Source organism: Amphiura filiformis, chromosome 2 (assembly GCF_039555335.1).
Source record: "Amphiura filiformis chromosome 2, Afil_fr2py, whole genome shotgun sequence".
NCBI lineage: Eukaryota > Metazoa > Echinodermata > Ophiuroidea > Amphilepidida > Amphiuridae > Amphiura > Amphiura filiformis.
In genome coordinates, this window is record NC_092629.1 from 13,235,305 (window position 1) to 13,294,031 (window position 58,727).

Below are 58,727 nucleotides of genomic sequence, written 5' to 3' on the forward strand. Positions count from 1 at the left end.
CAAATCAAATCCCTTATCCACAAGCTTCAAACTACACAGTCACTGCCTACTTCCCAACTGATATTTATATAAATTACATTTCAACAGTAAATTTGGATAGTGTAATGGCATTTTCACAATAGAACTGAGGGTCTGGAGGAGGACAATGCAGATATTTTTTTACCTGTAAAGAATAATAATATAAATTATATTTCATTTCAATCGGTGGTTTAGAACAAAAGATATGCTTATTCAAACAAAGCTTAGGGGTCAAATAGTTTTGCTTTTTGTTTTTAATAATTCTTCATCCGAATGTTCAGATTTTTTGGGACACCCTGCACATTTTGTTCCGCAAATGAATGTTGATGAAATTAATGGGATGTTGTGGTTTAGTAAATTACTGCTTGCCTTTAAGCATGTTTGCCATTTTAAGGGTAGGTCGAAGCCACCACAAAATCGATTTTCATTATCTAAATCAATATAATTATTATTGAAAAATAACACATTGATGATTTTTTATTTATTTTTTTGACGTATAACAGTTCTCGAAGTAAACTTTATAAATCCAATTATAGGCCTCTGTACTTTAAGTGTATGTAGCTGGGAGGAAAAGCCGACGAAGTTGATATTGCTGACCTTCCATATACATTCCCCCCCCCCCCCAAGACCTAATTTGTTTGGTGTTTTGTTAAATATCAAAAATATATTTGTAATAATTTGTCATAAATGTGTATTATATTGTGAATTTCAAACAAATCAAAATTACTTGATATCAGAAGGACATTCTTCGCCGGGATTCTTCGTATTTAGAATGGAATTCGATATGTTTGATGTGCTCTCATGACCCACAAAAAATACTGTCCAAACGCTCGTACGTGATATACTGTATATCATATGACTATGAGGTAGCCGATACGTAAACCAAGTGTCGGTGACCTGCCAGTTTTTGTGGGCCAGTTAAACAAAATAAAAAGGTGTGATTCTGAGAATCATGCTATTTAGAAGCTTCTAAAATTAAAACAAACTCCACAAAGACCATTAAGATAATTGATTTCCAGCGTTAAAATGATTTTTATCAAAAATGACTATACTCTCTGAGGCATTATTCTCTAAACTATTCTCAAATGACTATTAAGGCCATAAAGGTAATTACACGAACTGTCTGTTGCCCACCAGCCAGTTCAGAACAACGTAGCCAGCCATGGAACCTCATTTTGGTAAGTGCGCGGAGACTTTTCAAACCCTAATTATTTTTGACCGAATTCGAAATTGTCATCCCGTATATGAAATTATAATTGAATTTCTTGCATGCAGTCAACAAAAAACAAGAAGCTCTCACTTTTCAAGATGTATGATAATATAGATAGGCCTATTATACTTGCAAGATTTTCATAAAGTTCTTGAAACCCGCTCGGCACTCGTTCTGTTTCTCTTGATACTTTGATATGCTGCTTCCATGCCTGCAAAGTTTCATAAAATATATGTTTTTTTGTTTTGTTTTGTTGGTTTCTTTTTTACGATTATTTGCTTATTTCCACGTTGTGATCAAAATGCCGCCAGTGTTCAGAGGTGATGCGTTGCACGAACTAGTTCTATCGTTTGAATTGACCGGGCTTTGTGATTTTTTTTTCACTTGAAATAATACTCTTCTTCTGTGTACATCACATATCAAAAAGCTGACGACAAATCTAAGATGTTGCAGGTGTTGCTAGACACGTGTCACATCTCTTCTACAGTATTATCTTCGAATACGGTACTAAGTTCGTAATTCCGAAACAACTACACTAGCAAAAGAATTAAGATACCAGGTATTTTCAACCCTGTACCCTAAACAAAGACATACCTTACCGTATGTCATATTAATTAGAACCAGCAGCCAATATGTGCATCTCTATAGCTCTTATAAAAAGACTTCAATCGCGGCCAAACTGGTCAAGAGTGGTCCAATATTCTAAGGAAGATTCAAAAGTTGCCGATTGCTCTGTTGTATGCTCTGGTATCCCAAAGCAAAGTTCTCGAACAAGAGATTACTGTCGCCGCGTGCTTGATTAGAACATTAAAGTGCAGGCAACTTTTGATTTTGTTCCTTCCTTGGGTTTTCGATCACCGATGATTCACCGTTTCTTTCCCGGGGTTTCTTTATTTCTCAACCGACTTCAATTTTAGAGCTAAAGAGTACACGTCTTGGCTGCTGGTTTTGATCTTTGATACACGGGTGAACACAACTGGTACCTTGAATTCTTTTGCTATCTGTATTCCGTAGAGTTGGCTCTCTATTCAGAGTCTCAAAAATTCGGTAATGACTAACTAAACAAAAGATCTCGATATCTTGTTAGAACCAAAATAGTTGAGAACAAACCCTCTTAGAATCATACATCTTTTCCCAATCAAATTCCTTCAGAGCATTCTTTCTTCATTTTTCGACCATTATGACCAGGGGTATTAAGTAGCAATGTCTTCAACAACAACATCCCCATCTGACCGTCCTTCACACAGGTTGACGAATGCCTCCTTAACCTTTAAAGAAATAAGAGCAAAAATATGAAGTCATCATCATCATCATCGTCGTCACTTACACCGCCATTGTCATCAAAGTCATCATCATCATCATCATCATCATCATCGTCATCGTCGTCGTCGTCGTCGTCGTCGTCGTCGTCATCATCATCATCATAATCATTCTCGTCATCATCGCCATCATCGTCATCATCATCGTCGCCATATCTCTCCTCCTCCCCCTCCTCTTTCTAACCCTTCTCTCCTGTCTCTCTCCCTCTCTCTCTCTCCTCTCTCCCCTCTCCCCCTCTCTCTCTCTCTCTCTCTCTATCCCTCTCTCTCTCCTCTCCTCTCTCTCTCTCTCGCTTTTCAATCTTAGTATAGTTATCGTTCTAATTTCAGAATACATTCATCCTTTCCCCGCCCTTTTTTACAGTAGGCCTATTCTACTTACTGTCGGGCCATTTTCCGGTGAACAACACCTATTCGCGTGTGACGACGTTTCACCCGATAACTCCTCCATAACTTTACTCAATCTCCCTGCAACGTCTTTGTCCCCAAGTTTGAAGATATTTGTGAACCCCATTTCTGACCTGACGGTGTCATTAAAAAGTAGTTTATCGGTTGATGGTGACACCGTTAGTCTACCGTCATTCGTTATCTCTACCTGTAAAAAAGATGAATGATATAAGTAGGCCTATAATTTATTTATTTCAACTTTCTTTCTAAGAAGGCCAATATACGACACATGTGTCCTTTTATGTCACCTGTAAGATTCTGTTAAGTCCGCTCTGACAAGTTCGACTATACTCAAATTTGATAAGTTGGGTCATTTCTGGCAAGAATCTGTTCATTCTTTAATAATTGACAAAAGATCGCCGTTTTAAATGACAAAGCAATCTTATCGAATTTTCTTGTCATTTTGATGAGAATTCCGAGTGATTTTGAAGAGAAATCTGTTATGTCCATATCTGAATAGTTTCCCTTGTCATATTTGACAAGTTTCTTTTTTTTTTAAATGAGGAGATCGTTTTCAGAGTGTAGGAAATCGGAAAGCAGAAACTGAAACGAAACTGAAACTATCGTCATATAATTCGTATAAAAATTTTAAAATTTAATACCCACCTTTGTATAGTCAAATCCAAATTGAACTCGTTGATGCGACACAGTACGTGTTTCCCTGTTTAGAACCAGTTCTAAATCCATACGTAGCACCCTACTTTCCTTGGTCACGATGTAAAAATATCCAGAGGTATGAGTCCGTAAAAATGAGTCGTCGTCGACGATTTGGTTCGACAACATTTCTTGCAGTTTATCGATGGCCAAGGTTCTTTGTTCGACTCCTGTCAAGGTGATATTAATGCTGTAATTTGTGCTCTGAAAATAAGGATTAATTAGTTAATGATCAATAATCCACCAGACGCGTTCTCCCGTACACATACCGTAGAAACCCGTCTATAAGGAATAGAAGCGACTGTGATGATAGCATATTTCACGCTAGCGCCCTCCACAATATTATATCATTATGGAATTTGAGCAAATCATTTACCGACACAAGCAGGTATACAATGTATTATTTTATCTTTATTTCGCATCTCACGAGCATAGCTCACTTGGCAAGGCATAAGACTTTGGTTCTTTAGATCGGAAGATGGTGAGTTCGAGCCTCATCACGGTCACACAAACTTTTATAAACAAAATATTGTTCAAACTTTTCATTTATATTTTCTTGCATTTTCTAAAGACTCCTTTCGTGATCATTTTTTTTCATATTTAGTTTAATTTATTCTATTGTTTTTCTTTTATTGTTTCTTTTCTTTGTCTTTTTTTTCTTGTTTAATTTTATTTTTCTTTATTTTTCTTTGATTCATATAATATTGGCAGGATAAGGAGAGGAGGGAACTAAAGACCCATTCAGTGATTTGCTCATCCGGACGATCGTAAAAATCATCAAAATTCACCTTTGTCATTGTCATAGATGTGGTAACATAGCCTGCTAGTGGTTCAGCAGAAAACCGTGTGACACATAATATACATTTGGCTACATTTTATTATACGATAAATACGAATTTATTAAACATGGTAACAAATATTCTCTAGCAGATCGGTTATACGATGGAACTGGTAGGCATAGGCCTATTATAAATTCGGGATATTAAATATCTTCCTGACGAGACAGATCTGCGCATGTGGTCAAAGACGATTCCTTACTAGCCACAGACCGTCCGCTGGAATTAGTTGAACATGAACCATTCGCTATGGCTGTTGGTCGGACCATCATCTCCACATCGATTGTGACCTATAATCCCCGACATTGCCCTTATGAACTCACATCCTCCTGTTTTATTCCAATACGCTGGCGAAGTTACGTAATAATCGGATTAACTACCATAGCAATAGGTGAAAACAATTTTTGAATATACCGCGTTATACACTGATACGTTCAGGCGGTACCTCTTCATTGAACCATATCATGCTGCACCTGTAAGATCTTTGAAAAGACCAGTATTGTATTCAATCTATGATTGCAGACATACACAGTACAGGTGATGAGTGTAACCTGCTTGTAGCGCAGCGCGATATGTTCAAAATTGTTTTCACCTATTGCTATGGTAATTAATCCGATTAATTACGCAACTTCACCAGCGTATAATGGCCGAATAAATTCTGATCATCACTTGGCTTGTTGGATTCGTCTATACTACAATTCACTGTCGAAGTGACGTAATAATCGCAATAACTACCATCAAGCAGATTGCACTAATCACCCGCGTATGTCACCAAACATAGATTGAATACCACTCTTTTCATAAATACTAATCTTACATGGCGAGTGATTAGCATTTCTTTGACAACTATGGTTTAATGCATAGGTGCCACGTGAACGATGAAGTGCAGGGCTATATATTCGAAATTGTATTCATCAATTGCTATGGTAGTTAATCCGATTAATTACGTCACATCGACAGCGAATAGCCTATAGTATGGGTTCAAGTGGAACAAAAAATAGTGTATGTCCATTGCTAGCTATGGTAATTAATCATGTTAGTGTTTACATCACTACTTCGGTGAAGACAAGAGAAGTGTGCCTTCTCTACCAACGCCTGTGATATAACAGGTGCAAGCGAAACAAAATTGAATGACCAGAATAGTTTCCTTTGTCAGATGAATTGATAGCTATTGATTGAAGTTTTTGAAGACACTCTATTCTTGATGGGACAATAGATTCAAATATGGAATAATTATTATTCCTCATCTATTTTTTTTATTGAAAAAACTGCAATTGTGGCAACAGAACAATATTTATTTTGATTTCATTTCAAGTAGAAACAAAATCGTGCTTAAGCCAAAAACGCACCCTACCTACCATTCCTCAAGAATTGGGATGGCACAAAGGTGCAACATAGGTTTTTATTGCAAAGACGAGGACAGACAAGTAGTTACAACACATCTGTCTAACCGTGGGTTTCGCTATTATTTAGAATAAATGCTTTTACTAGTTTCTATAAAACCACAAAATTACTAAAAAAACTATAAAAAAACTAAAAAAAAAAAAAAAAAAACACACCTAAAATTAAAAGTAGAAAGGTAGATTTGAAGAAAGATAAAACGAACATGTCAAAAAGTTAAAATTAAACGAGAATGAAAAACGGAACCGGTGCCCGGCCCATGCTCTCTTCAGCATGTCTTCAGTTCCAAAGTCTGACGCTCTATCAATTGAGCTATACGATCCTGATATACGAAACAGTCGTTATTATGTCAATACAATTGATTGGTGTTACAATATATATTTGCTCAAACTCCAAATACAACAAGCAACCAATTTTATTGAGGGCGTTTCTTAGGTATATCCTTGTAGACGGGGTTTTACGGTAGGCTACGACGCCCACACCCGACAACACACCCATAAGCTACCCACCCCTACCCGCACACAAAGAAAACACTGACGCAAAGACAACCCACATACTGCACCCACCTCTTACACACACACACACTAAAATAAAAACAGAAATACTCCACCCACACTTACCCAATACACACTGTAACACACATACCCCCCTATTCATTTAATTTATTGTTAGCATTTTTCGTGTTTCAAATCAGTACGTCCATCTTCTTTATGCCAGTGAGCGTACAATTTTGTCACTAATGTTGATTTTCCATTTCCCGGATCTCATTGCAAAAATATTTTCCGTCCATACAATTAGTTACATGCTACGCGTATTGGGATATTCCAGACAAAACATGCACCCCCCTATAGAGGGCAAAATTGTTTTTTTCTAAAATGTCTGGAATTCCAAAGCATACTTGAGGAAAAAACCTGGATTTCCGGCCCTGTTTAGTGCATGTAAAATCTGGAAATCCATGGAGGGTATAGAGGGTTTTTAAAAATTGTCAAAAAAAAGTTGGAATTTTCAATTGACTTACCAAAAAAAATCTGGAATTCCATCGCCCTCTATAGAGGATTTCTAAAAATACTCAAATAAAAAGTTGGAATTTTTCAATTGACTAGCAAAAAAGTCTGGAATTCCATGGAGGGGTATAGAGGGTTTTTAAAAATTATCCAAAAAAAAGTTGGTATTTTCAATTGACTTAACAAAAAAAATCTGGAATTCCATCGCCCTCTATAGAGGGTATCTAAAATTACACAAATAAGTTGGAATTTTTCAATTGACTACCAAAAACTCTGGAATTCCATGTTAGGGTTTTTAGAGTTGTGTTAGGCTTGTATAGGTGTTTATTGTTCTAAAGGTTTCATTATATTTGCTTTATCTGCATTTATTCCAAGTCATCTATGATGTTTTACATGTAATATAGGTGTTTGGCAGTAACATACGCAGGTTTTCAAAGTCTGGTTTAGGGGTCTCGATTCTCTGACTGTTTTAAAATTTAATAACTAATTCCCCAGTTTCCCCGATTGGGTGCATTATTTCCCCGAACTTTTTGACAAAAAGGGGGAAGGGCACATCCCCTGTCCCTTTGCGCATGTCACTGGTGTTGGTATCCTAGGTAACCACTAAAATTAAGCATCTCTTTTGTGAAGGGTTGCTGTTCTCCTTACGGGTTTTCAATAACAATATGTGGTATGTAGGCCTACTAGTTTCTATATTAGGCCTAAAAATGTTTGATTGGCGTAACATAATTTTAACATTCTTGTTAAATCGGGTCTTTAGGTCCATGAACTGAACCACACAAAGGGACGCATACTCTGTCGGCAGCACACATTTCTAACTATAAAAGGATTGTATTGTGAAACTCAGTTTCTTGCTTCAGCTCTTTCTAAAAATTCACTAGGGCAAAATTCTTTCTTTATGTCCTTAATTATTCTTTATTTATTCCTGTTCTTTCTTTCTTGAGGCCTAGATCTTTTTTCCCTACTTTACAACTCGAATATTGTTGTATTGTCAATGGATATACCGTAGAACGTGCGCCTATAAATGGCGCTATGGGCCCCTTTGATATAACTGGTATTTTAGACACAAACTTAAAGTGCCCTCCTACAAAAATCCCACCAGCAAATAAGGGCATGCGCATACCCTTAATTCTTGTTGTGATTTTAGAGGAGGTAGCTCTCTCTTTGTACATGAAATTTACCCCAAGGCAAAGGAGCCCATGTGCGCGAACGTTTACGGTACATAAGAATTCAAACTTTCTTACTTTGGTTTGAGCTGAGACTAAAATACCTAAAGCCTCAAATGTTGTTTTTATATTAAATACATACATGTATTTGAATGAAATATATATATATATTTATAAAAGGCTACATGATAAATACATGAAGCCACAGCAAGTAGAACGAGTGCGACCTTGTCGCGCCTATGGTGCCTAATTGCTGCAGTACCTTGTACTACCATGACTACGTAGGTGCTCCTTTGTTAAAAGGAATTCCCTGATTGGGGAGTGGACATTAAAGAGCTCATATCTAAATTCGTTGGGGACTGTTACTTTTTAAAGTTTCAACATCCGTATACATACGACATGTATGAATAAAATACGACATGAATAAAGTAATAATAAAGTGCACACACATCTTCCAAATCTAGGTATATCCTTTATTGTTACCAAAAATAAATACATGTTGCATGGATCGAATGGTGCAATTAATAATACCTTGTCTGTGTCATGTGCTCATTTCTTCGATAAAACAAAACAAATAACCACTCGTATCATACTGATGTCTGAGTGAGGGATTATTATTTGAAAGGAAAATAAGTTCACGACTGCACTTTCAGACCACAAATTGACCCCACTAAACCTAGTAAAAATCAAAATGCAAGTTTAAGAACTTGGAAGTTTTGGATTGGGAAACTTGCATGTTTTTACTGCACTTGACTCACAAATGCTAGTGTTTCGAACGCAATGCAACTTATTTTCTAAAATTGGCAAGTTTCTTGAGTTTTCTGGAGTTAAAACACGACCAAGCTGAGTTGTCCACACTTGCGTTTTACTTGACTTTGTTTATGTAAATATAGGTCTTTGGCAGTAACGTACGCAGGTTTTCAAAGTCTGGTTCAGGGTCTCGATTCTCTGACTGTTTTAAAATTTAATAACTAATTCCCCAGTTTCCCCGATTGGGTGCATTATTTCCCCGAACTTTTTGACAAAAGGGGGGGGGGGCACATCCCCCCGTCCCCTTTGCGCATGTCACTGGTGTTGGTATCCTAGGTAACCACTAAAATTAAGCATCTCTTTTGTGAAGGGTTGCTGTTCTCCTTACGGGTTTTCAATAACAATATGTGGTATGTAGGCCTACTAGTTTCTATATTAGGCCTAAAAATGTTTGATTGGCGTAACATAATTTTAACATTCTTGTTAAATCGGGTCTTTAGGTCCATGAACTGAACCACACAAAGGGACGCATACTCTGTCGGCAGCACACATTTCGAACTATAAAAGGATTGTATTGTGAAACTCAGTTTCTTGCTTCAGCTCTTTCTAAAAATTCATTAGGGCAAAATTCTTTCTTTATGTCCTTAATTATTCTTTATTTATTCCTGTTCTTTCTTTCTTGAGGCCTAGATCTTTTTTCCCTACTTTACAACTCGAATATTGTTGTATTGTCAATGGATATACCGTAGAAAGTTCGCCTAATGGCGCTATGGGCCCCTTTGATATAACTGGTATTTTAGACACAAACTTAAAGTGCCCTCCTACAAAATCCCACCAGCAAATAAGGGCATGCGCATACCCTTAATTCTTGTTGTGATTTTAGAGGAGGTAGCTCTCTCTTTGTACATGAAATTTACCCCAAGGCAAAGGAGCCCATGTGCGCGAACGTTGACGGTACATAAGAATTCAAACTTTCTTACTTTGGTTTGAGCTGAGACTAACACCTAAAGCCTCAAATGTTGTTTTTATATTAAATACATACCTATATTTGAATGAAATAGATATATTTATAATAGGCTACATGATGAATACATGAAGCCACAGCAAGTAGAACGAGTGCGACCTTGTCGCGCCTATGGTGCCTAATTGCTGCAGTACCTTGTACTACGTAGGTGCTCCTTTGTTAAAAGGAATTCCCTGATTGGGGAGTGGACATTAAAGAGCTCATATCTAAATTCGTTGGGGACTGTTACTTTTTAATGTTTCAACGTCCGTATACATACGACATGTATGAATAAAATACGACATGAATAAAGTAATAATAAAGTGCACACATCTTCCAAATCTAGGTATATCCTTTATTGTTACCAAAAATAAATACATGTTGCATGGATCGAATGGTGCAATTAATAATACCTTGTCTGTGTCATGTGCTCATTTCTTCGATAAAACAAAACAAATAACCACTCGTATCATACTGATGTCTGAGTGAGGGATTATTATTTGAAAGGAAAATAAGTTCACGACTGCACTTTCAGACCACAAATTGACCCCACTAAACCTAGTAAAAATCAAAATGCAAGTTTAAGAACTTGCAAGTTTTGGATTGGGAAACTTGCATGTTTTTACTGCACTTGACTCACAAATGCTAGTGTTTCGAACGCAATGCAACTTCTTTTCTAAAATTGGCAAGTTTCTTGAGTTTTCTGGAGTAAACACGACCAAGCTGAGTTCTCCACACTTGCGTTTTACTTGACTTTGTTTATGTAAATATATTCAAGGTTTTTATAATTGACACCTGTCTATTTCTTTCCTTGCCCTGTTACATGTATAGCTATTATTATAAGATGAGCTCAAAGTGTATATTTCTACATTTTGAGCTCAAAATATTTAATCAATGATAATAGGGATATCATATGTCTATACTATTGTGTGTGGGGTGTGGGCTGTGGGAGTGAGTGTGATGCTGTTTTAAACAAATAGGCATATAAAAACAAAATCTTCGCACAAGCTAGAATGAAGAGTGAAGACCCAAGTCGGGCTGGGGATCACCATTGCAGGGGATGAACCTATAGACCCACACCACTCTTCGTCATACATAAATTCTTCCAGGCGCATTAAAATTAAAAAAAAGGAAATTTAGTTCGGCAGAGGTGGGGCTCGAACCCACGCTGCACCGCTATCATGTATACAGTATCGTATCGGCATATTACCAGCGCCTTTACCATGTTTACCGCTCGGCCAACTGAACTGACTTGTTGCGTTGGAGCCATCTTGAAAATTTGAACATATAAATAATCACAACTTCAATTACTTCATTACTTCAACATACCACGTGACAAGCAAAGACAGAAAACGTACCATATTTTGGAATTTTATCTGCTTAAAAACATTAATGTGTAGAGCTACCATTATTAATATTGTTGAATTCTCAGGCGCATACAAACAATACGAGGGGCCTATGATACATACACAATTGATTTCGTGCATGCACATGCTCTGCAAGGTAGGGAGCCTAGTCAGCCTACCATTTTTCTTGTAAGACTGGATTCGTAGTCCACGTAGGTCCCCAAAGTTAAATTCCCATAAAGACGTAAATTTTACATAAAATTTCCGCCATCAATTCAGTGTTAATTTTTATTATTCAGAAAATATTTTGGCGTATATAAAATTGAAATAAAATTCTCTGCTTCCTAAACCACTGAAGCATGATTGGGTATCACGAATCGATATATATGATGTACAGATAATATTCAAATATTCTTTTACACATATGATGCTTCAGTTTTACACAAACAAGAATTTGCACTTATTCGACAATAAATAAGTGATATGAGGCTTAATAATGATACATGTGTCTTGACTCTGAAAAACAATATTTTTAAATTTTTAAGTTTTTTTTTTTTATAGTTTTTAAGCCACCTCGGAAGCCACCTACAGGATCTCATTTTGCATTTAGGGTTTTTATTGCGTTGCAAAGTTGCAAAACTTTCTTTATATATGGCCAATTCGTGCCTGGAAAAGGCTATCCTCTTACAACCTATCAACAGGTCTCATTTCTATAATGAGGTGTCACCGGGTTTCATGAGATAATAATACCAAATTTAAACACCATGAAATTCAATACATCACGACCAAGCTCACATTGGGCGCCCCATTCCTTTTTAAAGGAATTTTATTAAGCCACCTACAGGAAACAAATTTGGCTATAAACTACGAAGAGTCTAATAAATAAATAAAATAAATAAAATAAAATGAAAATTGTACATATGTATGCAAGATGCCTTATCACTGAAGTAAACAATTTACCCAGCCATTTGCTCTTGCTATAGCTTTTGTCAGGGTCAGGATATTTGTCTCATAGTCCTGCTTTTATGAACACCAATATTATACAGGTTTATAGGCCTACACATGGGTTATTACAAGAGTCAATAAACATTTGACCAATTAACTATAGATAATGGACTTAGTTTTATGCAATGTAGTTATATTGAACTTTTCTGAAGTCGCCTGCTGCATAGTTTTCTATACAGATGATATGTTTACTTTGTGATTAGGCCTGACCATGACCTGCTAGTTTGATTAACCAATCAGTTATGTGTATTATCAGCATGTGATGGCTATAAGCCAATTGCAAACATATTTATAAAAAAAAAGGATAAAAATTCCTACACTGAGCAGACTCTTTGCTGGGTTTAAGGGCTAAATAGTAAGTTGTCATGTTGGGCAAGATTAGATAAAGGCATACAAACTAGGGTATGATATATTAGGAATTATTTCCTAGCCTCTTAACCACAGGGTTGGGCTATATAGCTATTCAAGACACAGGATATGTAAGAGATAAACTGTGCATATGAGATGTGGGGGCAATGGCATCATTTCACTGACGTGAAAAAATATTTCATTGAAAACCCTCCCACTCAGCTATTTTAAATAGGTAATCAGGCTTCCTCAGCATATCACATGTGTTATGGTATTATTTTGTGAATTGCCCCGTGGTACTTTATGGAGGGGAGACTTTTATTTAAATATAAAGGACGAGTGGCCAGTATTCGGTAGGGTCTATTTACAAATTCAGAGTCTTGCAATTATGATTTTAGAGCCAAAGGGTAACTATATATTATAAAATTATAAAAGGTTAGAAAGTCAGTATTAAAAGCAAGTCAGTAAGATACACCTCTTCACTACAGGCTGCACTCCATAGTAGGCCCACAGCTAAAAACTACACTGACAGAAAAAAAAACTTAAAAAAGAGAACTTTTTTATTTTTATTTTTTTCTACAATGCAAAATTGATCATTAAGAGGAGGAAGCAAATTATATTGCCAATATGTTAACTTTAATTTTCCACTTTTATGCAAGAAATAAAAGAAGAAGATAAAAAATCCCTTTAAAAGGGGAAGCCAGCTTCAATGCAGAAGAGGTCTTGTAATTAGTTTGGGTGGAAGGCATTTTTAGGATCACTCTTTTTATGATCCATCATGTTCCATGACAGCCCACCAATAATGGGATTATTTTGAAAATTTAAAACGCTTGAAATTTCACAAACAAATAGGCCTATATGTTGATAAATAATATAAATACAAGCTAAAACCATGGGGGTTCGATAATGACCGAGTATTTGGAAAATGCCATACGGCCGGGCGGTTTCACAAGCTGCCGGCTCTATCATGCCATTCGCCGCCTGCACCAAACCATAAATGTCCGGCATCAATGATAAGAACATGCACACAGAAAAACCAAACATTAACTCCGATAACTTCCTGTCAACTCTTTAATTAATTACTCCAAATTGTTCTGTCTTTTTGTCTTTTCTGCCTTAGACTACCCTTAGCTCATTATTAATATAAAGAAATACACTGCAGTTTTTAGTTAATTGGCTAAAACTGCCATCTTACTTGCCTTATACATGCACATTAGTTTTATATCAATTTATATATTAATTCGCAATTTATACATAGCACATTATAAAATGTACAAAGACTGATATTGTTCAATAGGCCTACATGTATATGAATTGTACCCATATCAAAAATAGGCCCTGAAATTACATCGAATTTTTCCTGTTGAAAAGACAAAACTGATGTTTAAGATATCAATTATTTCAAAATGACATTTTAAGTCATTTTCGCCAGCCCATAGGGCTGGTATCTAATTCTGAGATGAGATTTGTGTACACTAAAGATTAGCTAAGATTATAGCCTTCTTCTATTGGTATGAATTATTTTTTTAAATTCTTGTGGTGGAAATGTTTTTGATGTCTGCTAATTCGATTTGCAAGGAAAAGAAAGTATGTTTTGCAGTTTCAACGAACGAAAACGATTGAGTATTGCCAAAGTTATGTTTGAATTAATTATGACTTAAAAAGTTATCATAGGTTAGGCCTACACATATAAACATAAACTTGTTCAGCAATCAGCATATCAAAAAAATGACATGGTCAACAATTAGTAATTAGTGGGGAATGATCACTGGAACGAGGTCATATCAGTGGACTACTGAGCATAGCATGATGTTTGGTTGCCTGTGAGTGCATAATTGATATGTTGATAACAGATCTAATAATGTTGTAGAATCAAAATCTTCATTATATGGACCACATTGAAGTCAAAGTAATTATCTATCCTATCCTGTATCATCGTTTTATGGATAAAATTGACTCAAAATGTTATTGCTATCTTTAACATCAGTTTTGTCTTTTCAACGGGAAAAATCCGATGGAAAATAAAGTTTTTAGGGGCTAGCTATAATATTGAACAATATATCCCATATTTTGACATGCACTTATAGAAAATAAATAAATTATTGTCTTACTTTATTATAAATACTGTAAAAAATACTGTAAAATGACACATACTAAAGTGAAGCCACTTTCTATCTTTTTTATTTGATTCATAAAATTACATTCAAAAGTTTAAAAGTGAAGATTGTAGTGAATGATCAGTCCTTTATCATGTGCTTGCCACTATCTACTTTATAGTAAACTATACATTGCGAAATAATATAAAATCATTTTAAAATAAAATGTGCATGTAAGTTGAGTTTACATAGCGAGTTAACTAACAACTGCAGTGTATTTCTTGATTTTAATAATAAGCATGGGTAGAGCAGTAAAGACAAAAATGCAGAACAATTTGGAGTAATGAATTAAAGAGATGACAGGAGTTAGGAGTTAATGTTTTTTGCTGTTTCAGTGTGCATGTTATCACCATGGTGAACTGTCATGTAACATGGATGTAAGCGTGATCCTAAAAAATGCCTTTCACGGTGACCCAAACTATTTACAAGACCTCTTCTGCATTGAGGCTGGCCTTCCCTTTTAAAGGGAATTTTATTATCCATAAAACGATACAGGATATAGGATAGTTTTACTTTGACTTTTACGTCCATAAAGGTTTTAATCATGTTATCAATACACTCACATCTCATGCTGTGCTGATCTCCAAGAGGTCTGCAAATGTAAATCTAAGAACGCATGATAACAAGGATACTATCATTTTCTTTCGTTGATATGCTGTGGAAACTATTATAGGCCTGGCATATAACTATTATTTCCTTCAAACCATAACTTTTGAAATTCTCACTCGTTTTCATTCATTGAAACGGCAAAACATACTTTCTTTTTCTTACAAATCGAATAACAGGTCTTACATTATATTTTCACCATAAAAAGTTCCGCTAAGTAATTCAAACCAATGCTAGTACCCCGTAATCTCTTTAGCAAACAAAGACGATCTCTGAATTAGATAGCCAGCTCTTAGCTGGCGAAAATCAGAATCCCTCAAAGGGGCAGGGAAAATCAATTGTTTGTTTGTTGTTGTTGTTTTGGCCAAATAATTATTTTATTGTTTTGATTACGTTCGATAAATTTGGTTTTACGATAGACCACTTATCTTTCCTATTTTGGAGATTGATGATAAAAGACATAATGTATGATTTTGGTAAAATTTTAATTTTGTTCTTCTTTTTTGTCAAAAATTACTATGAATACATAATATTACTACTACTAGTAACACTTAATCTGTCAAGGGGGTCTTCTGATCATTTTAACCTGAGACTAGTAAACCAATAGTCTCAGTTTTAACTGAGCGAAAATAATGTGGTAAAAAGTAAAAAACCGACTTAGCCGCTTAACTGTGGAGCTTTGGGGATCCCAGTTTTATTATAAAACTCTAAATTTTACTTTGGAGGCTTAGTCCTTTACATGGTATTTCAGATAGCATTGGGCAATTACAATCCCTGGGTAACAATCATGTAAGAAGTGCAAATTTGAGCAAAATATGCAGCAAATGATAGCTTTACTGTAATACCAGAAGATGGGAGAAATATCTCTTCTGCTGATCAAGCAGACCCCCCCATGATCCAAAACAGCCTGGAGTGACTGTGAAGACTGCATGTATTATAAACTCAAGTGTGTATAACTTTGTTTGCCAAGTCATGGAACCTTTAATGTGTTTGAAGAGCATAATTATCTTTATCCATGGTTTAACAAACAACCATGAACAAGATCTTGTTCTGTTACACGTTGTACTGCTCTGTGGTTAAAGTTGTGCAAATTACCAGTTTAGTTTGATTTTGTTTAATTACGTTTTTTTAATCTCCATGTGTTATTCAACCTTTTTATGTTCACTCAGCATGCAGGAGAATTTTAGATGTGCTATAAAGAACATTGTAGGCTTTACAAAAGCAAAACTTTAATGATAATTTTAATGAGTTAAATTAAATAAAGCCTAGTAGAAATGAGATGCAAGGTATCTTAATATTTTAATGACATTATCAATCAAAGCTTGTTTCCTCCATCCCCTACACAAAACCCAATGGCATATAAATATTTAAATTCCTCATCAAATTTATAATATGCTAATTAATCAGGGTCGGTACAATTTGTGACCCTACTTCTCATACCCGATTTTTCATACCCCACCTGAACCGACTTATTTTTTAAGTTTTGTGAAATATTCGCAACGAATTCAGTAGGTAATTTTAATTAAAAAATATTAAATTGTAGCAACCCCTACGCCACTGCTAGTACATGTTTTGAAATATCTGAAATAGAAGATGTGAGTGACTTGTAGCATAGGCCTACATTACTACAATGCAACCCACAGGTATTACTATAGGACGACCATCAAAATTTCATATTGTTTTCTGGATATAATTCATCAACAGAAGTATGAAAATCGGACAAAAACTTTTCGAATTATGAATTTTCAAAGTGTCCCATTCTGACGGTCATTGGAACTGAATAAAATAACAAAGTCCAAAATTACCAATTTAGGAGCAAAATTAACACAAGCACATAGTTACCTTTTTATAGAGGCACTGAAATTATGCTTTTAGAATTTGGCAAAAATCATGGCCGACATGGCACAAGATCAACAGTCCAGGTGATTTTTTTTCACACCCAAGAGTTTAAATGTTATTGGGTTTAAGCTGGTTTAATATGTGTCAAATAGTAAAATGAACAAAAAAGTTTTGAGGAATTTTTATTTCTGCAGTCATGGGTCAGAATTCTGAAATTTTAAGGACAAAATCACCAAAATCCATACAAGCTGAAACTTGATCAATAATTTATATTTAGTTCTATAAATATTATTTTGTGTATATATGTTCCAGTCTCCATAATATTTTCACAAGTACCAGCATATAAAATATCCCATAATTTATCATAATTCAAATACCAAGGGTGTAGAATTAAGCAACCTTGTCAGCAAAAATAACCAATTTCTCAAACCAGCAAATTATTGTGACTAAATTCAGTGAATTGATTATGTGCATTGTGCATAGTAAGCCTGTGTACATATGCAATCTTAGTGTTAATTAACTAAAATAATTTGGGACCTATATCAATTATCATTTATAGTGACATGACAAATATATAGAACGAAAAAAACGATTAAAATAAATTAACACAATTGTACACTCTTAAAAATCTCTTTTGGATGGTAAAAAGCTAGGGCACAACCCTTCTAGCATGATCAATTTTACTCAATTTGATTGAGTAACACGTTTACTCCGGTATTGTGCAAAATTTTACAAAATCATTTCCCCTTTTGCTGTGATTTTTGGTTTACATTGTGCTATTTTGGCTTAAAATGTGATTTTTGATTTTCAAAAAACGTGATTTGGGTCAAAAACTTAGTTTTTGGTCTAAAATGTGATTTTTGGTCAATTATTTGATTTTGGTCAAGAATGTGATGTTTGGCCATGGAAAGGGTTTTGGTCAAAAAGGTGATTTTTGGTCAAAATGTGATTTGTTTTTTCTTGTAGGCCTATGTATGTTTTGTTTTCCTTCTAAAATATAACTTGTTTTGAAATTGGGAAACAGATGAATGATGTGATATTTATTTATTTCATATACATTGCCCACCAAAAAATCCGGACAAGCCTATTTTACATAACATCAGAGAAGATGAGCTCATCTTCACATGTATTTTGATTGCATTTTGTTCCATTCAAAGAATTGGCTAGTATTGCCTGATGTTATCAACTCAGAGTCAGACAATCCATAGAGATGAATTCGTCTGACATTTGGTTTGTAATGGAACATTTTCCAAATGCAAAACATGTAAAAAAAACTCAATGTCCGGATTTTTTTTTTGTGTTTCATCATTTAAATATAAATTATTTTAATAATAATAATAATATGCACTTCTTGATTTATGCTTTTGGATTTTTAAATGTATATTTAGAGTCCCTCTTTCAAATTTTATATTCATGTGTAATCTCGCTATATCATATTAACTTGCTGATACTTTGGTCAAAATTTACATGATCAGAAAAAAACTATTATTGTCAAAATTTCTGTTTTTGGTGTCATGTTATTTATTAATCTAAAAGTATTTTGGCGACAAAAAAGACTAAAACCCACCCTATTATACGGGCGAACCTTTCAACTTCAAGTAGGGTTGGGTGTTTTTTGTACTTGTTTTTCCAGAGAGAGGCTATCTTGAAATTACACTAAAATATCACTGGTGAATTTTTCACAAACATATTTTCTATGATTTAAGCAAAATAAACTGTTTTTTTTTAATTCTCAAAAACACAAATTCCGGGTCGGTTGGGCCCATAGAGAAGGGGTTTTTCGTAGCCTTTGATACTATTAGTTATTTTTTTAATTTATTAATTTTGCAACATTTTATAAAACTTAACTAAATATTAACAAAAACTGATGCTAAACTTAAAATTTGTATCCATCATTGAAAATCAATCAATCCCTGAAATTAAACCTGTTATTAAAACCCCAAGCAACGATGGGTTGATTTGTCTTTAATACACAGAATAATATTTTCCCTCAGCTACGTAGCACCCAAATCTGCTATCCTAAAATATTCTAAAAGCACAGAGTAAATTTGTAAACAGATAACACAGGGCTACATTTTGTACTGCATGGATGGAAGCGAGGTTTATGACCAATCCGTGTGTGTGTGTGTGTGTGTGTGCACTATCTATTTGTGCAATGTACCATGAACAAACAATTACGTAATAGTATTGACTTTTGTTGAACCTCATCACTCCAACCAGAGAGTTTCTCTGCTCCTGGTAATTACTGTTTATAAGTGGTAATTTTCGCGTACAGTTATTTTCGCGATTTGGAGTTACAGAGACATTTTTGCAATTGTTATTTTTGCGATGCTATGCCTTGCCTATACTTGCAATACATTATTATATATATTAGCGAGGTGTTAATTTCGTGGATGGAACTCCATTTGCGAAATCAGCGAAAATAAAACCCTCGCGAAGTGCGCTTGCTTTCTGTGAACTTGTTTTCATTAATAAGGTAGTGCACTTGCTGTTTAAACTTTCATTGAGTAAAGAAACAGCTTATTTTCAGGGCAACCATTTGGGGGGGTTGACTTCATTTGAAATCTACACCCCCTGTGTGAGAGACTAAAGTAATGTATTTCATACAGGGTGTATGTCTTTCAACTGGAATAGCCTAAAATGTGAATTATCATATCATGACCTGGTATATGGCCGGATTTACCTTTAGATGGTCCTGTGGGCAAGGCAACATGATTGTCACTCGAATGGCTTCAGTGGCGTAGCCAGCACTTTTTCAGTGGGGGGGGAGGGGGGGAAGGGGGGCAAGACAAATTTTAAGGGGGCACCTTTTGGCGACAAAATCAGTTAATGTTACAAATGCGTGTGAAGCGCGCTAAAACTTTTGGCATATTGAAGCTAAACTGGTGAAATATGGTACAAAAATGGAATAAATTCACGCGAAGCGCGCAAAATTGGCACTTTTAGGTTAAAATGGCAAAATATAATGTCAATTTGGTCAGAAACACAATTAGTCTTAAATGTCGGGGCGGCCACCCCATCACATGCAGGTGGAGGGGGGTGGTAAGACTTTTCAAAGGGGGGGGCAGCTGTCCCCCTGCCCCTAACTACGCCACTGAATGGCTTTATCGAGTTGCGCGCAAAGCGCGGCAATTTGGCATTTTAATACTAAATGGGCCAAACTAGGGTTAATTTTGGTCTAAAATAGACCAAAAGGGAGATGCAAATTGTAAATTTTGTCACAACATATCTGTCAACTGAGCAGGGGAGGAGTCCGATTCGCCACCCTGCGACTTGTTTCCCTTCAAGTTGATGTACCTTGCTCTTTTTCTTTCCTATTAATAATTAGGGCTTACTCAACAAGAAAGTTGGTTGTCATGGTCATCACTTGGGCGGTCAATCATGATGATTATAACTAGTACCCACCACCAACTTGTGGGGATGGGAGAACCCCCCTACATACATATGCGTATACATAATGACAAATTGCATTGAACTGGAAGAGAATGGAATTCCTGATTGCACAAAAGGCTGGAAATCACGACAAATTATTAATAAAACGATCTGGAATTCCAGCACCTCAATGGACAAAAATGTGGATTATTTTGTTGACCAGAGGCAAAAAAGTCTGGAAATCCAACCAAGGATAAACACAATAAACCTGGAATTCCAAAACCCTCTATGCCTTCAGACTAACAAAACGGCGGAAAAATCTGGAAATTTTGTTGACCAGAGGCAAAAAAGTCTGGAAATCCAACCAAGGATAAACACAATAAACCTGGAATTCCAAAACCCTCTATGCCTTCAGACTAACAAAACGGTGGAAAAATCTGGAAATTTTGCGCCAAGTATAGGCAAAATAGGCTGGAATTTGGAACAGCATAAGTAGAATAGGCTGGAATTCCGAGCCCCAAAGACCACCAAAAAATCTGGATTTCCGTTGCCCTCTATAGGGGGGGTGCATGTTTTATCTGGAATAGCCCATTACTAGGCCTATACTCTAGCGCATCCCGACACTACACACGCCCCTACAGACACACCCCCACTGACATATTCGTATACATTCATTAGACGTCAAAAAAAACCTGTTCTACGGGCCCGACCGACTCAGAATTTGCGTTATTTTTTTAATTCATATGCTAAAATCACCGTATCAGCCGTTTTGGGCCCAAAATTTATTAATTTTGGCTGAACATTTGTACAAAATATGTTTGCAAACAAAAACGTCCGACCGACCGGCATTTGTGGTCTTTTTTCAAATAAATACGTCCAGGTCCACTTTGAATTAACAGTAATTGTGCAAACTTGTCACCAACGTAAACTTTCCATAAACCGGGTGTCATTGCAAAAGTGTCTTCCGTCGATACAATGAATTGTTCTTATGTATACTCACAACACTCGCTCACTTCACGTCTCCCCAACCCTACCCCATGCACAACAACACCCAAATTACTTTTCAAACCTTTCAAATTGCAAGCCTGTATTGTGGAAAAAAATAAGATTTTGCTAGAAATTATTGTTCTGACCCAAAATTTATGAAAATGTTAATAAACATTTCTATAAATAAGTACTTGTATGGTAAGCAGAACAGGCTTGCTAACATTGTATCGTTCCAAATTTGATTGATTTATATGCTAATACACTCGTAGTCATAATTATAGGCCTATGATTTTTTAATATCCCCAAAATAACAAACAGTATTGTTATAATTATAGGGAAGCGGTATAGGCTACGCAGGCATGAAATCATTTTTATCTTTGTAACTATGCAAATTAGTCTGAGAAACTATTTGTCTCAGATTCAATAGCTCTCAATACCACTCAAATTAAGATCGTTTTGCTCTAGAGAATAATCAAAATTGATTCAGATGATTTGCCGCCGGTTTTGATCTAAAAGTGCATTATCTATAATACATTTTCGTCAGCAATCATGTCATCTGTGTCACAATGAATTTGTTTCAGTTTCCTCCAGTATTAGCATCAGTTTATTATAAATGTAAAGTAAAAAAAAAATCCTTTTTATATAATTCTTATAACCAACTTATTCATCAATTTCCAGATTTCAAGGTATTTAATAAGCATATTGGGTTTTCTATTTGAAACCCACACTCCCCCTCTGGATGATCTAGCTAAGTACAGAGAAGGAGTGTATATTTCAAATAAGATAGATAATTGGTAGCTTCCATTTGAAATATTTTCCCCAGTTGTGGAAGATATAGGTAAAGCCAGTACGCAGGTTTTAAAATAATTGACCCTCGCCAATTCCATATAAAAACACACTCCCTCTGTGGAAGACTTTTCTTACATCTCTTCCACAGGGGTAAGTAAGACAGACTTCAAATTACTTCAAATTTTAGGGCTAAATTACTGAAACACTGAAATGCAACCTCGGCGATACCCTTTGTCCGACCTTAAATCAAATTAACAATAAAAGTATGAAGATATCTTAGTATTTAAATTAAATATTTTGGGTAGAAATCCATTATTTTAATGCATATATAATTTTCTTAAAAGCCGAGTCGTGTCATTGAGCTGTTCAATGAAATACAGACACCCCTATGGAAGACATGACATTAATCTCCTACACAGGGAGTGTCCATTTCAAATGGGGTTACCTGAATAGGTGATTGCATTTGAAATCTACACCCCCTGTGTGAGAGATTACGGTCATGTCTTCTATAAGGGGTGTATAGCTTTCAACTGCAATTGCCCAATTTTCCCCGCTTCTAATTAACGAAGATGCAAATCAGTAATGAGTTTGCTGATATCACTGTGCGTCGAATCGCTGTTTTTGTAAAAAAATATTAATCACGTTCCAATTCCATCCAAGTTGCGTATTAATGAGTGTGTTTCATTTGAATCACCTTGGAATGTGTAAAAATAACGTAGCTATGTCCTGTGATAATGATGCCAACTTGGAAGGCAGAAATGTACGGTAAGTTTTCAGGCTTTTGCCTGAATTCAGGGTTTTTTTGTAGTCCAGATTTACGCAATTTCTTTTATTATCAGAAGGACAACCGGCTCCAGGAAAATCTACATTGGTGACAAGCTTGCAATACGTGAATGGTATTTACATTACTGTTGTTTTAGGGTCATGTTGGTCATTTTCACGGTGTTTTTTAGACTTATTCAGGGTTTTTGTCAAAACTGGACTTTCATCCTTGGGAAGAAATTAGAAACAATTTTCGAAAAGAAAACGAAATGACCCCAAACCTGTTTATGTTGTAGTTCAAACTCTGTGAAAGCTAAAATATAAACAATCGCTCGCTTTGTTGTCCAAAAAAGGCCCAACCGTCTTTTTAGTAGGCCTACTTTGTTGTACTGCGATAGATGATTTAATAACGACAGCGATTTGTAAATGTCATTTTTATTCCATTTCGTTTAATTTGAGTGTGATTTTAGCTTGACAACAGTTAGAAATGGGGTTCAGCGACATATTTAAAGCCACAACAACTGGTGCCTGGCATTGTGGTGCTTTTTACACTACCTTAGTGCTGATAAATCTAACGAAATGAAAATACTTTTATGCAACGAAACAATCAATTCGATAATAAACAAAAAGTGTTTCATAGCTTCAATCAATGTCTAGTTATCAAATAGCTGATCTATATCTTTGCACCCTTATGGTATAGTATCAAACTATTTAAGCCATTTGATTAAAAAAATATTGTTTTATTTAGACCCCATTTTGTTCTGGTTTTACAAAAGACTCACTCAATGGTCTGCGTGCTAAGTTTCAACATAAAAACCTCCATATTATATATCAAGACCTATCTTAAGAATCACTGAACCAATACTAGGCTTGTTTGTACTCATTTTAATGCATTTTTCATGCTGATTCCAAATATAGTCATGATACTTTAAAATTCTGAGAGTGCTAACAATACCCTTAGATTTGAAAAGCAATCCCATTTTATAAGCGTAGAGCAAATGGTATAACATGATACGACCAAGTATTTCTTTTTAAAAGATCATTTACCGTTGCTATGGTAACGTACAATTTCGATGGGAAAATAGATTGATGTGAACGCTTCATTATTTATTGTTTATTTTCAAACTGCTGAAAATTGCATGCTTCTAGCATCGAGATAAAAAAACTATTTTTTATCTCGATGCTTCTAGGAAACAAAAACTTAAAATAATTGCAAAAATTATGTTGTACGAAAAGATTTTCAAGTGGTTGTACATGTACTTATTTGGAAAAAAAGGGACACGAAAATTCTTAAATTTACATAATGGATTCCAATGTGGGATGTGTAAGGGGTGCCTGTAGGGGCATGTGTATAGTGGGAGTGTTGACTCGTGATGTCTGCGTACGTGTAACATGATATGATATCAACACATTGCATCGACGGAAGCATATTTTTACAATGACATCCGGTTTTTGGAAAATCTACATTGGTGACAAGCTTGTACAATTATTGTAAATTTAAAGTGGCTGAAGAAAAAAGACACGAATTTATCTTCAAATGAATGTGGGTGTGTGAGGGTGGGATGTATATGCTGGGGTGGATTTAAATTAACATGTGTGTGTGTGGTGGGTGGGGTGGGATGTGAAGTGTGTGCGGGGGGCCGGAGGTGTGTGTTGGGGTATCTGTTCGCGCTCGTATATTGTCAGTGTTACGTGTAACATGATAACAATTCATTGCATAGACAGAATAGTATTTTGCGCAAGGATACCCGGCTACAGGAAAGTCTACATCGGTGGTATGTTTGCATTACTGTGAACCAATTGTTGAAAATGCATTAAACTTTTCTGACGTAGGTTGCGTGGCAGATTGCACGACTCAAGGCCACGACGTGCTGAAACTACGATTAAATATTTTACAATATATTCATTTCATTATCATTTGTATTAAATTTTTACATTTTGCTGTTTAGTTGATAGACAATTGAAATAATCTTCCTGAACATTTTATGATGAACGTAGTGCTTCACAACTCTTTTTGTTCATTATGATCTCGCCGACGTTGTATATATTTTATTGCATATATTTTAATAAACTTTTATTAAAACTCCACCGATTAAATAAATACGTATGTCGCAAGCCTCACAATATGTAGTTCAAGATTTCAAAACAAATCAATCCGATCGTTGTAAAATATATATCAATTCAATTATGACATGTTAACAAATATAAATAATTGCAGTATCTCATCAAAGAATATGCTGATTTCATTATTTTATAATATGGACTATATAGTGAGCATGGTGAGACTTGTTATGATTAAAAGTGACAATAACATTTTTAATATCTCGTCATGCAAATATGTATGCACTGCAAAAAAAAGGGCTGGGTATGGACGCTTGCACAGTATTTTTGAGGGACATGAGAGCACATCAGACATATCGAATTGCATTCTGAATACGAAGAATGTCCTTCTGATATCAAATAATGTTAATTTGTTTAAATTCGTGATATAACGCACATTTTATGACAAATGATTAAAAATAGATATTTTTGATACTTAACAATCCTCGAAGTAAACTTGATAAAAATAACAACTTTATTCCATGCTACTGCGATACATGTAATAACGACAGCGATTTGTAAATGTCATTTTTATTCCATTTCATTTAATTTGAGTGTGATTTTAGCTTGACAACAGTTAGAAATGGGGTTCAGCGACATATTTAAAGCCACAACAACTGGTGCCTGGCATTGTGGTGCTTTTTACACTACCTTAGTGCTGATAAATCTAACGAAATGAAAATACTTTTGCGAAACAATCGATTCGATAATGACAAAAAATGTTTCATAGCTTCAATCCATACCTAGTAACCAGGCCCGTACGCAGGGGGGGTGCGGGGGGTGCGACCGCACCTCCCCAAATTTCCAAAAGTATACAAAAAGTCCCAAAATGTAAGAATTTGCGAACGTAGCGAGCCAAAAATCGGGTTTTTTACGCTTTTTTTGGCCAAAAAGGTCCAAATTGGGAGGAAAAAGTCCACTTTTTACAAAATCGCCCCCCCCTTTGGAAAAAAGTCCACTTTTTCAAAATCAGCACCCCCCCCCCAAAAAAATCCTGCGTACGGGCCTGCTAGTAACCAAATAGCTTATCATAGTATCAAACTATTTGAGCTATTTGATTAAAAAACACTGTTATGTTTAGACCCCATTTTGTTCTGGTTTTACAAAAAAAAGACTCACTCAATGCTCTAGGTGCGTGCTAGGTTTCAACATAAAAAACTCCATAAATATCAAGACCTATCTTAAGAACCGCTGAACCTATAATAGCCTTGTTTGTACTCATTTTAATCCATTTTTCATGATGATTCCAAATATAGTCATGAAACTTTAACATTCAGAATTATTTAAATTAAAACCCGCGCTGAGAGTGTTAACATTACCCTTAGATTTGAAAAACAATAAGCGTATAGAGTAAATGGTATAAACCTGATCCGACCAAGTATTTCTTTTTAAAAGATCATTTGTCGTTGCTATGGTAACGTACAATTTCGATGGGAAATAGATTGGTGTGAAAGCTTCATTATTTATCGTTTATTTTCAAACTACTGAAAATTACATGCTTCTAGGTAACAAAAACTTAAAATAATTGCAAAAATTATGTTGTACGAAAAGATTTTAAAGTGTTTGTACGTGTATATATTTCAAAAAAGGGCCACGAAATTTCATAAATTTACATAATGGATTCCAATGTGGGATGTGTAAGGGGTGCCTGTAGTGTGAGCGTTGACTCGTGATGTCTGCGTACGTGTAACATGATACCATCCATTGCATCGACGGAAGCATAATTTTACAATGGCATCCGGTTTTTGCACAATTATTGTAAATTTAAAGTGGCTAAAGAAAAAAGACACAAAAATGCTAAATTACCTTAAAATTAATGTGGGTGTGTGAGGGTGGGATGTTGGGGTGGATTAAAATTAACATGTATGTGGGGATGTCGGTGTGCATATTGTGCGTATGGCCACGTGTTGTCAGTGTACGTCACAACGTGTAACATGATAATACACACAGATATAGACGGAGTACTATTTTTGGCACAGGACACCCGGTTTCAGGCAAATCTGCATTGGTGGCAAGCTTGCATATTGTTGTTAATTTAAAGTGGTTAAGGTTGTGGACGTATTTATTTTTCAAATAGTGTGCACATTATGAGATGGTGTGATATGTCTGTTGGGTGTATTGGTGACAAGCTTGCACAATTATTGCTAATTATTGTTATTTATAAGGTGGACGCATTTATTTGAAAAAAGGACACGAAAATGCTAACAACCCCCTATATGGATAAGAGGAAGAGGGAGAAGAGGGAGGTGAGCTAAACATGTTAAATGGGGAACAGAGGAAAGAAGGAGAGCCTAGGGGACAACGAAGATGAACTTGATTGAAATAAATTAAATGAAACGACTGATCAAACGTTGATGATCAGGGTGGTAAAATTGTCCGCAATTGGTGATATATTTACAAATTGCATTTTTTTTATGAACCGCGAAAGACATAATATCTCATCATGCAAATATGTATGCACTGCAAAAGAACAGTGCATATAGGATTTAAGGGCTGGGGTATGGACGCTTGCACAGTATTTTTTTGAAGGACATGAGAGCACATCAGACATATCAAATTGCATCGAAGAATGTCCTTCTGATATCAAATAATTTTGATTTTTTTGAAATTTGTGATATAATACACATTTTATGATACATGATTAAAAATTGATATTTTTGAAACTTAACAGTCCTCGAAGTAAACTTTATAAAAAAGTAACAACTTTATTCCACTGCCACTGCGATACATCATTTAATAACGACAGCGATTTGTAAATGTCATTTTTATTCCATTTCATTTAATTTGAGTGTGATTTTAGCTTGACAACAGTTAGAAATGGGGTTCAGCGACATATTTAAAGCCACAACAACTGGTGCCTTACATTGTGATGCTCTTTACTCGACCTAAGTGCTGATAAATCTAACGAAATAAAAATACTTTTATGCAACGAACCAATCAATTCGATAATAAACAAAAGGTGTTTCATAGCTTCAATCAATGTCTAGTAATCAAATAGCTTATCATATATCTTTGCACCCTTTGGTATAGTATCAAACTATTTGAGCCATTTGATTTATAAAAAAATACTGTTTTATTTTAGACCCCATTTTGTTCTGGTTTTACAAAAGACTCACTCAATGCTCTGCGTGCTAAGTTTCAACATAAAAACTCCATATTATATATCAAGACCTATATATCTTAAGAATCACTGAACCAATACTAGGCTTGTTTGTACTCATTTTGATGCATTTTCCATGCTGATTCCAAATATAGTCATGAAACTTTAAAATTCTGAATTATTTCAGGAGAGTGCTAACAATACCCTTAGATTTGAAAAGCAATGAAAAAAATATAATCAATCCCATTGTATAAGCGTAGAGTAAATGGTATAACATGATACGACCAAGAATTTCTTTTTAAAAGATCATTTACCGTTGCTATGGTAACGTGTAATTTCGATGGGAAAATAGATTGATGTGAAAGCTTGATTATTTATTGTTTATTTTCAAAAAAGGGGCACGAAATTTCTTAAATTTACATATAGGCCAGTAAACATCAGCCCCAAAATCTCCAAAGGTCAAAATAATTGCAACATGAATTCTATTTTCGGAAAATGTTGCTCTTAAGTCTCTATTTTAACATACTCAAAGTCTACCAAAATCAACCTCTGCAAAAGATGTGTAAAATTGACTTTTTCAAAATGGCAGCCAAAATGTCGTAAAAAATAGACAGTTGTGATTTCAATATTATATGAGTGTCCATGTGGAATTGGGTGACATTTTGACCTATAAATGCTCTTATGCCCTAACCGTTTCATAAATATTTATTTCTCTGCGTAGTTTTTGTTCATAATTTCAAAATGGCCGCCAAATACGTTCATTATGGGTTGTGAATACGGACAGGGCAATCAACTTTTCACCATAGAAGCTGAATCAGTATCAAAATAGTACATGTTAGTTATGAAAATGTTGCTCTTAAGTCTCTATTTTAACATACTCAAAGTCTACCAAAATCAACCTCTGCGAAAGATGTGTAAAATTGACTTTTTCAAAATGGCAGCCAAAATGTCGTAAAAAATAGACAGTTGAGATATCAATATTATATGAGTGTCCATGTGGGAATTGGGTGACATTCTGACCTACAAATGCTCTTATGCCCTTACCGTTTCATAAATATTTATTTGTCTGCGTAGTTTTTGTTCAAAATTTCAAAATGGCCGCCAAATACGTTCATTATGAGTTGTGAATACAGACAGGGCAATCAACTTTTCACCATAGAAGCTGAATCAGTATCAAAATAGTACATGTTAGTTATGAAAATGTTGCTCTTAAGTCTCTATTTTAACATACTCAAAGTCTACCAAAATCAACCTCTGCGAAAGATGTGTAAAATTGACTTTTTCAAAATGGCAGCCAAAATGTCGTAAAAATAGACAGTTGAGATATCAATATTATATGAGTGTCCATGTGGGAATTGGGTGACATTCTGACCTACAAATGCTCTTATGCCCTTACCGTTTCATAAATATTTATTTGTCTGCGTAGTTTTTGTTCAAAATTTCAAAATGGCCGCCAAATACGTTCATTATGAGTTGTGAATACAGACAGGGCAATCAACTTTTCACCATAGAAGCTGAATCAGTATCAAAATAGTACATGTTAGTTATGAAAATGTTGCTCTTAAGTCTCTATTTTAACATACTCAAAGTCTACCAAAATCAACCTCTGCGAAAGATGTGTAAAATTGACTTTTTCAAAATGGCAGCCAAAATGTCGTAAAAATAGACAGTTGAGATATCAATATTATATGAGTGTCCATGTGGGAATTGGGTGACATTCTGACCTACAAATGCTCTTATGCCCTTACCGTTTCATAAATATTTATTTGTCTGCGTAGTTTTTGTTCAAAATTTCAAAATGGCCGCCAAATACGTTCATTATGAGTTGTGAATACAGACAGGGCAATCAACTTTTCACCATAGAAGCTGAATCAGCATTAAAATAGTACATGTAAGTTATGATCCACATATTATGTGTATCGGATACTTTAGAGTAAATATTTGAATGGTAATTGGATGGACGGTCCTAATATAACATTCAATACAGCGTCGTCAAACATTTCTCCCACAAAGAGCTACAGGGTCGATTCTAAAGACCTATAAATCAGGGGTGATTCGAACAGGTGATTTAATTGTCAGCATGACTGTAATATGACTGTAACTTATTTTTACTGTTCCACTTGAATAATTCTGGGGGCGACGATATACTTCGCCAGGGTCCGGGTCTCTCCCATATGCTTGAGGATCGCTGATGTTTGATTATGCGCTCTGATTATCAGGCAGGCGGCATCGGTGCAGGCTCGGGTGTGGCTTCGCCTATGAGGGCTGGTGGCCAGCGTTCGGAGCTGCCACTTGCGTACGAGGGAGATACAGCTATACTTCCTCGGGCAGTTGCAATCGTGGCGGCATCCTCAGAGCCTCATAATTCCGGTCCCTCGGCAGCTCCACTCCTGCCTCTCCTGGTAGATAAATCAACTCAGTATGACAGCATGACCGTTGCGTTTTACATCAACAGGGAGGGGGCACCAAAAGTTCCAGCTATCAGCATTTGCAGGGAGACAGTGTCCCTTCTTCTGCAGTGTTAGTGGAGGTGGTACGGAGCTGCGAACGGGGTTGACTCGCCGATTGCTTGTCGGGTTGGGTCAGTCCTCATCTCTCTTGTCTAATTGAGTGGCACCTCACTCAGTAGTATGCATGTATCGGTCCATCTTTCAGAGGTTAGATCGTCACAGAACCATTAGCTTCCGCCTTATTTCACCCGGCATTAAGGGCGGTAGGCCGGGACACCATGCAGGAGAGTTGGGAGGGCATATTCGGTATAATGCCTTTCCTCCCATTGCCATGATCCTTCTGGTTCTGCTGAAGGTAGCCAATTCTTGGAACTGATTACTCCTTTTAGCCGCTTTCTCTGGCCCAAGCAGTGGAATGTTCTCCCGCCTCTTGGATCTTCTCGTGGGAGAACCAGTCAGTCGTCTATGCCGCGTAGATCTTCTCACAGTTCCGCCACGCCACCGGCACCAGGTACAGATGGAGTTGATTAACAACCTCCACCTGACTGTTTGGCGTACTTCCGCCAGTCCGCCAAGACAGCGGGCCATTAATATTCGGTTGCTGCGCTTGCTGAAAGGCAAGGCAACAGTCAACTAGACAGAGTTACGATTCGCGACTTCGCCGATTCTACAAGTCACAGATTTCCTTACCACGGGGACCGTATGCCTCGTACCGCTTAAGCATACAATACTGTCATTATAGCGATTCATCATGACTGGGGGGGGGGTATATGACGGTCTTATCGAGTCCAGCACTTGCGGACCTCATTAAGAGCATGGTGACAGAAAGACCTCCAGTTCGCTCCCTGGTTCCGGAATGGGACTTCATGTTGGTGTTGCAGTATCTACCCAAGGCCTTCGAACCCACGGAGGACCTCTCTCGTTGCAAGACTTGACACTCAAGACTGTGTTCTTGATGGCAGTGGCCTGCGGTCGACACTGTTCAGTTATGTACATGTTCTTTCTATAGACGAGCACCACCTACGCTTCACCACTGGGGTAGTCTCTATCCTTCCCCGTGCTGGGTTCCTGGACAAGAACCAGACCATGCCCAGTCCTCTACTCGTTACCCGATGTGCCTCACTGATCTGGATCTCATTGCGGGGTATATGCGATGAAACCGTCACGCCCAGTGAGGGCTCTGAGAGGGTACATTGCGCGTATCAAAGAGATCGTGGGAGGTAAGTAGAGTTGCTCAGTGTTTACCCCACTCAGAAGTGAGAGGGAGATACGCAAGCGCATAATACTTACCTCTCACGAACTGAGACTGACCCGCGTTTTAGGCGTTCCACCCCTCAAGTTTGTTATACATTCATACGTAGAGGGTCACAAGAAACGTGCGTTGGTGGGGCTATATGTCGTTAGGGTTTGGTGATACTGGGTATCCCCGTTCCTCTGGGGGTGTCAAAAGCTTTTTCTGTGGTACAGAGGGTTTCTTGTGGTCCCAAACTATCAGTTTGTGTTTACAAGTGCTAATTATTTAATGCTATATTTAGTGATGGAATAATGATCGTTCCAGCTATTTTGGCGGCCATTTTGAAAACTTAAGTGAGAAAAAGTCATTAATCTTATTTCAGACTCTCGAAGCATAGCTTGAAACATACGAATCTTTACTATTACTAATAAGTGACACAGTGAGTCTGTTTTCTATATTTTGTCCACCATTTTAATCATTTTGAAAAATCGATTTATCCATAAATCGATTTATCCATATTTCGCAGAGGTTGATTTTGGTAGACTTTTAGTATATTGATAAGGGCACCTAATAGAAATGTTTTCCGCAAAAAAATTCCATGTTGCAATTTGTTTGACCTTTTCATCTGATTTTACTGGCCTAATAATGGATTCCAATGTAGGATGTGTAAGGGGTTCCTGTAGGGGCATGTGTATAGTGTGAGTGTTGACTCGTGATGTCTGCGTACGTGTAACATGATATCAACGCATTGCATCGACGGAAGCATATTTTTACAATGGCATCTGGTTTTTGGAAAATCTACATTGGTGACAAGCTTGCACAATTACTGTAAATTTAAAGTGGCTAAAGAAAAAAGACACAAAAAAGCTAAATTACCTTAAAATGAATGTGGGTGTGGGAGGGTGGGGTGTTGGGGTGGATTAAAATTAACATGTATGTGGGGGTGTCGGTGTGCATATTGTGCGTATGGCCACGTGTTGTCAGTGTACGTCACAACGTGTAACATGATAACAATTCAATACACACAGATATAGACGGAGTACTATTTTTGGCACAGGACACCCGGTTTCAGGAAAATCTGCATTGGTGGCAAGCTTGCATATTGTTGTTAATTGAAAGTGGTTAAGGTTGTTTTTCAAGAAGTGTGCACATTATGAGAAGGTGTGATATGTCTGTGGGTGCATTGGCGACAAGCTTGCACAATTTTTGTTAATTATTGTTAATTTATAAGGCTGTGGACGCATTTATTTGAAAAAAGGACACGAAAATGCTAACAACCACCTATATGGATAAGAGAAAAGAGGGAGAAGAGGGAGGTGAGCTAAACATGTTAAATGGGGAACAGAGGAAAGAAGGAGAGCCTAGGGGACAACGAAGATGAACTTGATTGAAATAAATTAAATGAAACGACTGATCAACCGTTGATGATCAGGGTGGTAAAATTGTCCGCAATTGGTGATCTATTTACAAATTGCATTTTTTATGAACCACGAAAGACGGGTGACCGCTAGTAATACCAATTCATATTTGTGCAAGAACACCCGGTTACAGGAAAGTCTACATTGGTGGCAAGTTTGCATTACCTGGAACCAACCGGTGAAAATACTTAAATTTAGTTATGATAAACCGTGGACACACAACCAATTGTGGACGACCATGGTCTGTCACCCCTTATTAGATTTTTAAAAGTCTAATTGCATTTAAAACTCAGTTATAAGTGGGTCATCTATTAGGATTTGATATCATTTAAGGGGATACTACACCCTTAGCCAATTTTTTGCTTATTTTTGCGTTTTTCTCAAAAATTATAGCGCATTGGTGACAAGTAAGATATGTATATAGGGCAAGGACTACAAATACTGCACTGAAAATTCAGCAACTCAAGGCAAGTAGATATTGATTTATTGATCAAATATTGGTTTTGCAGTGTAGCAGTTGTAGTCCTTGCCCCTATAATATACATATCTTACTTGTCACCAATGCTCTATAATTTTTGAGAAAAATGCAAAAATAGGCACAAAATTGGGCAGGGGTGATACCCCTTAAATTACTACCCTCCTTTTCCGGTTGTGTGTTTTGGTACACGGTTGACATAATTTTACTAGTAGTACGTGTGGTGCGTGTTATCAGTATGCGTGTAACATGAACAGTTGTGAACAAATCATTGCATCAACTATTTTTGCAAGGATAGCCGGCTCCAGGAAAATCTACATTAATGACAAGCTTGCATTACGTGAATGATTTTTACATTACTGTTGATTAAAAGCCAGGATTATTGGTGAAAACACTCGAAATATACACGGGTAGGGTATTTTCGGAAAACTTGTTTAGAAAAGGGTGCATGATTTTTCAAAATATTCTTCAAAAATCGGGGGAAAGCGCTAATTTGTCATTGTTTTCTAGCAAAGTTGGCAACAATTTTTAATTGTGAACATAAATCATTTCGAAGTTAGAAAATTAGTATATTTCGGGGTCTCTCTTTGTCAAATTTGGTACATTGTAGGGTGGTGGTGTGTGTGGTGGGTGGGGTGGGATGTGAAGTGTGTGCGGGGGGCCGGAGGTGTGTGTTGGGGTATCTGTTCGCGCTCGTATATTGTCAGTGTTACGTGTAACATGATAACAATTCATTGCATAGACAGAATAGTATTTTGCGCAAGGATACCCGGCTACAGGAAAGTCTACATCGGTGGTAAGTTTGCATTACTGTGAACCAATTGTTGAAAATGCATTAAACTTTTCTGACGTAGGTTGCGTGGCAGATTGCACGACTCAAGGCCACGACGTGCTGAAACTACGATTAAATATTTTACAATATATTCATTTCATTATCATTTGTATTAAATTTTTACATTTTGCTGTTTAGTTGATAGACAATTGAAATAATCTTCCTGAACATTTTATGATGAACGTAGTGCTTCACAACTCTTTTTGTTCATTATGATCTCGCCGACGTTGTATATATTTTATTGCATATATTTTAATAAACTTTTATTAAAACTCCACCGATTAAATAAATACGTATGTCGCAAGCCTCACAATATGTAGTTCAAGATTTCAAAACAAATCAATCCGATCGTTGTAAAATATATATCAATTCAATTATGACATGTTAACAAATATAAATAATTGCAGTATCTCATCAAAGAATATGCTGATTTCATTATTTTATAATATGGACCTATATAGTGAGCATGGTGAGACTTGTTATGATTAAAAGTGACAATAACATTTTTTAATATCTCGTCATGCAAATATGTATGCACTGCAAAAAAAAAGGGCTGGGTATGGACGCTTGCACAGTATTTTTGAGGGACATGAGAGCACATCAGACATATCGAATTGCATTCTGAATACGAAGAATCTCCTTCTGATATCAAATAATGTTAATTTGTTTAAATTCGTGATATAGCCTAATGCACATTTTATGACAAATGATTAAAAATAGATATTTTTGATACTTAACAATCCTCGAAGTAAACTTGATAAAAATAACAACTTTATTCCATGCTACTGCGATACATCATGTAATAACGACAGCGATTTGTAAATGTCATTTTTATTCCATTTCATTTAATTTGAGTGTGATTTTAGCTTGACAACAGTTAGAAATGGGGTTCAGCGACATATTTAAAGCCACAACTGGTGCCTGGCATTGTGGTGCTTTTTACACTACCTTAGTGCTGATAAATCTAACGAAATGAAAATACTTTTGCGAAACAATCGATTCGATAATGACAAAAAATGTTTCATAGCTTCAATCCATACCTAGTAACCAAATAGCTTATCATAGTATCAAACTATTTGAGCTATTTGATTAAAAAACACTGTTATGTTTAGACCCCATTTTGTTCTGGTTTTACAAAAAAAGACTCACTCAATGCTCTAGGTGCGTGCTAGGTTTCAACATAAAAACTCCATAAATATCAAGACCTATCTTAAGAACCGCTGAACCTATAATCTCTATCTCTATGGTTGAGTCGGCAGGGAAATTAACATCACGCCAACTTGATTGGTGCTCTCGCGTGCATGACGGGATTAATTGCTTGTGTCTTTGATTTGTTTCTTGAAGGCTTCCAGGCTTGGTAATGTTACGGTGGTTTCAGTAAGTCTGTTCCAATCTCGCGTTGTACGAGGAAAGTAGGAGAACTTGTATATGTTGGTGTTGGCAGATGCTTCTTGGATTTTCTTGTTGTGACTGCCTCTGGTCCTACTGTCTACTGCTGGAGTGATGTACTGGTCTTTGTTGATCCCCACCAGGTTATTGTCAATTTTGAACATCATATGGAGGCGACTTTTTCTTCTTCTTTCTCTCAAGGTGTCCCATTCTAGGATATTCAGCATATCAGTCACACTACTCTGCTGCCCATAGTCGTTCATACAGAAGCGTGCAGCTCTTCTCTGGATCATCTCCAACTTTTTGATGTCTTTCTCATAGTGGGGATCCCATACTACGCTACTGTACTCCAATATTGGACGCACAAGCATTTCGTATGCTGTGGTTTTCACCTCTTTGGTGCAGAACCATAAGTTCCTTCTCAGAAATCCAATGGTTCTGTTGGCTTTCTTGATTATTTTGTCTCTATGGGCATCCCATTTGAGACCGCTGTCCAGCTCTACTCCCAGATAAGGATGAGATGAGGCTTCTTTCAAGACTTGACCACAGAAGCTGAAGCTTGTTGTTGGAGGTTTCCTCTTGTTGGAAATTTTCATGATATAACATTTTGTAGGGTTAAACTCCATCAACCATTTGTTCTGCCATTTTTGCAGTTGAAGGAGATCTCTTTGAAGCTGACAAAGGTGTTCTTCAGACTTTCCCGATGAGTACACAACACAATCATCTGCAAATAATCTTGATTTGCATTGGAGATTATCTGGTAAGTCATTGATATAAAGCAGAAAGAGCAGTGGCCCTAGCACTGTACCCTGAGGCACTCCTGATAGAACTGGTACTGGTACAGATGCCTCTCCGTTGCAAACAACTTGCTGAGTTCTCCCAATCAGAAAGTTACCAAACCACTGATTCCATAGTGATGGAGCTTGACAAGTAGTCTCTGATGTGGTACCTTGTCAAATGCTTTTGAAAAGTCAAGTATTGCCATGTGTGTTGTTTCACCAAGGTCAATGCTTTTCGCCAAGTCATGCCGTCTGGATCAGCTGGGTTTCCGTAGATCTTTTAGCACGGAAGCCATGTTGATTATCAGATAAGATGTTAAACTTCTCCAGATGTTTCATGACGTGGGAGTGCACTATATGCTCCAGCACCTTGCAGACTATGCTCGTAAGGGATACTGGGCGGTAATTTTCTGGGTTGGATTTATCCCCTTTTTTGTAGATACTGGTGATGTTAGCCTCTTTCCACTGGGTTGGTACAATTCCTGTGTCTAGAGACGATTGGAACAGATCAGTCAGAATAGGTGACAGCTCCTCAGCAACAGTTTTTATTACCCAAGGTGGAATCTCATTTGGTCCTGGCGCTTTGCAAGGCTCAAGGTTCTTTAACAGCTTCAGTACTCCATCTTGATTGATAATCAGCCGGTTGATGTTGGAGATATCACTTTCCAAATCAGGGACTGATGACGTGTCCTCTTGAGTAAATACACTGGAAAATTGCTTGCTTAAAGCCTCTGCTTTCTCCTTGCTGTCACTGATGACCTTATCATCAATCTTTAGATCTGCTACACCCACATCATCTTTGCGGAGTTTTTTGATGAAGGACCAAAAGGATTTGTTGTTATTCTTCAAGTCATTGTCTAGCTGGTCTGAGACATGAGATCGTCTAGCTTTATTGAGTTCTGTTTTGAATTCTTTCTGAAGGTTCAGGAAAATTTCCCAGTCACTGTTTTTTCCTGTTATCTTAGCTTTGTTATATGCCCTCTGTTTCTTGCGACTCAATCTGCGATGATTCCTGTCAAACCAAGGCAAGTTAAATCTGGACGAGGTAAGGCGACTTGGTACGCGTCTTTCCATAGAGTCCTTCAAGTCTTGTTCAATCTTCTCCCATTTTTGTTGGGGTGAATGGAGCGATGAGTTGGCAAAGTATTCTTGTTGAAGATTCTCCATGTCTTCCTTCAGGCCAGCAACATCAGCTTTTGATCTAATGAAGACTTTCCTTTTAGGGATTCTTTTACGCTGAATACTCAGGTTGAGTTTAGCAACAACAATGTCATGATCACTGAGTCCTCCTTCTACTGACACTTCACTAACAATATTTGTGTTATTAGTGAGTATCAAATCCAGAGTATTTTGTTTTCTGGTTGGTTTGCGAACAAGTTGTTCAAGACCGTGCTCAGTTATTACTTCCAACAGTTTATCAGCAGTTCTTTTGCAGTATTGATGGTCTACTTTGACTGCAGATAAGTCCCAGTCAATGTTAGGCTGATTAAAATCACCTGCAATGAAGATGTCGCTTGATGGAAATTTACTGCTGATTTCATCCAGCGAAGATTGGAGCGCATATACTGACTCAATGTCTTTGTGATCTGGTTTGTAAAAGGTTCCAAGAATTAGCGACTGTCTTCCACTCAATTCAATCTTGTTCCAAATGATCTCCTTTGTTGAATCTACAGCTACCTCAGTGCAAATAAGATCTTCTTTGAATGCGAGAAGAACACCACCACCACGCTTGCCTCTGTCTCTTCTGGCAGAGTTATACCCGGCAGGTAGTATTTCAGAGAGTGAAATATCAGCTGAGAGCCAAGTTTCTGTTCCCTGGATGATATCTGGTTGGTGCTCCTTGATAAGAGCTTCCAGTTGGGCAGTCTTATTTCCAATGCTTTGGAAATTAATAATCAGGATCTTAAAGCGATACTTCTTATTAACTCTTCGCCTCCCTTTTGCAGTCTTTTTAGAGCTAGATGTCTCTTCAGGCCTCTTGCTCTGTTGATCCGATGAGTAGGAGTCGCAAACAGGGCAGATCCAATCAAATGATTGATCATTGTCACAGTTAGTGGAGTATGTTTCCCGAGTCATGTTTCCACAGGTAATATGGTACCATTTTTGGCAATCATCACACTGGACTCCCAGATCTTGATTTTTTACTAGATCAGAACAGGAGCCACACGGTGCCGGTGCTGCACACGAGGAACAATACCAGTCAAGTTCAGCGAAGAAATAGAGTCTTTGCTCACTTGGGGAAAGCCTTGTTTGTACTCATTTTAATCCATTTTTCATGATGATTCCAAATATAGTCATGAAACTTTAACATTCAGAATTATCTAAATTAAAACCCGCGCGGAGAGTGTTAACAGTTAACACTACCCTTAGATTTGAAAAGCAATAGGCGTATAGAGTAAATGGTATAAACCTGATCCGACCAAGTATTTCTTTTTAAAAGATCATTTGTCGTTGCTATGGTAACGTACAATTTCGATGGGAAATAGATTGGTGTGAAAGCTTCATTATTTATCGTTTATTTTCAAACTACTGAAAATTACATGCTTCTAGGTAACAAAAACTTAAAATAATTTCAAAAATTATGTTGTACGAAAAGATTTTAAAGTGTTTGTACGTGTAAAAAAAAAAAAAAAGGGACACGAAATTTCTTAAATTTACATAATGGATTCCAATGTGGGATGTGTAAGGGGGGGTGTAGGGGCATGTGTATAGCGTGAGTGTTGACTCGTGATGTCTGCTTACGTGTAACATGATACCAACGCATTGCATCGACGGAAGCATATTTTTACAATGGCATCCGGTTTTTGGAAAATCTACATTGGTGACAAGCTTGTACAATTATTGTAAATTTAAAGTGGCTGAAGAAAAAAGACACAAAAATGCTAAATTATCTTCAAATGAATGGGGGTGTGTGAGGGTGGGATGTATAATGTTGGGTGCATTTAAATTAACATGTGTGGGGGAATGTGTATAGTGTGCGTGTACCCACGTGTTGTCAGTGTACGTCACAAACGTGTAACATGATAACAATTCAATACACACTATATAGACGGAGTACTATTTTTGGCACAGGACACCCGGTTTCAGGAAAATCTGCATTGGTGGCAAGCTTGCATATTGTTGTTAATTTAAAGTGGTTAAGGTTGTGGACGCATTCATTTTTCAAAAAGTGTGCACATTATGAGAAGGTGTGATATGTCTATTGGGTGCATTGGTGACAAGCTTGCACAATTATTGTTAATTATAAGGCTGTGGACGCATTTATTTGAAAAAGGACACGAAAATGATAACAACCCCCTATATGGATAAGAGGAAAGAGGGAGAAGAGGGAGGTGAGCTAAACATATTAAATGCATGGGGAACAGAAGAAAGAAGGAGAGCCTAGGGGACAACGAAGAAATTGATTAAAATGAATTAAATGAAACGGCTGATCAACCGTTAATGATCAGGGTGGTAAAATTGTTCGCAATTAGTGATATATTTACAAATTGCATTTATTTACGAACCGCGTAAGACGGGTGACCGCTAGTAATACCAATTCATATTTGTGCAAGAACACCCGGTTACAGGAAAGTCTACATTGGTGGCAAGTTTGCATTACCTGGAACCAACCGGTGAAAATACTTAAATTTAGTTATGATAAACCGTGGACACACAACCAATTGTGGACGACCATGGTCTGTCACCCCTTATTAGATTTTAAAAAGTCTAATTGCATTTAAAACTCAGTTATAAGTGGGTCATCTATTAGGATTTGATATCATTTAAGGGGATACTACACCCCTAGCCAATTTTTTGCTTATTTGTGCGTTTTTCTCAAAAATTATAGCGCATTGGTGACAAGTAAGAATAGATGTGTATATTATAGGGGCAAGGACTATAAATACTGCACTGAAAATTCAGCAACTCAAGGCAAGTAGATATTGATTTATTGATCAAATATTGGTTTTCCAGTGTAGCAGTTGTAGTCCTTGCCCCTATAATATACATATCTTACTTGTCACCAATGCTCTATATAATTTTTGAGTTAATGCAAAAATAGGCACAAAATTGGGCAGGGGTGATACCCCCTTAAATTACTACCCTCCTTTTCCGGTTGTGTGTTTTGGTACACGGTTGACATATTTTACTAGTAGTACGTGTGGTGCGTGTTGCCAGCATGCGTGTAACATGAACAGTTTTGAACAAATCATTGCATCAACTATTTTTGCAAGGACAACCGGCTCCAGGAAAATCTACATTGGTGACAAGCTTGCATTACGTGAATGATTTTTACATTACTGTTGATTAAAAGCCAGGATTATTGGTGAAAACACTGGAAATGTACACGGGTAGGGTATTTTCGGAAAACTTGTTTGGAGAAGGGTGTATGACTTTTCAAAATGTTCTTCAAAAATCGGGGGAAAGTGCTAAATTGTCATTGTTTTCTAGTAAAGTTGGCAACAATTCTCAATTGTGAACATAAATCATTTCAAAGTCAGAAAATTAGTATAATTCTGGGTCTCTTTTTGTCAAATTTGGTTCATTTTGGGTGGTGATGTGTGGGGTGGGTAGGTGTGCGGGGGATTGGGTATGTGTTTTGGAATGTCTGTTCGCGCTTGTATATTGTCAATGTACGTGTAATATGATAACAATTCATTGCATAGACAGAATAGTATTTATGCAAGGATACCCGGTTACAGGAAAGTCTACATTGATGGCAAGTTTGCATTACTGTGAACCAATTGTTGAAAATGCATTAAACTTTTCTGACGTAGGCAGATTGCACGACTCAAGGCCACGACGTGCTAAAACTACGATTAAATATTTTACAATATATTTCATTTCATTCTCATTTGTATTATATTTTACATTTTGCTGTTTAGGGGGTAGAATATTGAAATTATCTACTCGAACATTTTATGATGAAAAGTAGTGCTTCACAACTGATTTTGTCATTATGATCTCACAACCATTGTGCCGCCGAGGTTGTATTTTATTGCATATATTTTAATAAACTTTTATTAAATTCCATGGATTAAATAAATACGTATGTTGCAAGCCTCACAATTTGTAGTTCAAGATTTCAAAATAAATCAAATGCGATCTTTGTAAACAAAATGTCAATTCAATTATGATATAAATTTTAAAATATAAATAATCGCACACCTGATCAACTTCATTGTGTTTGATAATTCTTGATATTATGGACCTATAACATTGGCTTAGGAAGATTTTCAACATGGGGGGGGGGGCTGAAATTTGAAAAAAAAATTGTGGGCCACACTGGGGGTCCCCCCCTCGGAGTCAGAAAAAATTGTAAAAACACTCATTTTCCCTCTATTTTATTACAATTTTTTTAACTTCACCTAGGATTATGGGGGGGGGAAGCTGAACGGTATTCCAGCCCCGCGCCAAGCCCCCGGTTCTTAAGCCTATGTATAAAGTGAGACTCGTTGTGATTAAAAATTACGATATAAGTCGATTGTAAAACCTATAACCATTAACCTATCTGCTCTTGATTCCACAAACAGCACTAATTTTTTTATTGCCAATTAGTACTAACTAAACGATTTTAACGCAGCTATGTTTCATTTGGCAAAAACAAGTTAATATTTTTTTCTTGTTCCAAAAAAAATAATGCTGTATTATTATTTTTGGAATCGTGAGTAATTCTTCAACATTACATGTTTAGTCGCTACACGATCATAGCCATCAAAACTAACATATTTTAATATGCTAATATTTTTAATTTAATAATAATTTTAATATACGTTTAAAAGCATTTAAACTTGATTACATATCGACATCAAAATATGTGTATCAGTGTTCAGTGTATGTGTGAACCTCTTATGTGATAAAAACTTAAAGGCCCATTTAGTGATCGCAGCGTAAGTGTAATAAAATTAAAACTGTTTAGAAAGTGCCTAAAAGTGAAGAATAAGTCATTCAAATTATCATTAGGTATGGAATGGACAATTTAGCAAAAACAAAAACAACAAAACAAAAACAAAACAGAAGTAGGCCTATTGATAAAGTTGAAGACCCAAACATAATTATAGCTAATTTCTTTACTTCAGTAGAGACTCATATAGAGCCATTTCAGTAGAGAAATTACAGATTCATATCTTTAATATATTTGTCTTTAATATACACGGCTTCGGCTGAACCACTAGCAGGTTATGTTAGCACATCTAGTGACAAAGGTACCCAAAACTTTTTATGATTTTTACGATCATTCCGATGAGCAAATCACTGAATGAGACTTTAATTTATTGCTTTCTACTGAAGATAGCTTTGGCAATAACGCATTTGGCTCCCTTTGATAGATCCCCTCGTAAATTTATATATCAATTAAATATAGGCCTAATTGAAATCGTTTTAATGTATATTTCATGCTGATTCCAAATATGGCCTTAAAAATTTATACAATTCTGAAATTTTTAAATTGAAACTTGTCGTCTGCAGTCAACACCCACGTTAAGAGAGTCAATACAACAAAATGTGCTTTTGGTGAATTTTTAGCCTAATTTGCGCAGTTAAGTGTTTTCAATTACTGCAAGTCAAACCTCTTACATGCAACATGCAATCAACATACCTGGGCAAACATTAAGCAACACGTAGGCTTGTTGCTTCTCTCAATGCTCCGTTTCTTCTCACATCCCTCCAATTCTTTCGTCTCACATAACCGTCCTATAAGTGACATATTCACACCTTCTTTACACCGCCTCAAATGATCCGCAATACTACAATGTTTCGCTTGCAAGTACTCCGAATTCTGATGTCGTTGTTTTTTCCCGCCATATCTTGTTGCAGACGACAATTCATCTGCTGTCGGGGACGATTCTGCAAATTGTTTATCGTGGCTCGGCATAATGAGAATATTACCAATGGTTAGTCCGTGAGGTTTGATTAGTGAGCTGACAGGATTTAAATCACATGCATTCAGTGATTTTAAGACTGGAAAAGCAGTGATTTTCCACAAGACATCCATAATGATACGACAACGAGTAGTGATGCGCTGCGAGTGAGTGAGTACATTTACAGCATCAATAACGTTCCTATAAAATATCCATCATTGCCGTGGTTAATTTTCTGCCGCATACAGGATGTATCAAAATTATTGGTACCCATCAATTTTGATGTTAATAACTCTCTCCACGCGGGTGTCGCAGACGATAAGTTGCATTTTTTTAAAGCAATTTTCAGAATTGTAAATCCATGACCATATTTGGAATCAGCATGAAAAATGCATTAAAATGAGTACAAACAAGCCCAGTATTGGGTCAGTGGTGTTTGAGATAGCTCTTGATATTTTGAGAAAATATCTCAAAACGTGGACTTTTTATGTTGAAACCTATAGCTAGCACGCAGAGCATTAATGAAAAGTCTGCCTCTTCCAATTGCAACATTAGATACTCTCGAAATGTCCAGAATGTAGAGTTTATGACTTGTTACAATTACAATTAATCTACAAATTATTTAGATTTAATTTGATGTATCTATCTCATCCATTATCAATGATAATTAATGGGTACCAATCATTTTGATACAGCTTGTATTATGCACACTCACAAAAATAGATTCCGCCTCGATGGATAAAAATCAAAATTGATGATAATCATGATTACGGTAATTAATTCAAGACTATTATATGATTTATAATAAATGGAATGTATTCTTCACGAAGATTCTCTAATAAAACAATGATAATACTGTCAATGCAAAATTCTGATATTTTTTTATATATTTGTTGTCGGCATGCTTTTGTTACCCACTCACAAAAGGTAAAATTATGTATTTAGCGTATCCTTAGGGGCCGTTCAATATTTATGCCAGGGGGAGTGGTAGTATTGGGGGAAAACGCTCAAATTTTTCGACCCCCCTGTTTTTTTCTTTTTCTAATTCTCAAATTAAAACTTAACATCTCACCTTATGGTTCATAAAGAATTCAGATTCCCCTCTCAAGACCCGCCAAAATACTTCAGATCCCCTTAAAGCTTCCTCTCCCTCCTGGCGTAAACATTAAACGGTCCCTTACGGCCTATAACCCATATTACACTTATAAAGAAGACATAAGGAAAATACGTTTCAATCTGTCTTGTCGTCTGGGAATTTCCTAACAAAGGACGCTCATCTCAGAAAGCATATTTCCCTATTGTGATCCCGTGTGTTAAGAATTGAAAAGCGTTTTTCGCCACTTTGGTATGTAATGTATGAATACCAAATAATCATATCTGACATGTCTGACAAAACGGTTTTCCGAAATTTGGGTAGGTATTGAGTACAGAACACAAATGCTCACTAAACAATTTGGGTCGGTCGGGCTTGTATTCCTTGTATATAGAAGAGGGTTTTAAGGATGTTTTCGTTGCCTAGGTAACTTACAATGATTTACTCGCCGTTTTAATTAAATTTACACTGTGACCCAGTAGATTGACTATCATTGGGTTATTCCGTTTGAAGTATATACCTTGTAGACTAGAAGATTTAAGAAAAGTCTTCCACACGGGGAATACAATACAATACAAATGGAATTTAGAAACCCATACTCCCATTGGCTTTACATATATAATACTGTATATTCCATAACTGGCGTAACTATTTCAAACTAGTTATCGTCAGGCAAACGGAGTAGGCTATATGCACTGTGGCTTTCTCAATAAGTGGTGCTGTCTCTGTATGTTGTAGATGGTAGTATCTTGGTGTAGATTATTCATCCAGTAGTTCAAAACATTATTTTGTAAATCAAATCTAATACTGGAACTAAAATTTGCAACTCACTTTGCTACGTTGCGTCCGAAATGAATCCATATGGGAGAGAGTGGAGGAGCTCGCCATTAACAAGAAAGGGGGACACCGTTTCCAGTTGTCACACGTATGGGATCCGGCATTACAAGACATTCCTCCCCGTCTGACGTCACAAAAAAAAGCGCAGTGATTTATAGTGCGCTACGCACAGTCACAACGCCTATACGTTGATCTACAAGCCTCAGCACAATTTACAGGTTGTCGTTGACCACTACGGCCCCATATCATTCCATAAACCATTTAACAACAAATCATCAGGGACTTTGCTGCTTCAAGAGCGCACACCCTAGACATTCCACAAATAACCTTCGCAACCAGGATCAGCTCCCCGAGTTTCGTACGGGTAACAACAATTAGCAGTAAGTTCCTTGTCCAAGGGAATTTCAAGCTAACTCAATTTTTCTACGAGAGCGTACTAGGCACCACCAGGGTTCGAACCCGCAATCTCTCGCACCATAGTCGAACGCCTTATCGATTGAGCTAACTTGACGTCACAACATCATCAATCAGATGCCTGATGAAGTCCGAAGTTTTCGGACGCAACGGAGTGAGTTGCAAATTTTAGTTCCATTATTAGATTTAATTTACAAAATAATGTAGATGGTAGTATTTGGTATGATGTTCAGCTGGGATTACGGTAGCAGGATGTGCCTAATGGGTAGATTTTATTTTCCATATCCTTAGAGTTAACCCATGATTCACAGCCATATAGTAAAACTCAGGTTGTGTGAAACAGTTTAACCTTGGTGGATATTTGGATGGTAGGACTTTTCCACGGGTCTAATTTCCAGAAGGCTGTCCAAACAAGAGCTTTCCGTCTCTTCAGGTCACTAGCACTGGACTCCCATCATGGAGCCTAGGTATCTGAAGTCCGTCACATCATGATTAATGGGGTTGGAGAGGAGGCTGGGTTGACAGTTGATGGTCATATACTCTGTTTTGGGTACGCTGATAATAAGTCCAATGTCTGCAGCGTCATAAGCCGTCCTGGAGAGCTGAGACTGGGCCCGTGGGGTGGGAGACTCAAGGAGAGCGGTATTATCAGCAAAGTCCGGGTCATTTAGCAATTTGGCCGGATATCGTCTTGATCGACGTAGGCAGGTCACAACTCCGGAGTTTGGTCCAGACGCCTTTCCCAAAAGGTAGTCAACAAGGATGATAAAGAGGAAGGGAGACAATACATCACCTTGCAGGACTCGAAGGCCTTCTTGAAGTCAACGAAAGTAAATGTCAAAGGGAGCGGGTATTCCTTAAAGCCTTTCATAATTCTTCTCAGTATGTTGATCTGCTGTGCGCAGCTACGTACTGGTCTAAACAGCCTGGTTGCTTCTCAGCAAGGGGTCTACATGTGGCCGGATTCGGTTTAAAAGGATATCTTGTTGTAGACTTTATCAGCTATGGACAAGAGTGATACGCCTCTATAGTTGGGTTGGTTATCATGGTTGAAAGGTCACCTTTCTTTTGCAATGGAATAATAACATTTGTGATCCATTGACGTGGTGGAGATAGTGTGGTGTGAACTTCTGAACAGAAAGCGTAAATGACATCAACCATTTGATCACAATCTCCCTGAAGGGCCTCGGCTGTAATGTAACAATCTAAAGCTGCTGCTTTATTGGCTTTCATGGCTGCAATTACACTGACAGTCTCTTCACGAGTAGGGGGTCAGCACAGATTGGGAGATCTTCTTCCGCTGGTGGGGGTACATGTGAGTTCTGACAGCACCAAACCACTGTTATTATTGAGCAATGAACTGAAGACACTTTTCCACTCGAGAAGTTTTTTATAACTTGAAGGAGCTGCGCCATCTCTCTTTGGACTTTCACATTTCAGTTGGTGTTCTTTCGGGAGAGTGTGTGGATAATTAAGTAGTTGTATAGTTCTCAGTATCATCACCTGATATAAGCTCATCCTTCTGTTTATTGAGTGCAGCAGCCTCATCAACTTTATAAGAATCATTGAGACTGCTATTCAAGTTCCTCCATATTTCTCCATTCCTTCAGTAGCCTCATCAACTTTATAAGAATCATTGAGACTGCTATTCAAGTTCCTCCATATTTCTCTTGATTGTGGTGATTTGCTTAAAGAAAATTTCTTCTTGGCCTTATTACATGGGTTCTATCTTAACGATTCCAACTCTGGCGCTGAAGTCCCCAAGAACAATATGGATGTTGTGTTTCTTTACTTGGTCCAGATGGTTTATGAGGGAGGTCTTCCTTTGCTGCAGATGATGAACATTCAGTAGGAGCTTATACAATGGTGATGCTTACCTGAAGATTTCCATTAATGATGCATATAGAATTCTCTCAGTGATGACTTCTACCCTCTGCAGGCATTTGAAGATGAATTTGGACATGAGTATACCAACACCACCTTGCCTCTGTTGGGTGGCAGATCCATACACCATTACCCAGTTTCTATTATCTGACCAAAGTTCTTCTATTGGGATGGGGGAATAAGCTGTTCTTATATCCCAATGATCAGATGATGTTGGCACTGTGCAGCATCTGCTCAGCCCATTAAAAGGCGATGGGTCTTCCCTTGTTGAAAAAGAGTGCGTACATTGTATGTATTGTGAGAAAGCAGACAAGCGACTTTTCCATGCTCTTTTTAGTGAAGACTCGTTTTTATTATGAACCGGCTAATACAGGGTGTCCCAGAATGATCTATACTGGGAAAGTTGATTTGTTTGTTTGAAGAACATTACTATTGGTGGTATTGTTTTAAATTCTAAGATCTACATATATTTAGCTTTCTTAGGAATTTTAAATTTTAGAAATTGGACATTTTTAATAGAAGTTTCACACACTTCAAAGAAAGAATTTGGCCATAATTGTTGAAATATCTTTTGTTGATTCTAGATGATAATGTTATGAGTTCGTGGATTTTCCAGTCAATTTGCACGCAACTTGCACAAAACCTAGTGTCCTTCACTCTACCAAGCTATTATCGTCAGGGTGCAAGCATGGGAGTCTATAATGACGCACAAACATCACCACCATCTATATTTGGTATGACGTGCTCCAAGAACTATCAGTAACTCCCTGTAGTTCCAACAACATCCCCACATCCTATAAGGAAATAAAATGTGAACACACTCCCAATCACATCCGTAAGAAAACAATGTTTTTTGAAGAGCTGTGTAGCCAAGTACTCCGCAACTCAACCGCAAAGGTCACTGGTGAAGAAAAAAATCAAGACTTTAGGTGCTGTAGTTTTGTCAAAATCTGAGATTTTGAATAAAGCGGAGGAACCGTCGTTTAATTATTACGATGAAAACATTAGTCGAACGCGTACGTGATGTTCATAACACAGTATGTATGACGTGCGAGACTGTCATACACACATCAAAGGATAGTGTGCCGCAGTACGACCGACGAAGTGAGACGCATTGGCGACATCAGCGCTAAATTCCTATTTTCTAAGATCTAGAATACGTCAAAGTGCGTACCTCTTCCAAGAAAGGAATATATATGTATTCTTCATATGGTATATGAAACAACACATCTGTCAATATTAGTGGAAACAGGGCGGATAAGGAGGCAGTCTGTTTTCCTGAAGAAATTGCGTGAAAGGTGAAAATCGCACCATTTTGGAGATAGTCAACTGTGCGAGGATTTTATGCAAAAAAGGGTATAAAAGTCTTCAGTGAACTTCGCTGAACAGTGACCTTCTCAGGACAAGTGAATCAGGATATACATCAGACCTTTGAAATCAACAACAAGAAGAAGGCTGCATGCTGGTTAAGTAACATTATTACTTAAACATAATTTGATTGATTCTGACTGATTGTATGTATTTATGTTCACTCACAAGATTTATTATTAAATCATACTTTACTTTTGATTAAAAGATTCCAGTATTCATGTATTGTTAACTTAATCAAACAGTGTGTCTTTTGTGCATTCTAAAGTGAATTTTGGAAAAAGGTGCTTTGACCTTGAGTTATTAACGACTCGTAATAGTGTATCAAAATAAAGTATACAGTTCAAAAATGTCACTAGATTAAAAACTTAGAGGTATTTGGTCAAAATACTTCAGTTGAAAGCTGAATCCACATCTTGTCCTCCCACAACTGTAAGGATTCTTTCAGTGGCTATTGTTGTGAGCCATGTAAAAATGCAGTTGCGCGAAGTCATTTAAAATAACATGTAAACTACAGTTTCACCACTTTCGAGTAATTGACAGAACACCTTGCAGACTTGTTTGCAATCGTGTGATTGATTTGAAGCACCAAGTGGAATGGGCCATAAGATCTCCTGGTCTTTCACCTCTGAATTTCTTCTTGTGGGGCTATCTAAAAGTCCTCCTGCAGACCTTGATAACCTCCAGAGATACATAATTGCACAGGTTGACATCCCGGCAGGCCGGACAGACCTCTCATAAGACGTGGTGCGAATGTCATATTGAGGAGGAAAGTTGATATCTGTATGGGAATGGTGGCCATGCCCTGTGGCCACGTGGAAGACTAAGGGCGTGTTCACATTACACAATGTGGGTTCGTACCTAGGTAGTGAAGTGGTGTCGATCCACATCGAATCCACATTGAGTTCGCGTTCACACTAGCAAGCTAATCTACATCGAAAGTGGGTTATGACGTAAGTGGAGCGAATCCACATACCCGGATGTTACATGTAGAACGACTCACATGTAGTACCACGCAGCATAGATACCAAATTTCGTAAAGCCATCACCTCAGAAGCGATTTATAGACCTTTTTCTGATGATGTCACCTATCGATATTGGGGTCTGAGATGTAAACAAACAACACGTGCGTTTCTCACGTGTCCACGGTGTAAAAATACCAAATACAGCGTATTTTCTCCTCTGTTTTGTCATATTTCACTTTAGCTTCCATAAAATAATTGTTTAAACGGGAACTGTATACTAGTTACCTTTGTTCCTGTTTGTTTTGATGCCATAAAATACAAAAGATATATACGGAAAAACAGCGATGCTATTTAAAATTCAATCTTTATTTTGTTTCACAATTTTGTTTACTTTTTACACCGTGAAGAACTACACGCGTACTGCGAGCTGGCAATTCCGCTCAGGACGCCTAGCGTGGCGCAAAGTTGATCGCGCACGCCGGCGCGGTAATTGCGTTTGGGTGCGGATGACTCGAATGCTGGACCCCTATATCGATTGATTGGTGACGTCTTCAGTTCGTTTTGTTCCATTGACGTTCACCATTTCGGCCCGTACGACCACAGCCACTTCCGGTATATGTGGATCGACTCCACATTATCGTGTTCACATTACGAAATTTAACCCGCCTCCTAGGGTCGAAACTACCTCAACCAGGTAGTTTCGATCCACATTGTTGATGTAGGGTCGAATCCACTTACTTTGTGTTCACACTACACTGGGAAGTGGTTTCGATGTAGGGTCGACTCCACGTCCCTACATCAAAAGTGCCTGATGTGATCACGCCCTAAGACTGTTAATTACTGTAAAAAAGTGGTTAAAGATATGATTTTCATATTGCTTTGATTTTAATTGATCTCGTGCAACTGCTACTGAATCCTTATTAATGGTCACACGCCAATGATTTTACAGTTGTGGGAGGACAAGATATTGATTCAGCTATCAACTCACCTCATTGTGTACCAAAAACTCGCCAAAAGGTGCTGGATTCACTATACACAGACACATGGGTGATAGTCTATCAATTCCATCAGAGTTCAGAGTTCAACCTGATAGATCCTTGGTAGATCTCGAATTGCGACAGACACCTTCAAGTTTGATCAGTTAATAAAACAGACAAAGTAAACACTTGAAACAATGTTATCAGGTCGGCTAGATGTCATGACCCATTCAGGTATTTCCGAATGAAGACTTAGTATAGCTGCCTGTTGCAAGAAAGGTAGTTCAGCCTCAGGACGGTAAAGTAACAAATGCACTACGATCAAATAGGTTGCTGACAACATTTAATTGAATAGACTGCACTGCGCCATGATAACGGTGAAGGACACCGGTTCAAATCCTTTGTTTGGAGCCAATCAATAATTTCATGCACAACCTCTATTACACTTGATTTCAAGGTCAAACGCCAACTGCCAATTTCACTTCTGCAACTTGTCCAATGTTGTCGCTATCTTCTGTCTCTCCAGTCAACTCCTCTTCTAAATGGCAAACAGTTTCACCCAAAAGCTTTGTCAAAAGCTTTCTCAAAGTCTACAAAGCAAGCACATAGTACGTCATTGTCATGTTCCTATCTTGCTCACTGAGCATCTTCATCGCTTCAGTTGCTTTCCTAGTGCCACGGCCTGGATGTTTCCAGTAATCTTTGATTCCACCATCTGCCATGAGTATCCGCAGAATGATCTAGGTACGTTTAGTAACCTCATTTAAAATTCACACTCCCTGTTCAAAGTTGGGCGACGGTAACCGTCTTCCACAGGGTGTGTGGATTGCAAATGGAATAACTTTGAAATACAACGAGACAAAGGCTGGGATTCTGAATTTAAACTTTATAGCCTAATTATTATAACTTCATCTGGCAGCTTTGAGACAACTAAATTTCAGATATCAATGTGTTCAGTAATGATGCATGTTTAATACAGGATTATACTGGACCTATATTGACATTAAGCAATGTTCAAATCCACAACAGTAAATCCTCCCTTCCCATGATGCACTTGCAAATTGCCCTAAATCACACATATAGTAATTAAGGGGGTTATCGTTTTCTTCGGAAGGGGGGGGGATCTTTTGGAAAGAAAATCAGAGGGGTCATAAAATTTGTGATGACCGAAATGAAGGGAGTCACAAGATGACCACAGTTAGTGTGTTTATTTTATTCGAAAAGACTTGTTTCAATTTTAGCCTGTTCAGGGGGTATAATGTGTATCAGTGGTTGTGTGTGTGTGGGGGGGTCTAACCCGACATTTAAACGTTTTCTGTAAACCGTTGGGAGTTTGCTAAGGACTATAATGGGGGCGAATATTTAGAGGGCGCTTTTCAAAATGGCTGCCAAATCCCATTAAATTACGTGTTAAGGCTTAAAACAAGTACAATTACTGCAAACTATTAATACAAAATATGATCGTTGTTAAGATGTCGAGCACCATCATACTGGCGGGCTCCTTTGTTCAAAGGAAAAGTTTAAAATGCTGCACACTGATGCATAATATGCACAAGATAAATTTGTATTTAAAATCTACAGAAAGTATTAAGTATTGCTTAAGGGGGTACTACACCCCTGGCCAATTGTGTGACTATTTTTGCATTTTTCTCAAAAATTATAGCGCATTGGTGACAGGTAAGATATGTATATTATAGGGGCAAAGACTACAACTAATGCACTGAAAATTCAGCAACTCAACGCAAGTAGTTATTGATTTATTGATCAAATATTGGTTTTCCCTCATTTTTGACTGTAACTCCACAACTGTTGTCTGTGCTGAAATAAAATTTCCAGTGCAGTAGTTGTAGTCCTTGCCCCTATAATATACATATCTTACTTGTCACTAATGCGCTATAATTTTTGAGAAAAATGCAAAAATAGGCACAAAATTGGGCAGGGGTGTAGTACCCCCTTAAATGGGCTAATTATGCAAATGTTTTGTATTGCAATTTTGGTTTATTTATTTTTATGCATTTTTACATATTGTGTTACTAAAATGACCCGCTTATTTTTGGTTTTGTTCTTTCTGGTAGTATTAAAAAACTAATTTATTTTTATGCATTTCTACCATATTTGGTTGCTAAAACGACCCGCTTATTTTTGGTTTTTAATTTTAAATGATCTTTTTCACCTTTCATTTGGCATACTTCATTGTTCAGACAACGGTCTATATAGACAAATATCAGTACACTAGTGATAGAGGATCACCCTAACCTGTAAACCTACCCAGCAAACACAGACATGTTTTTCAAATATCATGAGTTATAGCATGTATAAACACGTTTTGGTTATGGTCACGAATTCGTGGTCACAACGTTTTTTAAAACGTTTACCTTAATTATAAGGGTTATAAAACGTTTCTAAAACGTTTTATATGAAAAAAAACCCATTACAACATTTTAAAAATGTCAAAATGTTATTGCAAAATATTTTTAGGCAAACATTTCGAAAAAACATTTGTCAACACTTAATAACATAATATTAGAATGATTTGTATAAAGTTTTCAAAAATGTTGTCTGAATATTTCTAAAAACGTTTTATACCCTTTATATAACCCGACATATAAACGTTTTGCGTTTGCTAGATAAGGCCTAAACACCAGGCTGAAATATAACCCTGACGGCTGACTTTAATCTTATAACTGACACTGACCCAACCTTAACCCTAGAACTACGAAGATGTACAATGTACCAACTCCCGATAGGATTTTAATTTGTCATAAAAAATGCCCATCTTTGCACCCAAACGACTTTATCTAATCGCAGATCCATCCTTTGCGCCCAAACGACTTTAGCTAAGAGTCATAGATCCATCCTTTGTGCCAAAACGACTTGAGCTATTCGTAGATCCATCCTTTGCGCCCAAACGACTTGAGCTAATCATAGATCCATCCTTTGTGCCCAAACGACTTGAGCTATTCGTAGATCCATCCTTTGCGCCCAAACGACTTGAGCTAATCGTAGATCCATCCTTTGCGCCCAAACGACTTCAGCTAATCATAGATCCATCCTTTGTGCCCAAACGACTTGAGCTATTCGTAGATCCATCCTTTGCGCCCAAACGACTTGAGCTAATCATAGATCCATCCTTTGTGCCCAAACGACTTGAGCTATTCGTAGATCCATCCTTTGCGCTAAACGACTTCAGCTAATCATAGATCTATATCCTTTGCGCCCAAACGAGCTAATCATAGATCCATCCTTTGCGCCCAAACGACTTCATCTAATTGTAGATTCATCCTTTGAGCACAAACGACTTTAGCTAATCGTAGATCCATCCTTTGCGCCCAAACGAGCTAATCATAGATCCATCCTTTGCGCCCAAACGACTTCATCTAATTGTAGATTCATCCTTTGAGCACAAACGACTTGAGCTAATCGTAGATCCATCCTTTGCGCCCAAACGACTTCATCTAATTGTAGATTCATCCTTTGAGCACAAACGACTTTAGCTAATCGTAGATCCATCCTTTGCGCCCAAACGAGCTAATCATAGATCCATCCTTTGCGCCCAAACGACTTCATCTAATTGTAGATCCATCCTTTGTGCCCAAACGACTTCAGCTAATCATAGATCCATCCTTTGCGCCCAAACGACTTTAGCTAATCATAGATCCATCCTTTGCGCCCAAACGACTTGAGCTAATCGTAGATCCATCCTTTGCGCCCAAACGACTTTATCTAATCGTAGATCCATCCTTTGCGCCCAAACGACTTTATCTAATCGCAGATCCATCCTTTGCGCTAAACGACTTTAGCTAATCATAGATCCATCCTTTGCGCTAAACGACTTTAGCTAATCATAGATCCATCCTTTGCGCCCAAACGACTTTAGCTAATCGTAGATCCATCCTTTGCGCCCAAACGACTTTAGCTAATCGTAGATCCATCCTTTGCGCTAAACGACTTTAGCTAATCATAGATCCATCCTTTGCGCTAAACGACTTTAGCTAATCATAGATCCATCCTTTGCGCCCAAACGACTTTAGCTAATCGTAGATCCATCCTTTGCGCCCAAACGACTTGAGCTAATCATAGATCCATCCTTTGCGCCAAAACGACTTTAGCTAATCGTAGATCCATCCTTTGCGCCCAAACGACTTGAGCTAAGAGTCATAGATCCATCCTTTGTGCCAAAACGACTTGAGCTATTCGTAGATCCATCCTTTGCGCCCAAACGACTTGAGCTAATCGCAGATCCATCCTTTGAGCCCAAACGACTTAAGCTAATCATAGATCCATCCTTTGCGCTAAACGACTTTAGCTAATCATAGATCCATTCTTTGCGCTAAACGACTTTAGCTAATCATAGATCCATCCTTTGCGCCCAAACGACTTTAGCTAATCGTAGATCCATCCTTTGCGCCCAAACGACTTGAGCTAATCATAGATCCATCCTTTGCGCCAAAACGACTTTAGCTAATCGTAGATCCATCCTTTGCGCCCAAACGACTTGAGCTAAGAGTCATAGATCCATCCTTTGCGCCCAAACGAGCTAATCATAGATCCATCCTTTGCGCCCAAACGAGCTAATCATAGATCCATCCTTTGCGCCCAAACGAGCTAATCATAGATCCATCCTTTGCGCCCAAACGACTTGAGCTATTCGTAGATCCATCCTTTGTGCCCAAACGACTTCAGCTAATCATAGATCCATCCTTTGTGCCCAAACGACTTTAGCTAATCGTAGATCCATCCTTTGCGCCAAACGACTTTAGCTAATCGTAGATCCATCCTTTGCGCCCAAACGACTTCAGCTAATCATAGATCCATCCTTTGCGCCCAAACGACTTTAGCTAATCGTAGATCCATCCTTGGCGCCCAAACGACTTGAGCTATTCGTAGATCCATCCTTTGTGCCCAAACGACTTCAGCTAATCATAGATCCATCCTTTGCGCCCAAACGACTTTAGCTAATCGTAGATCCATCCTTTGCGCCCAAACGACTTGAGCTATTCGTAGATCCATCCTTTGTGCCCAAACGACTTCAGCTAATCATAGATCCATCCTTTGCGCCCAAACGACTTTAGCTAATCGTAGATCCATCCTTTGCGCCCAAACGACTTGAGCTATTCGTAGATCCATCCTTTGTGCCCAAACGACTTCAGCTAATCATAGATCCATCCTTTGCGCCCAAACGAGCTAATCATAGATCCATCCTTTGCGCCCAAACGACTTGAGCTATTCGTAGATCCATCCTTTGTGCCCAAACGACTTCAGCTAATCATAGATCTATATCCTTTGCGCCCAAACGAGCTAATCATAGATCCATCCTTTGCGCCAAACGACTTCAGCTAATCATAGATCCATATCCTTTGCGCCCAAACGAGCTAATCATAGATCCATCCTTTGTGCCCAAACGACTTTAGCTAATCGTAGATCCATCCTTTGCGCCAAACGACTTTAGCTAATCGTAGATCCATCCTTTGCGCCCAAACGACTTCAGCTAATCATAGATCCATCCTTTGCGCCCAAACGACTTTAGCTAATCGTAGATCCATCCTTTGCGCCCAAACGACTTGAGCTATTCGTAGATCCATCCTTTGTGCCCAAACGACTTCAGCTAATCATAGATCCATCCTTTGCGCCCAAACGACTTTAGCTAATCGTAGATCCATCCTTTGCGCCCAAACGACTTGAGCTATTCGTAGATCCATCCTTTGTGCCCAAACGACTTCAGCTAATCATAGATCCATCCTTTGCGCCCAAACGACTTTAGCTAATCGTAGATCCATCCTTTGCGCCCAAACGACTTGAGCTATTCGTAGATCCATCCTTTGTGCCCAAACGACTTTAGCTAATCATAGATCCATCCTTTGCGCCCAAACGACTTTAGCTAATCGTAGATCCATCCTTTGCGCCCAAACGACTTGAGCTATTCGTAGATCCATCCTTTGTGCCCAAACGACTTCAGCTAATCATAGATCTATATCCTTTGCGCCCAAACGAGCTAATCATATATCCATCCTTTGCGCCAAACGACTTTAGCTAATCATAGATCCATCCTTTGCGCCCAAACGACTTTAGCTAATCGTAGATCCATCATTTGCGCCCAAACGACTTGAGCTATTCGTAGATCCATCCTTTGTGCCCAAACGACTTCAGCTAATCATAGATCCATCCTTTGCGCCCAAACGAGCTAATCATAGATCCATCCTTTGCGCCCAAACGACTTGAGCTATTCGTAGATCCATCCTTTGTGCCCAAACGACTTCAGCTAATCATAGATCCATATCCTTTGCGCCCAAACGAGCTAATCATAGATCCATCCTTTGCGCCCAAACGACTTGAGCTATTCGTAGATCCATCCTTTGTGCCAAAACGACTTCAGCTAATCATAGATCCATCCTTTGTGCCCAAACGACTTCAGCTAATCATAGATCCATATCCTTTGCGCCCAAACGAGCTAATCGTAGATCCATCCTTTGCGCCCAAACGACTTGAGCTATTCGTAGATCCATCCTTTGTGCCCAAACGACTTCAGCTAATCATAGATCCATATCCTTTGCGCCCAAACGAGCTAATCATAGATCCATCCTTTGCGCCCAAACGACTTCATCTAATTGTAGATTCATCCTTTGAGCACAAACGACTTGAGCTAATCGTAGATCCATCCTTTGCGCCCAACGAACTTTAGCTAATCGAAGATCCATCCTTTGCGCCCAAACGACTTTAGCTAATCGTTGATCCATCCTTTGCGCCCAAACGACTTTAGCTAATTGCACATCCATCCTTTGAGCACAAACGACTTGAGCTAATCGTAGATCCATCCTTTGCGCCCAAACGACTTTAGCTAATTGCACATCCATCCTTTGAGCACAAACGACTTGAGCTAATCGTAGATCCATCCTTTGCGCCCAACGAACTTTAGCTAATCGTAGATCCATCCTTTGCGCCCAAACGACTTTAGCTAATCGTAGATCCATCCTTTGTGCCCAAACGACTTGAGCTATTCGTAGATCCATCCTTTGTGCCCAAACGACTTCAGCTAATCGTAGATCCATCCTTTGTGCCCAAACGACTTCAGCTAATCATAGATCCATCCTTTGCGCCCAAACGACTTTAGCTAATCGTTGATCCATCCTTTGTGGCCAAACGACTTTAGCTAATCGTAGATCCATCCTTTGCGCCCAAACGACTTTAGCTAATTGCACATCCATCCTTTGAGCACAAACGACTTGAGCTAATCGTAGATCCATCCTTTGAGCACAAACGACTTGAGCTAATCGTAGATCCATCCTTTGCGCCCAAACGACTTTAGCTAATTGCACATCCATCCTTTGCGCCCAAACGACTTGAGCTAATCATAGATCCATCCTTTGAGCACAAACGACTTGAGCTAATCGTAGATCCATCCTTTGCGCCCAAACGACTTTAGCTAATTGCACATCCATCCTTTGCGCCCAAACGACTTGAGCTAATCATAGATCCATCCTTTGCGCTAAACGACTTGAGCTAATCATAGATCCATCCTTTGCGCTAAACGACTTCAGCTAATCATAGATCCATCCTT

The 58,727-nt window shown here is 37.6% G+C and overlaps 1 protein-coding gene across 1 annotated transcript; it reads right to left on the reverse strand.

Annotated features, from left to right (window-relative positions):
• Positions 1-753: 753 nt before the first annotated feature.
• Positions 754-43,789, reverse strand: LOC140145910 (uncharacterized). The gene is made up of 4 exons (XM_072167628.1): positions 43,373-43,789; positions 3,601-3,852; positions 2,930-3,142; positions 754-2,496 (listed from the first exon to the last, which is right to left on the reverse strand). Exons 1-4 carry the CDS (start codon positions 43,766-43,768, stop codon positions 2,422-2,424), a joined length of 936 nt encoding a protein of 311 aa, XP_072023729.1. The 5' UTR covers positions 43,769-43,789; the 3' UTR covers positions 754-2,421.
• Between the last annotated feature and the right edge of the window lie 14,938 nt (positions 43,790-58,727).

Coding starts and splice junctions, on each gene's coding strand:
- LOC140145910 (XM_072167628.1), bottom strand. CDS start 43,768: ATGGATGTCTTGTGGAAAATCACTGCTTTTCCAGTCTTAAAATCACTG. Junction 3,853..43,372: donor GTTGCTTAATGTTTGCCCAG/GTATGTTGATTG, acceptor CCTTATTTTCAG/AGCACAAATTACAGCATTAA. Junction 2,497..2,929: donor CACCGGAAAATGGCCCGACA/GTAAGTAGAATA, acceptor ATTTCTTTAAAG/GTTAAGGAGGCATTCGTCAA.